Genomic DNA, 72,089 nt, shown 5'->3' with positions numbered 1-72,089 from the left:
TGTAGCATAACTGTTAAGGCTTACAATGATTAATTTTGATGATCTGTTGGAGGATTTACAAACATACAATAAAGTATGCACTCAGTAAAGAGATTTGACAAAAGACTGTTAAGTCTACCTTGTTAGAGGATTTTGAACTGGTTCACCTATTAGAATGAAATAGTAGATATCTGACTTACAACTAATTTGCTGATAGAGATTCTTTGAAATACTAATCACCTTTATGTGATAGATATGACTCTGCTGCTCCTTGCTGAGCGGCCTTACAATACACTTGTTGCTGATTTACATTTGCATGCTTCTCACATATTCTTTACTCTCACTTTTCATTCATGCATACATCTATTTTTGCATCTCTTTCTCTATATGGATATGATACAATACATTATACACACACACACACACACACACACATTAATTCAATTTACAAAATTACAAAGTCAGCCAATATACAAGTTAACACCAATATTATAAAGTCGGCTCAAATGAAGACACTCGAGTTCTGAAGACTAACTTGGTGAAGTTCTAATACACGACATCCACTGTCATTACTCGGCATCATCATGCATTCGATAGAAGTGAAAGTTTGGTCCATACTAATCATCTTAGAGTACTCTCAAACTTGGTCTACACTAGCAACTCGGTAGATACTGTGTAACTTGGTGGAAACTAAATTCCACATTTACCATACCTAAACTCGGTAAACAATAATCATCTCATCACTCGATTAACACTAAATTTTCTTTACATGAATTGATGACTCGGTAGAAACTGCGAAGCTTGGTAATTACTGAACTGCTCGATAAGAACTGTAGGAGTTCACACTGCATAAATTTACTTGGTAACCACTGGAATGCTTGGTAGGAACTATGAATCTTGGTGGCTATTGAATTGCATGGAAAATATTGTAGACTGTCTAATAAGATTGGCAGGCATACAGAATTTGAATAAGTGTTGTCACTAATAACAGACTTGACTTATTGTCAACATTATCATCATGCATGCATCCATTAGATTATGCAATCACTTAAAAATTGTAGGTTACTATTTGCATACATGTAAACATGAAACATAACAAATTCATCAACGCACTTGACTCAATGATTTACATGGAAACCCAATTTGTGAAAAATCACCAGTAACATGCTACCTTTTTTTACTCTTCTAAAGTGATGCCCTGTGAAAGGCCAACCTTGTTAAAAGTTATAATTCACACTATTAAATGTGACCCTGTTAAAGGATTTCAATCACCCTATCAGAAGTGAGCCTTGTTAGAGGACTCTAGACCATTCACTTGGAATGTCACCCAATTAAAGGATTTACAAATGACTATTAGGTAAACATTAATTCAAAGGATTTACCCTAGACTAATACAATTATTAAAGAGTAATAGTGAGGCTTGATTTGATAACAACTTACAACTCCATTTACAGATTATAGATCTTTATTATAGTCCTCCATTTTGTTTGGCCTCCACACATTTAAGCTCTAATAGCTTGTTCACCCTTCAAGAATTCATACCCTAAGCCTTCTTTCTTAACATGCCAATGCAAACTCTCCTCTTAGATCACTTGATGAAGCAAAAACCTTGACTCCTTGTCTTCCTTAGGTTCTCGCACATGACAACCCTTTCTTCTAACTAACCATTCCTATAAATAGGAAATTAAGATCTTTTGTCACTTATTCACTATCATCCAATTTAGGGTTAGGATAGATTAGGTAGGATACAATGAATCTACTCCATATTTCATCTTTTCTAGAAACTTCTCCTTCAATCTTCTTTGAATTCACCTCAAAATAGTTTACCTTGAATTTTGTGCCACCAGCTCATTAATCTTATCTTCCACCTGGTTCACACAATCCAAGAAAACAAACTTGTCATCTTAGATCCATCGAATTCAAGATCTTTCAAATAATGCAACCACTCAACATTAACTTGCTTTTGATGTTCTACACATACTACATTGCTCGACATCCTCTATAAAATCACTCAACATGAATTAAAGTTTACTGGTGCTTGACATCAACTAAAATTTACTCGACATACACTAGAATGGACTTTTACTTAGCTCAAATTGATTTTTTGCTCAACTTGTACTAACTTTGCTTGGCACCAACTATCCACTTGGTTAAGCTTGGTAGACAAACTTTGTTCTTCTAAACTTGCTTAGTGTAACCAACCTTTGTAACCTTGAGTAGTTCATCAATACATCATGTTATCAATGTCTTAGCTAATTCTTATACTTCTTTACATAATCATAACTCAACCTTTTCTCTAGGTGCTATTGTTACATCTTTTGATCAAATCCTTTTCATTAATCAAATAAGTGATAGTACTTAAGTATTGTAAATAGTTGTCTTACCAAAAAATAGTAGGTTTGACATCAGTGACAAAAAAATGATTGAAACATATTGATCATACTTGTATCAATATGTTCTCCACAATCTCCTTCTTCAACAATCTTCTTCACTCTATTCTCAATAATCTCCCTCTTTGGCACTGATGGAAAACAAAATTGGTCAAGCAAACTAACTAGATTAAAATAGTAAGACCAAAAAAAAAAAAAAAAAAAAAAAATTTCTTGTATTGAAATCTCTCCCTCTATTAGCAACTTTCATCTTCTAAATAGGTTACAAAACTCTTTTGAGTCATCCTTATAGCTCCCTCTAAATTACTTTTCGTATCTCCCTTTTTACTAGGTAGATGTTAGGATTTCTCTTTCTTTGTTCTCCTAATCAATAACTATCTCTCTCTTTCTTGTATTTCCCTTGATCAACAATTATCTTCCCTTTGAAGACAATATCAAAGACTTGTCATCTTAATATGCAGATATGAACTTCTTTAGTTTCTCCCCCTATCACCTTACTTGTAGTTGATTTGAAGTTTCAACTCATTGACTACTTTAGTCAGCTTCTAAAGTAAGATTCACTACATCAATTTGTAACATATGAAAATCAACTTGTTTGATGCAGGGCACTCCTTTTGTTACTTAGATAGCCTTCAATAGGGGTATCACCCCTAGTTTACCTCTTCGATACTCATGGGCATCCTTAGGTAATGCTTTTGTGAAGATATCAACAATTTGTTCTTTTGTGTTAACACATTCCATCTTCACCTCTTTATCTTGAACTGATTCTCTCAAGTAATGACACTTGACTGCAATGTGCTTAGTTTTTATGTGCATTACATGATTCTTTGATATATTGATAGCACTTGTATTATCACAGTAAAGTGTTACTGGTTTTGTGATCTTTTCCTTGATACCTTTGAGTAGTTGTTTAATCCATACAATATTTGTACAATTTACAACAACAACAACATATTCAACTTCAGCAGTAGATTGTGAGGTGCAGTTTTGTTTCTTGCTAGTCCATGTGACCAACCTCTTGCCTACGAAAAATGCTCCTCCACTAGTGCTCTTTCTATCATCAAAGTTTCCATCCCAATCAACATCAATATAGGCTCTTAATTCAAATATCTAATTTTTCTTATTGTATAAATCATGCTCCTCTATTCCATTTAGATATCTCATTATTCTCTTTACAACCATCAAATGATTCTCCCTAGGATTAGCAGAGAATCTCGCAACTATCCCTATAGATAATGCAATTTCAGGTCTTCTATGTACTACAGATTGTAATTTGCTGATCATAGACCTGTATAATGTTTGATTCACCTCAGCTAAATCATCATTCTTTGATAATGTGTCATGTTACCATAGGTGTACTTACTGGTTTGGAATCCTCCAATCCAAAACTTTTCAATATTTCCTTGACATATTTTGATTGAGTGATGTATATACCACATTTCATTTGATATACTTGCAAACCCACAAAGAACTTGATCTCTCCAAACATAGGCATCTCAAATTCTTTCTTCATTTCATTTGTAAAAGCCTTACGTAAAACATCTTGACCTCCAAATATGATATCATCAACAAAAAATTTAAATAAAAAAATACATTTTCCTTTTTCTTTCTTCATGTACAAAGTGTTGTTGTTATCAATCCTTTCAAATGCAATCTTCACAAGATAATTATGAAGTCTCTCATACCATACTCTTGGTGCTTGTTTCGAACCATATAGAGCTTTGTGTAATCTACATACCATGTTCTTATTGTTAACATCAACAAAACTTTCTGGCTAATCTATGTAAACTTCTTTCCTTAATATGCCATTTAGAAATGTAGATTTAACATCCATTTGATAAACCTTGAAACCTTTGTATGTAAAATAAGCAAGTAAAGTTTTGACTCCTTCCAATCTAGCAACAGGGAAAAATGTCTCTCCATAGTCAATTCCTTCTTCTTGTGCATATCCTTTGCAAACTAATCTTTCCTTGTTCCTTGTGACTTCACCATTTTCATCTAGCTTGTTTTGAATACCCACTTGATGCCAATCACATTTTTGTCTTCTAGTCTAGGAACTAGAGTCCATGTTTTGTTTTTCTCAATTTTTTCAATCTCTTCTTCCAAGGCTTTACTCCAGTATACATCTTCTAAGGCATCTCTCACTAATTTAGGTTCTTTCATGCTCAATAAACATGTATCATTTCTCAATCTATTTCTTGTCATTGGTCTAGCATCTTTATCTCCAATAATTTGTGCAATAGGATGATGTTTCTTGACATATTTGGACAATCTTGGTTTAGCTCTAATTTCTTCATTTTGTCTTTCAACTTTAGAGTCATTGTGTATATCTCTGTCAGGTAGCTCAGCATCTCTTTTATGTACACTAATATCAGAATTGGAATGTGCTTTGACTTCATTCTATAATTTGGCATCTAAATGTAGCTCAGTTCCTGAATGCAACTCAACATTCATAGTATGTGACTCGACAGTCATTGAACCTTGCTATTGGTTTATAACTTGATTTGCAACATCTTCTTCAGTAGGCATACCTTCATAAGAGTATACAAATGATTTGTATTCTTCTAGTTATTTCATAGGTTTAGCCTCATATACTTCTGTATATTCATCAAAATTTACATTTGTACTTTCCACAACTTTGTTAGTGTTAGTATTTAAACACTTATAAGCTTTATTTCTTATGGAATATCTTAAGAATATACCTTCCTCACTTTTTACATCTAGTTTACCATTCCTAAAATCTTTGAGAATAAAGAATTTTCTTCCAAATACCTTAAAATAATTTACATTGGGAGTATCCATACCATAGTTCAAAAGGTGTTGAATGAATACTTTTCTTGACTTGTACATGGTTCAAGGTATAGATAGTTATACTTACAACTTCTCTCTAGTATTTAAAAGAAACATTTTTCTCCATCATGAGTGTTCTAGCACAATCCATTATAGATCTATTCCTTGTTTTAGCTATTCCATTTTGTAGAGGGGTTCTAGGGGTAGATGTCTATCTTTTGATTCCTTTGTCATTACAGAACATCTCGAACTCATTGGATATAAATTCTCCTCCTCTGTCAAATCTCAAACACTTCAAACTTTTACTTGCTTCCTTCTCAAATCTTGCTAAGTACCACTTAAACATTTGGAAATCATAATATTTTTGTTTCAGAAACATAATTGTCATCATTCTAGAATAGTCATCAACAAGTAGCATAATGTACTTATCTCCTTTGTAGCTTTGCACTTCAATTGTTCCACACAAGTCAGTATGAACAATCTCTAGTATTCCTTGATAGGTATGAGTTTTACTCTTAAAACTTGACTTTGTCATTTTGCCTAATTGACATTGTTTGCACGTTATATTATTAGGCTTCTTCAACTTAGGCAAACCTCTAACTTTTCTCATGTTACTAATACTGACCACGTTATCAAAATTGACATGACATAACCTTTTGTGCCATAGCCACATATCATCAAATTCTACAATTAAACAAGTACCATCCTCTATATCAAAATAGAATAGATTACTCCTAGTTTGATCACCCTTTCCAATCAATTTCCCATCAGTATCATATATATTATCAATCTTGTTTTCAAACTCAACCATACATCTTGAATTATTCAGTTGTGACACACTCAAGAGATTATAGTTAACTCCTTCAACATAGTAAACATTTTCACATAAAATCTTATCTGTAAGTTTGATAGAACCTCTTCCCTTTATCAAACATACCACATCATTACCAAATCTTACACTATTTCCATCATAAGAATTTAAGGTAATGAACTTACTTTTATCTCCATTCATGTGATGTGAACACCCACTATCAATGATCCATTTGTCATTCTTGTTTACACAAGTCACAAGTGCAGTTGCCTCATCTTCAGCAGATTCATCATTTCTTGTAATATATAACACTTCATCATCATGTTCATCAGATTCATCTTTTGTTTTCTCTTCAGCAATATAGCAAGACTTCTTGCCTTTGTCTTTGTAGTCCTTGCTATCTTCATCTCTCCTACTTTTGTACTTGTCACCACCTTTGTAGTTCTTCTTCTCTGGACATCTAGCAGCAATATGACCAACCTCATTGCAATTGAAATAAATGATAGGTAATTTACCTTTGAACTTGCCTTTACCTCTATGGAATCTTCTTGCCAATAGTGCTTCAAGTTGTTTTACATGCTCCTCATTTGTATCACTATTACTAGACACATACTTTATATTTTTCTTCTTCTTCTCATCAGGTTCCTTTAATGACACCTTAACTTTGAAAGTAGATTTGATATTTTTAGTTTTGTAATTATCAAAGTTAGATAGCTCAAAAGCAGTGAGCCTACCTACCAGATCTTCAAGTGATAGATTATTTCCTGGTATACATCTTAGTTCTTGAATTGCAGAAACTTTAATAGCATATATAGGCAACAGTGTCCTTAAAAATTTTCTTAGTACAATATCATCATCTATTTTACCAATAGCTCCTCTTATTGCATTAACAACTTCTTTTATGCTTACGACATATTGAGCAATATTTTCACCTTCTTCCATTCTCATATCTTCAAACTTATCTCTAAGACTTTATGCTTTGGCTCTTAGAACATTAGTGTCTCCTCCATAGATGGTGGTTAAGACATCCTACATTTTCTTTGCACTATCAAGACCTTTGATATCATCAAACTCAGCATAACTTAGGGCAGATGCAATCTCCAACATTGCCTAGTTATGTTCTTTTTTTTTCATATCCTTGGTAGTTGGGGCTCCAACAAGATCAACATGCTTATTAATAATGATATATTGTGCATTATCTCCAAGTCCTCCAAGGTGTAGCTTCATTACACTTTTCAATGTAGGAAAGTTATCTCTATTAAGCTTGGGTACTTCTCTTTTTGATATCTTGATCTTTGTGCTTCTAGTACCTTGAAACTAGTCCTCTTAAGCAGATGACTTTGATACCAATTGTTGGAATAATTTTAGAATAATTGAGAGGAGGGGCGAATCAGTTATCCAAGGTCTAGATGTATAAATAAAACTCTTCATAGCTTAGTGAACCCATAAACATTTATCATCATGCATACATCCATTAGATTATGCAATCACTTAAAACTTGTAGGTTACTGTCAAATCAATTTGTAGAAATGTAAACATAAAACATAAAAAATTCATCAACACACTTGACACAATGATTTACATGGAAACCTAATTTGGGAAAAAACACAGTAACATGCTAGCCCTTTTCACTCTTCTGAAGTGATGCCCTATGAAAGGCCAACTCTGTTAAAGGTTACGATACACATTGTTAAATGTGACTCTGTTAAAGGATTTCAATCACCTTTTCAGGAGTGAACCTTGTTAGAGGACTTTAGACCATTCACTAGGAATGCCACCTGGTTAAAGGATTTACAAATGACTGTTAGGTCAACCTTAATCCAAAGGAATTATCCTAGACTAATACAATTATTAGAGAGTAATAGTAAGGCTTGATCTGATAACAATTTACAACTCCATTTGCAAATTACAAATCTCTATTCTAGTCCTCTATTTTGTTTGGCATCCACACATTTAAGCTCTGATAGCTTCTTCACCCTTCAAGCATTCATACCCTTAAGCCTTCTTGCTTAACATGCCAATACAAACTCTTCTCTTAGATCACTTGATGAAGAAACACCCTTGACTCCTTGTCTTCCTTAGGTTCTCACACATGATGACCCTTGCTTCTAAGAAACCATTTCTATAAATACGAAATTAAGATCTTTTGCCACTTATTCTCCATCGTCCAATTTAGGGTTAGGATAGATTAGGTAGGATACAATGAATCTACCCCATATTTCATATCTCTTCTAGAAACTTATCCTTCAATCCTCTTTGAATTCACCTCAAAATGGTTTACCTTGAATTTTGTACCTCCAACTCATCATCATATCTTCCACCTAGTTCATACAATCTAAGAAAACAAACTTTTCAGCTTAGATCCATCGAATTCATGATCTTTCAAATAATGCAACTATTTGACATTAACTTTCTTCTGATGCTTGACACATGCTATGTTGCTTGACATCTTTTGTAAAATCACTCAGCATGAACTAAAGTCTACTAGTGCTCAACATCAACTAAACTTTACTCAGCATACACTAGAATAGAATTTTACATGGCTTCAACTGATTTTATGCTCGGTTTGCACTAACTTTGCTCGACACCAAATATCCACTCAGTCAAGCTTGACAGACAAACTTTGTTCTTCTAAACTTGCTTAGTGTAACCAGCCTTTGTAACCTTAAGTAGCTCATCAATACATTATGTTATCACTGTCTTAGCTGATTCTTATACTCCTCTACATAATCATAACTCAACCTTTCCTTTAGGTGTTATTGTTACATCTTTTGATCAAATCCTTTTCATCAATCAAATAAGTGATAGTACTTATCTTGTAAGTAGTTGTCTTACCAGAAAATAGTAGGTTTAACATCAGTGACAAAAAAATGATTGAAACATATTGATCATACTTGTATCAATCTATTCTCCACAGTCTCCTTCAACAATCTTCATCAATCTATTCTCAATAGGCCTATGATCTTTGACCTTCAAAGAGCATGCATTTCTTTGTAATATGCGAGTTAGGGAGATTTTTAAGTGTTCTTGGAGGATTTTAATTATTATGGGTGTTTCACCCTCTCCAATTTTTTTCATGAAAACAACAAGTCCATGTGTGTTATGTCATAGCATAAGGTTGTAGATTAAGTACTAGAAATGTGGATGACTCTTGAATCTTTGGTTGTGGAACCTTAGTAAGGCATATTGCAGAATTACACTTTCCTTATTCATGGATGCATATGTTGTGCTCTTCTATTTGGGAAGAATGTAGGAAATGCTATATATAGTAGCCCCTCTATGTTGTATTCATTTATTGGTGTTGGTTTGATCTCAGGCCATTCAATAGTAGCTTTTGGGGTCTCATTTAGTTGTAAGGTGTGCCTTATCTTTTCAAGTTCACAAGCTCCATTTTGATAGTAGCTTATAGGGTCCATTACCTCCATTGTGGCCTTCATAATTGTCGAGTTCATTTTTTTTGTTTCCATGTTATCTTCTATTTCCAATGTTTCATGGTTGAGATATTAGTCCTTTCCTATGGTAATGCAGATAAAATTTTGTCATCCATAATTACATCTAAATAGTATAGGTTGCAATTGATTTTGTATTATAGTTCTTCTCTCATGGGTATGTGCAGGGTCATGGTCAACCAAACTATGACCTTAAGTGGTATTGAAAAACTAGCAAATCAGGGTTATGTCAACTTGATAGGTAATTTTAAAGTTTTTCTAGACTTTATATCAAAAAGTTGTAAGAAAAGAATATGTAGGAAATTGAATGTAGTTTCTAAAATACTAGGCCTTATCTAGAGATTTTTTTTTGATTTGTCAATTTTATTGATTTTAATGTAGTACTATAAAAATTTTAGGGGGAAAATTAAAAATGGGTATATGCTTGACCACCTTAATCAAAATCAAATGATAATACTTTTTAATATAATTATAGATATAAAAAGTAGACTCATTCCCAGATTTGACACATATTTTTGGGTATTTTTATTCCAAATAAATAATTAGTAATGAATTCTTTACTATACTATTTTTAGAATTAAAAAAATTTTGTGTCTAACCACCTTAACTAGTTTAAAAAAATTCCAAATTAGATTTTTCTCTTTTTTATCCTTATAGTAGTTGAAGCATAGAATGTGACGCATCTTTTGGATTTCAAAATTCTTATATGGTTTGAAAGTTATAGCTATTTTTCAATCAATATGTCAATCAACACTTTGTAGCTAACTCCATTAGAAAATAAGTAATAATTACTTACTAAAATCATAATTTGATAGACATTATATTGATGGAAAGCTGAGAACGTTCTCAAGAAACCCTTTTCGTTTCATCAAATTTGGATGAAAAAAGGTTGTCAGCTACATCATCGAAGTCAGAAACACACAACAAGAAGCCAAAAACACATTTTTGGTGTTGACCATGGAGGGTTGGTATCCAAAGAAAAACCAAGCCTAATTGGGTATCCATTCCCAAATCAAATACCCGTTCTCAAATCAAATACCCTCTTTTTTGTTAAAAATAAATAAATTTAATTTTCTTTTCAATTTCTTTTATAATAGTATGACCCCTTTTAAAGATCCTTAATATATATTTTTAAAGGCTTTAGGACCCTTAACCATACATATAATGGTTTGAAAGGATAAAAAAGGGTCATAGGGTACCCTTTAACACTCTTTGACCCATTTAATCACAATATGTGTGCTTATGGGTCCTAGGACTGCTAACCACATAAATGATGTGATCTAATGGCTCAAAATGGGCCGTAGAATACCCTATGACCCCTTTTGATGTATTCAATGACATTAAGTGTGCTTAGGGGTCACGGGATACTCTATTATGCCTTTCGACTCATTCAAACACACAATATATGTTCCTAGGACCCCTAGGAATGTATTTTCTTGTTTAATGGGTCAAAATGGGTCATAAGAAACTTTATGACCCCATTCGACCCATTCAAACACATGATGCAAACACATAATGTATGTCTCTAGGAACATATGTTGTCATATAATCTATCGAAATGGGTCATAGAGTATGATCCCTTTCGACTCATTCGAACACATGATATATGTATGAAGGGATTCTAAGACCCCTAAGAACATATCTTCTCATTTAATGGGTCAAAAAGGGTCATAGGACACCCTATGACCCCATTAGATCAATTTAGACACATGTTATATATCACTAGGAGTCCTAGTATCCCTAGGAATATATGTTGATACATGATACATCAAAAGGGGTCATAGGGTATTCTATGACCCCTTTCAACTCATTCAAACACATTATATATGTTAGGGGTCCTAGGACCCCTAGGAACATATGATATCATTTAATGGGTCAAAAGGGATCATAAGGCACCCTATGACCTCGTTCGACCCATTGAAACACTTGATGTATCTCCTCCTAGGAACATATATTCTCATTTAATGGGTCAAAAGGGGGCACAGGGCACCCAAGAACCCTATTCAACCCATTCAAACACGTGATGTATGTCCCTAGGGGTCATAGGAGCCCTAGGAACATATGTTCTCATTTAATGGTTCAAAAGGGGTCCTAGAGTACTCTATGACCACTTTTGACTCATATGAACAATTAAAATATGTCCCTAGGGGTTCTAGGACCCCTAGAGTTATATGTTATCATGAAATGTGTCGAAAGGGGTCATAGGTTATCTTATGACCCCTTTTGACATATTAGAACAAATAAAATGGGTCCCTAGGGGTCCTAGGGACATATATTGTCATGCAATGTGTTCAAAAGGGTCATAGGTTATCCTATCACCCCTTTTGACCCATACAAACAATTATAATATATCCCTAGGGGTCTTAAGGTCATAGGATATCATGAAATGTGTCAAACAAGGTTGTAGGCTATCCTATGATCCCCTTTTGACCCATTGAAATAAATAAAATAGTTCTCTAGGGGTGCATATGTTACCATGAAATTTGTTGAAAATGGCCATAGGTTATCTTCTAACCCATTTCAACCCATATGAACAATTACAATATGTTCATAGTGGTCCTAGGACCCCTGAGGACATATGTTATAATGAAATGTGTTGAAAGGGGTCATAGGTTATCCTATCACCCCTTTTGACCCATTTGAACAAATAAAATAGGTCCTTAGTGGTCCCAGGACCCCTACGAACATATGTTGTCATGAAATGCATCGAAAGGGGTCACGAGTTATCCTATGACCCCTTTCAACCCATATAAATGATTATAATATGTCATTAGGGGTCCTAGGACCCCTAGGGACATATGTTGTCATGAAACATGTCAAAAGGGGTCATAAATTATCCTATGACCCCTTTTGACCCATTCAAACAAATAAAATAGGTCCTAGGGGTCCTAGGACCCCTAGAGACATATGTTATCATGAAATGTGTCGAAAGGGGTTATAGGTTATCTTATGACCTCTTTCGATCCATTCAAATAAATGAATTAGGTCTCTAGAGGTCCTATGACCCCTAGGGACATATGTTATCATGAAATGTGTCGAAAGGGGTTACAGGTTATCTTATGACCTCTTTCGACCCATTTAAACAAATGAATTAGGTCCCTAGAGGTCTTAGGACCCCTAGGGACATATGTTATCATGAAATATGTTGAAAGCGACCATAGGTTATCCTATCACTAGTACATTTGAACCCATTTTTAGACCAAAATTTTTTACTATCTATTAAAATGTTTTAGATTGGTCGGAATATACAAGGAAAAATATCTTTTTTTTAAAATCCATGCCCGTGTTGGTCAAAATTTTGACCAAAATGGGCTTCATATTGTTTTGAAAATGAAAAAGGTTGTGCCCTATTTCATTGTTATACACATTCATTGTTATGCCGAACACAGAATTCATCTTTGCTTTGTCAAATGCCTAATCTCCCACCTGACCCTCAAACCTTCGAGTGTGGTGAGCATTGTAGATCTGACTCATTTGCAACACTTTATGGCATTGAACAAACTCTATAGAACCTGTGGCATGCATTGAGGTCTTCTTCTAGGAGCTCTTCTTCCAATCTGAGATGTCAAATCAACATCTAAAGAGAAGTGTAGAATTACTTCGCCCACAGCCAGCTGAATGAGAGGCTTTATGCTTTGCATGCTCTTGTTCCCAAAATCACCAAGGCAATATTCCAAATTAGGGTTTTCTTTTCTTTTCTAGTTTCTTTTTCTTTTTTTTCTTGAAGATTATGTGTGAAGTTCTCTATTTGTTTGTTCTGAAAGCGGGTTCTATTTTTGCTTGTGTAGATGGACAAGGCATCAATTATTGGAGACACCATTAACTATGTACAAGACTTGCAAAAGTAGGTGAAGGACATTAAAGTGAAGATCTACAATTTGACCACACGCTAAACAAAAGTTCTCAAGGTTTGAGTTTTATATGACAACTAGGATGCCTCAATTGCACTAGTTGCTATGATGCTTTTGGTAGCCATTCTTGGTTTTTGTATGTGCCTTTGTCTCTCTCTATCTCTGTCTGTCTAATGGTCTATCTCTCTCTTTGTGTGTGTCTTTCAACAAGTTACAACCGTCCTGCCTCTCTGTTGAAAGGGACGAAATAACTTCAAATTTAATGTTGTAATCTAATAGGCCGAATTTAAAATTATATGCACAAATATAAAGGAATGGGCTCTTGTACAAGGAATTAAGACTTTTTTTAAAATATCCTCAACCTATAATTCCTAAATATTACAATGCTAATAGTCTTGGTTTCTTTGTGTAGGAAAATAAACTCTAGATTTACCTTTACTGATCTATAAAATAGCAATATAGCAGCAATCAGATTTGAATTAAGACTGATAGAGGGGTGGGATGTGTTTAAATCATATTAGAATTGAGACTAATAGAGGGGTGGGATGTGTTTAAATCATATTAGAATTGAGACTAATAGAGGGGTGGGATGTGTTTAATTTTTAGTGTTGATTTGTACTGCTTAGATACCTGATTTTATAAAACATCTTTAGTTCATAATTGTAATGGGAGATCTGTTACTGGTTCAGGAAAAAAAAAAAATTAAAATAATAGTTTTCTTTGTTTTAATATATGTGGGTTTCTGGTATGGTTTTCTTCTAAGATCCATATGTATGCTACTTTCTATTTGATATCTATGTGCATGCATATTTATTTAAAAAGTGTTAGCGTTGAGAAGTATTCTAGAGATTGTTTGTGTGTCAAACATAAAATGTAAGTGTAGGATGTTTAGATAATATTTTATTGTGTAATAGAACTTTAGAAAGTGTTCAATATGACATAAGTGAGAAAGTAATGCTTTTTTTTAATAACCCCACCTTGAACAAGGTTTGACCTTATATACACTATCAATAGTGGTATGCTTCTTTTAAAGTGTTTGGTTCACAAACTGCCATATTCTTTGAAAGGGCTACACATGTCACAAGTGCATTGTAATCAAACATTTTCAACTTAGAAAAGGACTAAAATAATTTCAAGTCATTGAACTCTTTTCAGGTATCTTTCATTCTCATCCCCTTAATGGGTATGTAAACAAAATCAAACTTCTTCAACTTGTGTCAATGTCTAAAGGCCTTCACACCACCAAATTCTCTCAAGGTTCAATCTCAACATCTTCCTTTTACAAGAGCACAAATAAGATGCTATCTCAACATCCCCCACTTATTGTCAAGGAACAATGGGCATCTGTATTTTCAAATTCCTTTTAGGGTATATCTCAACCTTGTCTTTTTACCAAGTACAAGAATAATCAAACTTCTTTGGCTTAGTGTGAGGAACTTATGGTCTCCAAGCCACTAAAGATCATACCCCGTCCCTCTAATAGTTAAATAAGTAACCAAACTTCTTTGAATTAGGTCCAATAAATGAAGGGTGTCCATACCACTAATTTTCTTAGAGGTATAATCTTGACTAGTGCACAAATAATCAATTCTTTTTAGATGATCCCAACATCATCTCTCTAACAAGTTCTTGAATAATTATACTAATACACAATCCTAGCCCCATTTCTTTAGCAATTGATGGATAATCAAATGTCTACCCCATCTTGACCTTTCCCTTTTATAAGTAAACAAATAATCAAAACCCCTTACATGTAATATGAAGGACTGAGGGGTATTCATGCAATCAAATTTGTTTTAAACATTGTCTTGATCTAAACTTTTCTATGACATTGCCTTCATCTCTTTTATAGGGCCAAAAATAGCCAACCCTCTTCAATATTGTGTCAACGATATAATAGCTTCCATGTTGGGCCATGTCTAATTCATTAAAAAAAAAACTTAAATAATTGGTCTTCTTCAACTTATTATCAAGGATTGATAGGCCTTGAAACTGCAAATTCTTTCAAGGTGCAATTTCAACCCCATCCACTTAACAATAATCAAAATTCATTGGTTAGTGTAAGGGTTGATTGAGTCTATAATATTAAATTCACTAAGGGTATGATCTAAATTGTGTCCTTTCACTACACAACATCACTGCACTCCAAGCAAATCTTAAGACACAATATCAACTTCTCCATTTAATAGATACCCAAAAAATAAAACTCATTTGATTTAGTATTGAGGCTTGATTGTATCCATATCATTAATCTTAGTTAGGGTATGATGTAAACCTCATCTTTTTATTGTAAGAGTCAATACGCCCCAAATAAATTGCAAGATACAATTTGAACTCCACCTATTTAGCATACATACAAATAATCAAACTTATTTGATTTAATGTCATTAATTGATATCATGTTCCATACTATTAATTTCACTTAAGATGCAATCTAAAACATATCCCTTCAAAATGCTAACTAGATCAATACACTCAAAACCAAATGTATCCCTTCATAATACTAACTAAATCAATATGCCCAAAAAAATTATCAATGTTTAACAAACTCCTTACAACCCATACAACTTCACCAACCAACCTAAAACCAATTTGGAATGATGATTTTTGTTATCAGTTATACTAGCTTTAATCATTTAAACTTGAGACTGAGTTCCTTAGTTTTGTCAAGATCATGATTAAGGGGACATTGCAAGAATGAATTGCTCTATCATAATTCTAACCCAAGTCCAACACACCAATCTAAAACTTGCCACTATTTTGTCTTCAGTGTGTGCTTTGACCAAAATTACCATAGATGCTTTCATCTGCTGTCTCAAAAATCATACCTTGCAAACATTGCGTTTCTAGAATTCTTCTTTTCTCTGTTTATTACTTTACATGCTGCATACGATCTAGATCATTTCCTACAAACATTAAAACAAAATGTTCCAACTTTAGTGGTTCTAGACTCTAGTGTTTTTGTTATTGGTTCCTCTATTCTGCTATAGGTAAAATGTATCATATCTATACTGATGCTTTTGAGGGTGACTGACTGACAGTATTGACTATTCTTGGCTTCAAGCATATTATATGTGGGTAAGCCTTATATTGGTTTCTTCAAAATTTTAATATGCTTCATGAAATGTATGTTTTTTAGTTTATTTTTATTTTTCTCCACCTTGATAAGATTTACTGTTTATGGCAGGTTGGTCATTATTGGATGGTTGCTTGTGACAAGAACGTTTGTTCTCAACGGTGCGTTTATTGCACTTAACAAGTAAGTTCCCATTTGTTGAATGTGAGTTTATTATAAATGTTGTGATTATTTATCTATATCTACTCTGCCTCTGAGTTTGTTTGGTTAAAACTAGGATTCTAAAATTTGTTGGTGAAAAGAGATTTAGATTTACAAGGGGTTAGTGTTATTTCTATAAAGATTAGGATCTTAAAATCTTTTTACTAGAGATAAAATCTAAGGCTTGATTACAGGGTTATTCAATTATCTATGCAAGTAACAAATAGCCTAATTAGCTAGAGTCACTTTTTGTATCTATGAGGCTTTAAAATGACTAGAGCATGGATATTTGGACCTTTCCCAAGGGGACCTATAGCCATTGGATTATACCTATTTATATTGATTTTCTTCCTTTGTAGCTATCTTCATATGAAGATTATTACAGACAGAATAGTATAGCATTCTTTCTTCGGGTCTTTACTTCAAGCGTTATACTTTATTGGATAGTCTTATACCTCAACTTTGGTCTTATACCTCAATCCTAGTGTTTGCTGTAGATCTAAAAGGATGAAGCTCAAAAACTTGATTTTAGGCCCTAGGGTATAACAAACATTTCCAAATTTGTAGTAGATTTTTTCTGAGATATCTCAATATTTGAAAGTTGAAACGTCTCCTTCCGTATTCCCCAAATAATTTTTCCTATTTAATTCTCCTAATCTAACATTCTCTTCATTTTAGGATTCATATTGGTCTTGATTTTATTTAGCCATACAAGAAACAATAAAATAATGATGGAACTAAGCCTTTTTAGAGATTGGATTTCTGCATTCATTCATACCTTTTTCTTTTGTAATAAACCTTGCTCCACTCACTTTTATCAGCTAATGAAACGGTTATCAGATGTTGGCAGATACTTCTGCACTCTTATGCTTTAGCAACTAAGTTGTTTTTTGGATATAGAGGAAGTGTTATGCTTCACTAGGTGATCACCAATAACACCCATTCCACCAGGCTTCTACGATGCTGTAGATATGATTTTCCTTACATGCACTCAGACAACAATTAGTGCAAGCCTCATTATGTATCTTGGAGGCAAGATCTAATCCAAAGAAAACTTACAAAGTTTTAACTGTTACAGTAACAAATTTCTATTTCAAAATATATGCTTCGATTGGTCTTAAAGCCAATTTAATCTTGAAGGTTTCAAAAATTTACTTACATCATAATATGTACTTCGATTGTTCTTAAAACCAATTTAACTTTGAAGATTTCAAAAACTTATTAATCTTTAACATACCCATGGAGGATTTCTGCATAAGATAATATATGAACATTGAAATAGACCATTACTTGTCTTGATACATGTTGAAGACACCACTGCCATGAATCAAGTCATAAGTTCTGGGATATGTTGAAAAGGCCTCACACCTACAATCCAAAAACATGCCTTTGTCATACCATCCAAATAGGCTTAATAGCATACTCTTGGTGAGTCCAAGTACCAAAACCATGTTATCTCATGTCATACAATTTATGTTAATATTTTGGACAACACCTGGGTATTAATTTTTCATGGCAGGGGTTTATGGAAAGTCATAAATTGAAGATATGTGAAGGTTACATCTAGGTTTAACTTTGAAGAAAAACTGGCCAAGCAATTGTTAGGGACTTACGTTAAACAACAAAATATCTTCAATTTGGGAGCTGTTCATTTAGTTCCCATTTCACCTTAACTCTAATCATGAGGTGTAGCAAGGTCAGACGCTATATCAAATTTTATAAAACAATCAGAATATTATTGGGTAACTCTGGATTTGACTGCATTGTCCATTTTTTATTAACACTTTGGATCATATTCTATGATCAATCATGTCTATATTCATATGAATCACAGAATATGATTTAAAATATTAATAAAAAATTGTTAATGCCATCAAATCCAAAAACCATCCAACAATTTATCATAGACTGTAGAAACTTCATGCATGCAGGGCAAAATGTTGCCTAATTGTAGGTCCAATAATGTATCATCGACTGTAGAAACTTCATGCATGCAGGGCACAATGTTGGCTAATTGTGGGTCCAATATTATATTATATTTGAGAATATGCCCAAAAATATTTTGCTTACCAGTTGTGATAAGTACAATCAATACATGTTCGTAGATGGTACCGAGAGTATTTAGTTTTGCATCGGATGGAACTACATTCATGACCCATGAGCGATCATTTGCCAAGGCAGCAGCAAAGCCTCCCAAATCAGAGTTCATGTGCATGATGTTTCTGTATCCTCCTTGCCCCAGACGGCCATTGAACGTTTTGTAGTATGAAACTCTCTCATTCCATAGTTTGTTATCTTCACCGAACTTTTCAGCTGTAATTCCAGGGAGACTGCCACTGCTTATCCTCGGAGGGACAACTGCAAAACGTTTTGGCCATTTTTCTAAGGCCCCACTGCAACATCATGGATATCATTCACCTCTGGAAGTGGTGTTATGCAAGTTTCCATCTTCTTATACCTTCCATTCAACAAGAATTCAAATTGTCAGCAACAAAAACATATCAAACAAAGCTAAGCTGTAAAGATGATCTAATAGATTGACATGTATTCCTAATTTACACTAAAAGATGTTGAGGAGATGCTTTGACACTAACATCCGTTAATTGTCTCTTTTTTGTTGTTGTATCACATTAGAAATTTAGTTAAGTTAGATTAACTCTTCCAATTGTTTTGTTTTTTCAGATAATGAAATGCTCATGTTGCTAGTTAAGTTCATAGTTTATTTATTAGCTTCTCTTCCAATATATTAGCATCCACCTGAATTGCCCAATAGGTTGCATTTATACTGCTAGCATTACCCAATTTCAATGACTTATCATTAATTTCGTTAGTTTTCATTAGATTAGCCCTAGCTATAGTTTTCTCGAAGTGTTGTCAGAGAGCGAGGTTATGTGTATTCTGATTCTCATATGTGAGCTAAACTTTTGGCTCTTGTTTTTCGCAATTGCATGATCCTAGCATTCATTTCCTATTTGGTCGCTTCTACAGTTTTGATGCTATTTTTCAGGGAGTGCATGATACTGAGACCAGTAAATAACGTCTGGGGTTGGAGCTGAGCTTCCGAAAAAAATGACCATGGCAGACAGGAAGACCATAGATCTTGAACAGGGGTGGGAATTCCTGCAGAAAGGAATCAAGAAGCTTGTCAACATCTTGGAAGGGGTTCCTGAGCAGCAATTTAGTTCTGAGGAGTACATGATGCTTTATACATATCCATTGTTGTGCTTTTCATAGTTTGTTTGGCTCAATAATGCATGTAGTTCTTTTTTGTTTTTCTGCTGTTATATTATTCTCATTTTTAACCCAATTTTTTCATTACATTGATGATGCTCTTGTTGGCTTTATTTACAGAAGAAGCTATATTATGTTAACACTACTCTATTTGGTTTCTAGGTTTCACATGCTTTATGTATTACTGAGATTGAGCATTGCTTTATAGATTTTGTGTACACAATTTTATTGTTGATAGAAAAATAGAAACATTCACACAGTTATTAATAGAAGCGTTCTCAATCATTCATATGAACTGCTTTTTTACCATGTCTACAATATGTAGCTATTGCTTTTCTTAACTGCATATACGTGACTATATATAACATGTGTACGCAGAAACCTCCTCAGGATTATTCGCAGCAACTGTATGAGAGATACAGGGAATCTTTTGAAGAATATATAAATTCAATGGTTAGTTTTTTTTTTCTAGAACTCGGATCTAATTTTTATTAGTCTATGAAGTATGCACCATAGCTTCTTCAGATAGTAGCTTTGCTAGTATTGTATGCCTCTGTAGTTATCTCGAGGGAAAACAACCATCTGTATATTGGAGATTTAGCAAACTTTGTGATTAGTCTGCATTGCAGACACTCTGAATATGCTTAATTTTCTTTGTGGGCGTCGAAAATCCTTTGTAAAAGGCTTTCTGATTATCTTCTTTTTATTTCCATAAATAACAAATATTTTGATGCATGCAAAGAATATTAATGGACCCTAACCATCGAAAAACTTTCCATTTATAAAAATTAAAACCAATTAGAGTCATTTATCTCAACATATGGCTACTGAAGCTGTTCATCTGGACAACATGATGAAGATGAGTGGTTAGTATGTTCTTCAAGTTCCTTTCTAAATTTTTTACTATAAATTTGTTCCAGTTGCAATACAGTAGTTTTACAAACATATTTCCATGGGTACTACATGGATCCTCAAACTTGAGTTTATAGAAGTCTTAGAAAGTGCATCTTTTAAGCTAAATTTCTCTCATGGATCATATGTTACAGCTATCAAATTATATATCAGATTTGTGTGATCTTCATTAGGCAGTTTATGACAGGTCTTGCCTGGATTAATCACAACTGCACACATCTGTTGGAACTGTTGGTAAAAAGATAATGGACAAGGACTAACACCATGCTGTAGAAAAAGTACATATGTTGGATTGTTTATTATTTGTTTCTTTTTGTTCATAAGTAAAAATGGATCTGTCATGTAACTGTGCACCTCCTGCACAGTTATTTTATTATTGCTTTTTACTGCATAGTATTTCCTGGAGTTTGATATATTTATAAATATTATATGTTGTCAACATATTTATTCAATGGCTATAAATAGTAACACTGCCTATGATTATGAGATTCATGCTTGCACAACTCATGCCCCCTTAGCAGTTAGCACTGCCAATGATTATAGGTTTTTGAAACTTATGCCCCCTTATCATAGAATCAAAATCTTTAGGCTGTATAGATCTCCCCCTTGTGGAATTAAAATCCTTAAGAAATTAATGCAAAAACTAATAGGTTTAGTATGCCATTCATAATGCTTAAGTTGAAAGATTGCAATAGGAAACAAAGCGTTCCTATAAAAGTGAATCTGTGACTATGCTATCCGAATTGAGAAATATAATAGAAGCGACAATGTGGTGGAAAACAGGGCTTGATAAGGTTGCCTATAAGGAATTGTTTTCAATCCATGTTCATATGTTAACAATTTTCTATTTTTTTAACAATTATAAGTACCTATTAAATTTATAATGGACATGTTAAAGGGATCAATTCTTGTCAAGTGCAAAGATAGACTAAAAGGGATTAGACAGAGTTAAGGCAAAGGATTGACACCTTAAGAAATGAGGCCGAGTTTGAGCCCAAATGGGTTGGAGAAGGTTACACACATTGATACTTTGTTAGGGCAAGATTGTAGGAAATCTGAGTGAAATGTAATGCAATATGGCAACACAGTGTCAAATGTAGAAAGAAAACACAAGTAATTTGAAACCATTGTAAACAATTTGATGTTTACTAGCCTTTATTTATCTTAGTTAGTGGTTAAGTTTGTTGGTTGTTTAGTCTGAGTGAATACCGCAGAATGATGATGCCATGGAAAAATGGCAGTACAGAATTGCATGGGATGCACAACAACAAGTAATGGCCACAAAATGGAGTTGTTTTGGGCGCTTAAATATGAAGCAGACCATATTCCTTGCATTCCTTGTAATTGAGTTCCAAGAAATGGAGGTCTCCAAAAAATATTATGTATATGTATTTTATTCCCAAGAAAGAATTGTTGGATAAAAAGTGGATTGCAGTGGCTAATCGTTGAAAATAAGAAATTGTGGCAGACTGGATGATATGGTTTGGAGTCTGGACCTATGACAAAGATTTATGAATTACTTCTGCATTTAAATCTGGTAGAACTAAATGTTTTCTAATCACATGAGGTGCATCTGTCATTTCTTTATATCTTAGAGGAAAAGATTTCCATTTGTTCAGAGTGGCAAGTTACATGTTATGTGATCATGAACGAGGTTTCTAATGCAAGGTCTAATTTTGAATTACAAGCATTTTTGTTATTATTTTGTTGTTGTTATGTACTCTTTGATAGATTTTCTTCCTTCATTTGTTGGCTATTCTATGAGAATCTGATATGGTGGAACTGGTGGTAATATTTGCTGCCTGAAAAGCTTTGAATTGGTATGGTATGTGCTATTTGTAGTCCTTTGGACCGTGCTTCTTGCTTTTTGTTTGAATTCTCTTAAATGTTAAACGCAGGTTCTACCAGCCCTAAGGGGGAAGCATGATGAGTTTATGTTGAGAGAACTAGTGAAGCGTTGGGAAAATCACAAAGTAATGGTTCGGTGGCTTTCTCATTTTTTTAATTACTTGGACCGCTACTTCATTGCAAGGCGCTCACTACCAGCACTAAATGAAGTTGGTTTAATGTGCTTTCGTGAACTGGTCAGTATAACTATAAATATCCAATGTTGTTGCTCTGTTCTGTATCTTCATATTGTTTTTCACCTATTTATCATATATATGGTAGTAGGATTGATATTTATGAGTAGATTAAATATGCTAAATAACATTAGCAATTTTGGAGCAATGTTTTTCCTTTTGCAGGTCTATCAAGAAATTAGGAATAATGTAAAGGATGCAGTGATAAATCTGGTATATTTCTAAAAATGTTAATAATTTGTCAACAATTCTTTAGACTTTTTTATAATTTTATTTATTTACTAAATATGTTCTTATTCAAAAATGTTATCTCAGATTGATAAGGAACGTGAAGGAGAACAAATTGATCGGGCTTTGTTGAAAAATGTTCTTGGCATCTTTGTAGAGATTGGGATGGGTAGCATGGAGTTCTATGAAAAGGATTTCGAAGTACCCATGTTGGAAGACACTGCTTCTTACTATTCTCGAAAGGCTTCCTTGTGGATTCTAGAGGATTCTTGTCCAGATTATATGCTCAAGGCAAGCACTGAAGGGGGAGTTAGGAAAGGAAACATGATTTAACAATTTTGCCTTCTATTATGAAAAGGCTCTTTATCTAAAAGTTAATGCATATCAATTTTGTACTACAAGCTGAGGAATGTTTGAAGTGAGAAAAAGAGAGAGATGCCCATTATCTGCATTCTAGTAGTGAACATAAATTACTAGAAGTAAGTCTTTATAAAATACACATTATTTCTATGAGAGTCTGTGGATTCAGCCAACCATAAAAATGTTGCTAATAAATAGACATGAAAATCGACTTGCTTGTTTTAGAATTTAGATTTTCAAGTTTTGATATTGGACTTCCCAAGGCTTTCAGGAATGTCTAGGGCTCGCATTAATAGTTTTCTGAAGCCAAAATTCAAAATCAGATGAAAAAGGTTACATTTTTGTGTTCTTTTCTACAAAAAGTACAAAATGAATTACTATCTCAATATGAGAGTCAATTGTTGGAGAAGGAACATTCAAGTTGCCATGCATTGCTAAGAGATGACAAGGTATTATTTTGGTCTATGAGTTTTAATATTGCTATTTGTGTGGGAGTTGCGACCATGCTTTTTAGTATTTTTGTTGCTTACAATCTTCTACTATTTCTGACTTTTGGTGTAGGTGGATGATCTTTCAAGGATGTATAGATTATTTTGTAGGATACCTAAAGGATTGGAACCCGTGGCTCAAATTTTCAAGCAAGTATAAATATTAATTGGAAATCTGCTAAACCGTTTAGTTCCAAATTCACAAGATTTTCTTGGAGATGAAAGAAAATCTCATTGATTTCATTGTGGTTTGGTTTCTCATTATGCATCTCTTTTCTGTAGCATGTAACTGGTGAGGGAACATCGTTAGTTAAGCATGCAGAAGACACAACCACCAATAAGAAGGTAATTTTTAGCTCTATCTAGTTTGATGTCATAAGTCCATTACCAGACTAATTTCAATGATTTTAGTTTAAATTAGATTTTAGGGTTTCATTGTTTAAGGTCCTGGCTGATCTTTGTTCCACTTTACATTGGATTCTAGGCAGAAAAGAAGGACATGGTTGGTGCATAGGAGCAGGTAGAGACTTGTCTGTGTCTTTTATTAATTGTGGCTACTTACAATACGTAGTATATTACATGACATTTATGATTTCAATTTTTATATATTGTAGCAATGGATTTTGTTCATTTAAAGAATTGCATGAGTAAGATAGCTTGGCATGTAGAAGATGTGCATACGATTTCAGTCCTTGTTCTTTTGAATAATAGCTTGTTTCTATCCTCTATGGCTACATTGCAGGCATTCATGAGGAAAGTGATTGAATTGCATGACAAGTACTTGCAATATGTTAATGAATGTTTTATGAATCATTCTCTTTTTCACAAGGTAGGTGAAAATATTGTTTTCTTTGTGTCCTTTTGCTCCTCCAAGTTGGTTGAGTTAAGCTTACAAATTATGTAGAATGTTTAATCACGTTTCTTATGCATTTGTATTTCCATTTATAGGTGCTGAAGGAAGCATTTGAAAGTGTTCTGTAATAAGGGAGTTGTAGGAAGCACAAGTGCTAAATTGCTTGCTACTTTTTATGACATCTTGAAAAAAGGTGGTAGTGAAAAATTGAGTGATGAAGATATTGAAGATACCCTTGAAAAGGTTTGTGTGGCTTTTGAGTCTTCCATTCTTCAATGTTGGCTCTTTTTCTATGATTTTGTATACACTTAATTTATTGTCTCACAATATTGCAGGTTGTCAAGCTTCTTGCATACATTAGTGATAAAGACTTGTTTGCAGAGTTTTACGGGTAAATTTGAATAGAAACGTTGTGTTTTAATAGCTCTTTCATCAATAGTGTCTAGAAAAGATAATGTATTTTATTTCTTTCTTACCTTTGTATACCATGCATTAGTCATCTTCTTCAATATCTTTCTTAAGAAATCATAGATTATAATAACAACATACTGGGTAAGTGCACAAAGTTGTGGTGCCAAAAGGGGGGTATAAGTGGACACCTTTTTCTTGAAATCTGCAAATTTTGAACTTCAACAAGAATTTGAAGATAGTTACGCTCAAAATTTTCAGATATGACAAAAAAAAAAGTTGTAGTCCTTTGAATCTAGTTTCTAAACTACTAATTTTTTTTCAAAATAGTTTAGTTTTAGGTCCTCAAAAAAGGGGGCCACAAAAAGTGGTACTGTTTATTCCAAAAAAACATAGCACAGTACAAAGTGTGGCCCCCCTAAAATTTTAACTTTTTTTTTGAAATTTTTTAATCGCTCTGGTCAAAAGTTACTTAACACTATGTAGTTTATCCCAGATTTTTCGAGTAATTTTATAATGTCTTTTTTTTTTTAACGAATTTTTTAACTAGACACATCCCAAAAACGTGAAATATCTGTGTGCTCCCCCTAGAAATAAATAAAAAATATCTAAAATCAAAACTTTTTTTTTTCGAAGTGTGTAGAATGGAGTGTAGTTTCTAAAAAATTAAGTTGTTACAAAATTCTATGAACGAGCTAAAATCTATAGCCCAATTAGTACGTGGTGGTTTTTGACAAAAAATGAACATACATTCAAAATAAATTATAGATGAAAGGCTTGAAATAGTTCAAATTAAAAATAAATTATATGGTTAGATAGCTAACACAGAGACCTATAATGCTATGTGACCTGATCTTATCGATACCCAACCACGAAAAATCTTGAAGGGGAGCACAGAAGAAAAAACAATCATTTTTTGTAAGTTTGTTGGAAAACATGTCTCAGGCCTGTTCATCAAATCCAAACCTCTGGGTTGGATCTCCAAGGAAAAACCAAGCCTTAGGCTTGGGTTTGATTAAGGTTTAAATAGTGCGTGTGCCCTATAGCGTGCACGCGCTATTTAAACCTCAGTTCTAAATAGCGCGTGCGTGCTATAGGGTGCAAGCACTATAGTGCACATGCACTATTAAGATGTAAGTTACAAAAGAGAACTAGGTGGGGGGGGGGATAGGGGAATGGCTATTTGTGTGCATGAAAGAGATAGAGAGAAAGTAGGGGATAGCAGAGGGGAGAGAGTACAGGATGGGAGAGAGAAAGTGAGAAAGAGTAGAGGTGGCAAAGAGAGGAAGTGTGAGAGAGTACGGGTGGAAAAGAGAGAGTGCGGGATGGGGGAAAGAGATTTAAAGTAGGGGATGGGAGAGAGAGGAAGTGTGAGAGAGAGTACAAGTTGGGAGAGAGAGATTAAGAGTAGGGGATGGAGGAGAGAGAGAGTAGGTGATGGGAGATAGAGTGGGAGAGGAAGAACTTGAGAGAGAGGAGGATGGGAGTGCATGTGTGTGAAAGAGAGAGAGTATGGAATGGGAGAGGGGGAAGACAAAGTAGCTAAAGAGAGAGTAGGGGATGGAAGAGAGAGTAGGCAATGGGAGGGAGAGTAGGAGAGGGGGAGACAGGGGGGGAATAGAAATCTGTGTAAGAGAGAGAGAGAGAGAGAGAGAGAGAGAGAGAGAGAGAGAGAGAGTAGGGGATAGGGGAGAGTGTGAAAATTTAAGAGAGACTAGAGGGTAGCAGAGAGAGAGAGAGAGTGGAGAGGGAGAGAGTAAGAGTGAGAGTGAGAGAGAGAGTAGGTAGTGGGAGAGGGAGTGGGAGAGGGAGAACAAGTGAGAGAAAAAGTAGGGGATGGAAGAGGAGAGAGGGGGGATGGGTGTGTGTGTGTCAAAGAGAGATAGAGTCAAGAATGAGAGAGGGGAGAGAGAGATAGAGAGAGTAGGCAATGGTAGAGGGATGGGAGAGAAAGAGAGAGAGAGAGAGAGAGAGAGAGAGAGAGAGAGAGAGAGTAGGCGGTGGGAGAGGGAGTGGGAGAGAGAGAGAGGTGGAATGGAAGCATTTAAGAGAGATAGAGTAGGGGATGGGAGAGAGTAGGCAGTGGGACAAGGACTGCGAGAGAGAGAGAGGGGGGGGGGCAATGGGAATGTGTATTTATTTATAAGAGAGATAGAGTAAAGGATGGGAGAGAGTGTGAGAGTTTGAGAGAAAGTAGTAGGGGATGGGAGAGAGAGTGAGAGTAAGGGATGGGAGAGAGAGAGAGAGAGAGGCAGAAAGAGAACTTGAGAGAGATAGATAGTAGGCAGTAGGAGAGGGAGTGGGAGAGGGAGAGGGAGAGGGAGAGAAATAGGGAGGATGGGAGTGTGTGTGACAGATGTAGAGAGTAGGGGATGGGAGAGAAGAAGAAGAGTGGGGGGATAAGAGTGTGTGTATCTATGAAAGTGAGAGAGTAGGGGATGGGAGAGAGTGTGAAAGTGTGAAAGTAGGGGGTGGTAGAGAGAGAGTACGACGATGGGGGAGAGAAAGTAGGTGATGGGAGAGGGAAAGAGAGAGGGGGGATGGGAGTGTGTGTGTGTAAGAGAGATAGAGCAGGGGATGGGAGAGAGTGTGAGAGTGTGAGAGTAGGGGGTGGATGAGAGAGAGAGTACGACGATGGGGGAGAGAAAGTAGACGGTGGGAGAGGGAAAGAGAGAGGGGGGATGGGGGTGTATGTGTAAGAGAGATAGAGTAGGGGATGGGAGAGAGTGAGAGTGTGAGAGAGTAGGGGATGGGAGAGGAGAGAGAGAGTAGGGGATGGGGGAGAGTGTGAGAGTGTGAGAGAGTAGGGGATGGGAGACGAGAGAGAGAGAAAGGGATGGGGGAGATAAAGTAGGTAGTGGGAGAGAGAGTGGGAGAGGCAGAGAGAGCTTGTACAAGATGGGAGAGAGAGAGAGAGAGTAGAGAGGGAGAGAGAGAACTTGAGAGAGAGAGATAGTAGGTAGTAGTAGTGTGAATGTGAGAGAGAGTAGGGGGTGGTAGAGAGAGTACGACGATGGGGGAGAGAAAGTAGGCAATCGAAGAGGGAGAGAGAGGGGGAATGGGAATGTGTGTAAGAGTGACAAATTAGGGGATGGAAGAGGAGAGAGAGTAAGGGATGGGGGAGAGAAATTAGGTGGTAGGAGAGGGAGAGAGATAGGGGGGATAAGAGTGTGTGTGAGAGATCTAAAGAGCCGGGGATGGGAGAGGAGAGGGGGTGAGAGAGGTAGTGAGAGTAGGTGGTGGGAGAGGGAGAGTGAGAGAGAGTAAAGGATGGGAGAGAGTAGGAAGAGAGAGAGGGAGGGGATGGGAGAGAGAGTAGGGAGGATAGAGAGTAGGGAGGATGGGGAGTGATGTGTTTTGAGAAAGTAGGGGGTGGCAGAGAGAGAGTATGACGATGGGGGAGAGAAAGTAGGCAGTGGGAGAGGAAAAGAGAGAGGGGGGATGGGAGTGTGTGTGTAAGAGAGACAGAACAGGGGATGGGACAGAGTGTGAGAGTGTGAGAGTAGGGGGTGGCAGAGAGAGAGAGTACGACGATGGGGGAGAGAAAGTAGGTGGTGGGAGAGGGAAAGAGAGAGGGGGGTATGTGTTGTCACTTAGGTTTGCACCCTTGTCCAAGGCCTATGCGTGAGGACAACCTAGTGAAACATGGAAACAACCTCAAAGCTGTGGGACTTGAACTGCGAGGTTGAGTCTCCAGAGAAGGCCGGCTTCCTCTTACTATCAGGGTGCACCTAACTACTCTCGGAAGAAAAGGGGAAGAAGGAGATGCAGAAAACAACTCTACCCTACCTAAACTACAGAGGTGGTGCACCAAAATAGAGTATTCAGACCCATTTCTGCCCATATATGCACTACAAAACCAATATAACATTCAAAGACATACACACTCAGACTTATGTCAATCAGTAACCACATACAGATCAGAGAACCAATTGAATAACACAAGGAAAAGAGTTTCACTTATGAATTATCCAATAGGCCAAGAATAGATACAGTATGCCAGTCACAGATCTCAACAGTACACCAATGAGAGGCAAGATGAATGCACATGCACATCGATGGCTAAAGGAGATGATACAGAATGTTATATAGTTCAGAGACACAGGGAATTTTACACTGCAAACCTGCGAGTAGTAGCAGAGAATAATAGAGAAGGGTCCCTTTTTTTTGAAAAGATCACCAAATTGCCTTTATAGTTCAGGCATAACTGAGGAAAATGATTCTGCATTAACAGCTCAACTACTACCATTGAACCCCAAAAAATTGATCAAAGATCTCACTCGAGCATGGTTTTGAAGTACAAAATTAGATATTCGACTAAAGGAACGCCTCGAGTAGATAGAAGCGGCGCCAATGAATGATCCTGATGCAGTAGATGGATCGACTGAGACGGTGGAGTGTTTCCTTTATGTTTCGCATTCATCTCTGGTAGGTCAGGATTGATCATGAAGATCAGATTGCTCGACAAAATCGATTATCTTCATTTTTTGGTTCATGAATCAGCCTAGCCTTACAGCCAACTGGGCCACGCGGGCCAATCACCTTTCTTTATTTCGCCACCTGGGGAAGTCTTTCGTGGTTGACCTTCCGTCATTGAACTAACCGCGCCACCCTTGCAGATATTAATATTAACTGTGACGATTACATTAACTGCCAGCCACTGACCGTCCTTATTGACCGAGCCAGTGAGACACGTGTCATCAGGACGCGATGTCGCTAACATTATCTTTCGAGCAGTTCCTCATAAAGAGATGGTGACCACCATAAATCTGTCTCAATCTGATGATCAGAACTGCCTCGTACTGCTCTGTGCTCTCCTTACCCTGGGCCCATCATATCTAGCGCCACCTCAGTGATTACTTATGCCCAAACGACACCTGGCAACACCTCAGCGATCGCACCCTGGCGAGACCTGGCCCCACTGACACATGGCAAAAGGGCGCCATGTCGCTATGGTAAAGATCACACATCTTCACCATGGCGACAGTCGTCGATTATCCTTGATCCGACAACACGCAAGATGGATATTGCCCTCAGCGCGTCAATGAATGGAAATTGGTCACATATTGCCATCTGTATCTCTTGCGCCTCCAAACCTGGACCGACAAGGACACGTGTCCTTCAGGCGCATTGTCGCTAACATAAAACTCAAGCGGCTTACCCATAGCGAGGTGGTGACAACCATCGATCGGCCTTGATCTGATGGTAGAGATCCTAACCCTTTCACATACTGGTGACGCTGACTATACTCTGACTTGGCGCACGTGATTTTCTCCCCATTGGATTAACGAAACACCACCTCAGTCTGACAAGGCACCAACCTGGAGGGCCTGTACTACCTTGACCCTACTGAGGGACATGTGGCCTCATTTGATTCACCACCATAGCACTGGGCTTTCCGGCCTGTGAAACTGGCTGCTTGCCATGAACACTCCCATTGCCGCGAACTTGCCCGCCGAATGTTGGAACTCGCTGTCGAACACCCTCCGGCCGGTAGGTCGCTATGTCGCTATCGAAAAAATTGTGAGTTTTCCGTTAGTGCCATGGCACCTTGCTGTCTGTTGGGCTTTCCAACCCACGATAAAAATTTTCTAACCCGCACCATCCTCTTCCCTGCAAGCTAGACCCACCGGACATGCGTCGACCAAACGCTATGTCACCATCGTAACTCTCGCACAACTTCATCATAGCGAGATGGCGACGACCATTGATCAGCCTTGATCTGACAGCGGAGAACTTGCGAGGCGTAAAAATATCATAAGGTTCAGAACTTAGGTAATTTTGATATCTTCGTGGGTATTTAAAATATTAGTAATCGGGGAGGTGACCGTTGGGCAGGGTAACATTCAAATTTTGAAATTTGGCGGGGCAAACAAAATGTGGTAACATTCTGGCAACTCACAGGGGGCATGAGCCTTCTCGATGCATAAGACCAATGCTTGCAAAAACTCCATTGGGCTTCAGGGTCAAAAAGTGTGAATCTAAGAACTGCAAAACCCTAACTTGCATGTTGGGACATTGAAAACCTTGAAAACCTTAGCTTTGTTTCTGTAATTGGAAACAAAAATAGAACTTCCTCTGCAACCTGAGACTGTCAGAACTTCAGAAGCTGGCAACTCAAAAAGAGAACCCTGTGCATGCACACTTCTTGAAAAGCAGGAAATAACAGAAAAGAAACCAGACTAACTATGTAAATGGATTCACAATCTTCATCATAAGCAAGCTTTAAGATAAATTCCATTGACTGGGATGGGCAGAACTTCACCGTTGGGTCTGCTCAACTAGAATGCGTTGGCCTACTTGCAACTGGAGATTAGGTAAGGGCCACTCCACAATGCATCAAACTTAGAATGTCTTCCTGGTTTCGCCCTATCAGCATCCCATTTCAGAACTAGATCCCCCTCTTTGAAAGTCCTGTCCTTGGCCCTCTTGTCAAAGTTCCTTTTCACGTGTTGCTGATGTAACTCCAGGGTCTTCATAGCTTTATCTCTTTTTTCCTCTAGCTCCATCAACTCAGCCATTCTTACTGACATGACACTATCTTCAATCAATTCCAGCTGATGAGCCAATTCCAAGGATGGGAACTCCAATGAGATTGGAAGTCTGGCCTCCCTACCATATACCAGCACAAAAGGTGAATTCCTGATAGATCTCTTGGGTGTTATCCGATCAGCCCACAGAGCAGTTCTTAATTTCTTATGCCATACCCTCTGATTGTCTTCTATTGTCCTCTTCATGATTCTGATCAAATTCTTGTTGGAAGACTCAGCCAAACCATTACCCCGAGGATAGTAATTTGATGATGTGCTCAGGTAGATATTGTGATCCATTGCCCACGCACAAATCTGGGTCCCGACAAAAGACTTGGCATTGTCTGAGATGATGGTAGAAGGAGCACCAAACCTAGATACAATTCCATCAAGGAACTCAACAACTGATGATTCTGTAGCATCCTTCAAGGCAATTGCCTCTGTCCACCTAGTGAAATAATCAGTAGAAGCCAAAATCCATTTATGACCTGCACTAGATGGAGGATTAATGGGGCCTATGAAATCCAACCCCCATTGGGTAAAGGGCTGATCCACCTAAATAGGATGAAGGGGAAGGGCTGCAAGTCTCTATTTGCCTAAGAAGAAAGCACACTTCTCACATTTTCTCACATATCTATGACAATCATGAAACAAAGATGGCCAGTAATAACTAGCCCTCATGATCTTCATAGCAGTTGTTCTTGCAGAGAAATGGCCACCATCAGGGCCATCATGAAGTTCCTTAATCATCCTCTCAGCTTGATCCTCTTCAATGCATCTCAACAGGGTCCCATTAAAATCCCTCATGAATAGGATACCATCAACTACAACATAGGGAATGGACTGCAATCTATATTGTCTTCTTTTAGCTCTGTCCAATCTCTGAGGGTATCCATCCCCTGATAAGAAGCTCTTCATATTATTTATCCAGCTCTTTAGGCCGTTAACATTTCCTTCCTCCTGCTGCTCTGTTAATACCATAGCAGCCTCTTCATCAGAATCCTGACCTGATAACATTTCTTTGCACAATCCTCTCCCTCTTACTAGCTTGGTAATCTGAATATCAACATCATATTCCATTACCCTAGTGATCCATCCAGCTCTCTTTTCACTGATATCCTTTCTTAACAGAAAATCTTTTACACTAGCATGGGACACCAAAAAATGGATCCTATTGTGGGATAAGAGGTGCTTGAATTTCTTCAAGGCTCTGATGACTGCAAGGGCTTGCTTCTCAAAAAAGCTATACTTATCTTCATATTCTTTGAGCCCTTCACTAAAGAAAGCTATGGGCTGCTCCTCATCCTTACCATTTGTCTGAGTCAAGACAGCAGAGATACTTGACTCACCACATAAAGTGTAGAGGATGAAATCTTTCTCAAAATTTGGGTTCATGAGAGTAGGGGCTGAGGCTATGGTTGTCTTGATCTCTTCAAAAATCTCCTTCCCCTCCTTGGTCCATGAGAAGACCATGTCTTTCTTAAGCATTGCTATAAGAGGTTTCACCATGGTAGCAAGATTAGGGATAAACCTTCTCACAAAGTTTATTCTACCAAGGAAACTTTGCAGCCCCTTCTTGTGTTTAGGAAGAGGAAGGGCAAGTATTGCCTTTTTTCTTTCTAGATCAATGGTCAGACCGTCCTCAGATACAATGTGTCCCAATAATTTTCCTTGGCTTGTAGCAAAGACACACTTGGCTGGGTTGAGGGAAACCCCAAACTCTCTACATCTTAGAAATACCTACCTTAGATGATCGAAATGATTTTCTACATCTTTTGAATATACAGTTATATCATCAAGGTATACTAAGACAAACTTATCAATTAATTTTTTGAAGGTCATCTCCATTGCCTTCTGAAATGTGGCACCTGCATTTGTTAGTCCAAATGGCATCTTGTAGTAAGCATAGGTGCCCCATTTAGTAGTAAATGCTATTTTATGTCTATCAAATTCTTTAACCAACACTTGGTTGTAACCAGAGAATCCATCAAGAAAAGAGAATCTCCTTGACCCACTGACCTTGGATAGAATTTGCTCCATGGAAGGGAGAGGATGGCGATCTTTAAGAGAAGCCTGATTAAGATCCCTAAAGTCCACACACAATCTGATTTCCCCATTCTTCTTCCTTACAGGGACAAGGTTAGCTACCCATGATGAGTGTTTGACAGGAAATATTATATTGGCCTCTATCAACTTGGATAATTCTTTTCTCATTAAGGGCTCAATCTTAGGATTCACTAGTCTCTGTTTTTGCCTTACTGGTTTGGCCTTATCAACTAGATCTATGGTATGCTGAAACAAACTAGGGTCAAACCCTTTTAAGTCATCATATGTCCAAGCAAATACATCATTAAATTCTTGACATAAATGAATGAAGTTTTCTTGCTCAGTTTCAGAACATACCTTCCCCATATTCAGAGATTTTCCATCAGCAATTGTAACTGGGGCATAATCATCCTTTTCTGTAGCTAGATTCATTCCTTTGCCTCTTGTTTGATCATCAGGATTAAAAACACTCTCCAAAGTAATGAGACCCTTGGGCAACTTGTTAGAACTAAGGTGAATGATCTGATCACCATACTGATCTTGCAGCCTTGACTGGTTTCTATCTGAGAATTCTGCATCATTCTGCAAGAAACTCACAATTTGTTCATCAGAGTCAAACACTTGCCAATCAGTGTTGTTTTCAGGGATGGCAGGCCTCACTACCACCCTAATTTCTTGCTTCTTCTCCTCTTCAAGATTCCCTAGTACATCATAAGCTGCACCCATCGCTACAAGTCTATCAGCATATTTATTTTCTTTCCTAGGAATGCTCTGAATATTAAATGCATTGAAACCCTCAAGCAAATCCCAGACTCTGTGTTTGTAAGACTTGAGCAGGCCATTTTTGGTGATATTCTGGCCTCTCACCTAATTCACTACCAAGTCACTGTCTCCATATACTTTCAAGGCTTGGATTCCCCTCTTTTGGGCAAGTAAGAGACCTTGAATCAAGGATTCATACTCGGCCAAATTATTGGTGCAACTAAATTGGAGCCTAAAGGAGAAGTAATATCTTATTTGTGTGGGAGAGATCAACATAACACCAGCCCCTGATCCATTTCTATTCCTTAAGCCATGAAAGTACATACTCCATATTCTGCTTATATCATCATTGGTCCCGATTAGATTAGGGACTTGAACATCTTTCTCTATTATGCAATATGTACTAAGGCCTGTCTCAAGAGTTTCCGACATAGGCTCAAACTGATATGCATTTTCCCACTCATCCAAGAAGAAATCAGGAATCTCTGCTATGGAAGTGATAGGCTGATTTACTATGTCATTTTCATCCATCTCTAGAATAGGGCAATTCATATTGATGAAGTTGGGTTTGTAAGATTCAGTGTGATGAAGGGCTTAAGGTTCTGCTCTAATTGAGGCATTGGCTCCATATCTGGTCTTAAATGACATGTATGACCAATCAGCAGATATGAATCCACCAATTTGAGCAGTGAAGAAAGACAGATGGCAAAATAGGGCTTGACTTCAGCAACAGATATATCTTGAATCACAGTGCAACCAGGGCATGCATGTAGGGCCATCTCCACACTCCTAAGGATACCTATGTTTTTGAAGGTACTACCATCTAGTTGTAACACATCCCTAACAATGGGCTCATATTTCATTCCTAAAGCATCATCAACACACCTAGGCATTACTGAGCTACTAGCCCCTGAATCTATCATGCAATTGTGGACTAATTTGCCTCCTATAATTAGGGAAACATAGAATGGAGGAGGTCTAACCTTTTTATTTGTCTCCACATCCCTTGCTGGTTGTACTAGACTTGTGGCATTCTCCATGATAGATGGCTGATCCTTGAGTTCAATCTTCTCTAATTCTTGCTGCAGCATCCTCTTCTGCATTGGTATGGTAGCAACAGCATCCCACATAGAGATATTCACATTGGTCTTCTTCATTTTCTCTACCACACTGAAAGGTGCATTAGGAACTTTGGTAGAAACTTTGGGAACTGCACTTATAAGAGGTTGAGATGGGGCAACATAAGGATCACCTGCATCTTTCTTTCTTGGATCTTGCTTTTGCTGTTGTGAAGTACTTGTTTGTTCATTTTCTACTTGTATATGAGGTGTAGCACTTGAAGTTGAGGCCTGCTTAGGAAAGGGGGGGGGGGTAGTGTGTTCCATAGCTCTCTTCTTACTTCTTGTGTTATGAGCAACAGAGTCCTGGTTTACATTAAAATGTTCCCCAATCTAATGATTCATGAAAGAGCAATCGTCCTGCCTTTGAATATATGAGGCCTCCTTGGGATGATCCTCCTTGTATGATTGCTTTGCTAAAGGTTCTTGGATAGTTAGGGCCATATAAGATTCTGCCTTCTAGTACATGCAATAGGTATAAGAATAGTTGCAAGAAGGATAGAAATCTTGATCTTGGGCCAAGTTATTTTGAGGGACTATAGCTCTGTTATGATTTGAGCTCGACGCAGAAGCATGACTATTTTGCCTACCCTGATCAAAGGAGCTATTCCATTGATTAGGAAGCCTACCACCACTTGGAGCTTGATATTGCAGTTGGGGAGGCTTGCCACTTTGAGCTTGCTGCCTTTCTAAGGCCACCACCTTGTTACTCATTTTTTGTATCATAGAGAGACTATCCTCTAATCTCTTCCCCTGGCCCTTCAACTCCCTCCCCTGCTCTTGCAATTTTTTTATCCAGGGTCTTCTCTCTTTTATCTGTATTTAGCACTAGACCTTGGAGCATTTCTTTGAGCTCATCTATCCCATTTGAGGATGTAGAAGCTCGCAGGATTGGAGTAAGGGTTTGTGATGTAGAAGTTGTAGGAAGAGGGGCCATTGCTGGTTGGTGATTAGGAACATCAGGAAAGAAAGGCATAGGAGGCCTTGGAGCCAATTTTTCTCCTTGTATTAGAATGTTCTCAGCTTTTATGGCTATCTCATAAGCATTAGGCAAGGTATCTCCTCCCATAGTTTGGATTGTAGTTGCAATATCACTATTAAAAGCTCTAAGGTAATGCAAGAAGGCATTACCAGGGGTAGGTTTCACTATAGTAGGTATTCTATCCCATGTCTTTTGGAATCTATAATTAAAATCAGTCATACACTCATGGAGGGCTCTTTTTTATTGTAGTCAACTGCTCTAATAGTGACAGATGGTCGCTTCTATCCTCAAAATGTTTGCATAATCCTGCTCCTAGTTCATCCCAATTAGTTATAGAACCATGAGCTAAGCCTCTATACCATTGTAATGCTTTTCCTTTTAAAGATGAGTCTAGAAGTCTGACAGCAACATCATCCTCTGTAATACCGTGAATATTACAGACATTTGCTACTTCTTGGATATGCTCTAAAGGGAGATGGAAGTTTCACCAGTAAAATTAGGTATACTTTTTAGTGCAGATATTGGTATATCATGTCTTTGGGCTAACAATAGAGGACTCCCACCATTAAAGGTGGCAAAAGCATGAACTCTTGGCTGTGCCATGTAAACAAGTGTTCTATTGATGAGTGTCGATGGCAATCTGGGCTGAGTTCGAACAGTAGGAGGAGTAGAGACAGACCTTACAGGTATATTAACTGTTATTGCACCCCTAACTGGTGATAATGAAGTTCTAGTCCTCCTTCTTCTAGGATTTGAAAGAGAAAGCTCTTGATATTGAAATTTACCTCTAGAAGATGCCCTTGTTTTAGTTCTGGGCATGAATCACTACAACTTTGGCCTGGAACTAGATTTGTTGATGTTCAGAGTCGCCAAGTACTTTGAAGGATCAGCCTCTTCAAGGCTTGAAAACTGAAGCCAGCACTACCTCTTCAACATTAGTCTCTGAAACTCTTTCTTCTCTCGACACCAGTAGACTTTAAATCTTCAATAGGATTGTCCCACTGGGCGTGCCAAAAACTGTTGTCACTTAGGTTTGCACCCTTGTCCAAGGCCTATGCGCGAGGACAACCTAGTGAAACATGGAAACAACCTCCAAGTTGTGGGACTTGAACTGCGAGGTTGAGTCTCCGGAGAAGGCCGGCTTTCTCTTACTATCAGGGCGCACCTAACTACTCTCAAAGAAAAGGAGAAGAAGGAGATGCAGAAAACAACTCTACCCTACCTAAACTACGGAGGTGATGCACCAAAATAGAGTATTCAGACCCATTTCTGCCCATATATGCACTACAAAACCAAGATAACATTCAAAGACATACACACTTAGACTTATGTCAATCAGTAACCACATACAGATCAGAGAACCAGCTGAATAACACAAGGAAAAGAGTTTCACTTATGAATTATCCAGTAGGCCAAGAATAGATACAGTATGCCAGTCACAGATCTCAACAGTACACCAATGAGAGGCAAGATGAATGCACATGCACATCGATGGTTGAAGGAGATGATATAGAATGTTATACAGTTCAGAGACATAGGGAATTTTACACTGCAAACCTGCGAGCAGTAGCAAAGAATAACAGAGAAGGGTCCCTTTTTTTTGAAAAGATCACAAAATTGCCTTTATAGTTCAGGCATAACTGAGGAAAATGATTCTGCATTAACAGCTCAACTACTGCCATTGAACCCCAAAAATATTTGATCAAAGATCTCACTCGAGCATGGTTTTGAAGTACAAAATTAGATATTCGACTAAAGGAACGCCTCGAGTAGACAGAAGCGGCACCAATGAATGATCCTGATGCAGTAGATGGATCGACTGAGACGGTGGAGTCTTTCCTTTATGTTTCGCATTCATCTCTGGTAGGTCGGGATTGATCATGAAGATCACATCACTCAACAAAATTGATTATCTTCATTTTTTGGTTCATGAATCAACCTAGCCTTACAGCCAACTGGGCCACGCGAGCCAATCACCTTTCTTTATTTTGCCACTTGGGGAAGTCTTTTGTGGTTGACCTTCCATCATCGAACTAACTGCGCCACCCTTGCAGATATTAATATTAACTGTGATGATTACATTAACTGCCAGCCACCGACCGTCCTTCCTGACCGGGCCAGTGAGACACGTGTCATCAGGATGCGATGTTGCTAACATTATCTTCCGAGCAGTTCCTCATAGTGAGATGGTGACCACCGTAAATCTGTCTCAATCTGATGATCAGAACTGCCTCATACTACTCTGTGCTGTCCTTACCTTGGGCCCATCATATTTGGCACCACCTCAGCGACCGCTTATGCCCAAACAACACCTAGCAACACCTCAGTGACCGCACCCTGGCAAACCTGGCCCCACTGACACGTGGGGAAAGGGCGCCATGTCACTATGGTAAAGATCACACATCTTCACCATGGCGACAGTCGTCAATTATCCTTGATCCGACGGCACGAAAGATGGATATTGCCCTCAGCACGTCAATGAATGGAAACCGACCATGTATCGCCATCTATATCTCCTGTGCCTCCAAACTTGGACCCACGAGGACACATGTCCTTCAGGCGTAGTGTCACTAACATAAAACTCGAGCGGCTTACCCATAGCGAGGTGGCGACGACCATCGATTGACCTTGATATGATGGTAGAGATCCTAACCCTTTCACGTACTGGTGACGCTGACTATACTCTGACCTAGCGCATGTGATTTTCTCCCCATTGGATTAACGAAACACCACCTCGGTCTGACAAGGCACCAACCCGAAGGGCCCATACTGCCTTGACCCTACTGAGGGACACGTGGCCTCATCTAATTTGCTGCCGTAGCACTGGGCTTTTCAGCCCGTGAAACTGGCCGCTTGCCATGAACGCTCCTGTCACCGCGAACTTGCCCGCTGAATGTAGGAACTCACCGTCGAACACCCTCTGGCCGGCGGGTCGCTATGTCGCTATCAAAAAACTCGTAAGTTTTCTGTTAGCGCCATGGCGCCTTACCGTCTGTTGGGCTTTCCGACCCGCGATAAAACTTTTTTGACCTATGCCATCCTCTGCCCTGCAAGCTGGACCCACCAAACACGCGTCGACCAGATGCTATGTCGCCATCGTAACTCTCGCACAACTTCATCATAGCGAGATGGCGACGACCATTGATCAACCTTGATCTGACGGCGGAGAACATGCGAGGCGCAAAAATATCATAAGGTTCAAAACTTAGGTAATTTTGATAGCTTTGTGGGTATTTAAAATATTAGTAATTCAGGAGGTGACCATTGGGCGGGCTAACATTCAAATTTTGAAATTTGGCGGGGCAAAAAAAAAGTGGTAACAGTAGGGCGGTGTATGTGTAAGAGAGATAGAGTAGGGGATGGGAGAGAGTGAGAGTGTGAGAGAGTAGGGGATGGGAGAGAAGAGCGAGAGTAGGGGATGGGGGAGAGTGTGAGAGTGTGAGAGAGTAGGGGATGGGAGATGAGAGAGAGAGATTAGGGGATGGGAGAGAGAAAGTAGGCGATGGGAGAGAGAGTGGGAGAGGTAGAGAGAGCTTGTACAAGATGGGGGAGAGAGAGTAGAGAGGGAGAGAGAGAACTTGAGAGAGAGAGATAGTAGGTAGTAGTAGTGTGAGGGTGAGAGAGAGTAGGGAGTGGTAGAGAGAGTACGATGATGGGGGAGAGAAAGTAGGCGGCAGGAGAGGGAGAGAGAGGGGGAATGGGAATGTGTGTAAGAGAGACAAAGTAGGGGATAGGAGAGAAGAGAGAGAGTAGGGGATGGGGGAGAGAAATTAGGTGGTAGGAGAGGGAGAGGGAGAGAGATAGGGGGGGATAAGAGTGTGTGTGAGAGATCTAAAGAGTCAAGGATGGGAGAGGAGAGGGGGTGAGAGAGGTAGAGAGAGTATGTGGTGGGAGAGGGAGGGTAAGAGAGAGTAGGAAGAGAGAGAGGGAGGGGATGGGAGAGAGAGTAGGGAGGATAGAGAGTAGGGAGGATGGGGAGTGATGTGTTTTGAGATAGTGCGTACGCACTATCTCAAATCACCAAAAAATGGTCAAAAACCAACCTTGGCGCCCATTTCATCCATTTTAAACTTTTGGTCTGTTATGCTCTCTGTTATTTCGACAGAAAACATGGGTTTCAACATCTAGCAAACACTATTTCAACACTTTTGGAAGCTAGCAAACACCAAATTCAATCATTGGATACGTGATTTGAAGAATTTTTAAATATTCTTTTAATAGAAAAGGTTAGTGCAATCCATTTTAAATATTGTTTGTCGATATATAGATACAAATTTGATTATAATTTGATATGTTATGTAATATATAGTGAATTCATTAAAAATTGTATGTTTGAATGAAATGTTATTTTGAAATGGTTAGAAATTTGACAAGTCGTTTGATATATATTGTGTATTCATTCAAATAATTATAATTTTTATATGTAATTGAATAATTTGTAATTTACACATTTTAAGTAATTCAGATGTTTGAATAATTTGACATGTAGAAATCATCATCATGCCAAGGAAGAAACCAAAGATTCAAACAAATGCAGATAGGGAGAGAGATTTGATAATTTAAAGAGATAAAATGAAATTACTACGTGAACAAAGAAAATTGCAAAGCAATGATGAAGAATTAACTTTCGAAGAGGATCAAGAACCACCAGTACAAAGAAACAAGGAGGAAGAATTAGAAAGACAAAGAGAACGAATGAGATTGTTACGCTCAAGAAGACAATTGAATTGTAAAGCTACACCATCCTCCAATGTTGGAGTCATATCGTCCGCTACACCATCTTTGAATGTTGGAGTCATATCATCCACTACACCATCTTCCAATTTTGAAGTCATATCATCCACTACACCATCTTCCAATGTTGAAGTCATATCATCCTCTCATGTTGAAGAGACATTGATTTATAGATCCGACGATATACACACTCCATCATGTCATGTTGAAAGCACAACATCAACACATCAAGTATGTGATATTCCATCTTTTACATCTTATTGCCAAGGCACATCATCTTCAGTTCAAGGTACGCAATACACTAAACCTTATATTGATGTTCAAAATGTTGAGAGAATTGAAGAGATTAGAACACCTTCTAGAATTCATTCTAGAAAACCAAAATATTTGATTGATATTGATACTAGCATTTTGAAATCAATGCCTGACAAGATTAGCAAGCGTACTTGTCAAAGAAAAGTTAATCATATGTGGAGATTATTTTTTGAAGAATTAAATATTATAGTTCAATGCCAATTATTTGTTGAAATGATGAAGAATTTGAAATTTAGGCCTATCATGAAGATTCTTGGGCTAAGAACGATTGATGATTCAAATGAAAGAAATATTGTAAAGAATCTAATGAGTACTTATGAAAAAGTGGGTTCTAATTCATGCACCAAAGATAGTAATATCACAAGACAAGTACTCACATCGACAATAGTAAGTAGCCAAATGAAGAAAGCTCGACTCATGAGAAAGACAAGAAAAACATTAAAAATTGGTAGAGGTACCTTAAGGAGAGCCATGCTAAGACGTGAGAGATTAGAAGATCCAACAAAAAATGAGTTATGGACATTTAGCGGTAGACTATCGCGAAAGGATAAAGAAATTAGTGAAGCCTTGAAATCATTGATCGAAGATTTTTGGAAAAATAACACACATGTTTCTCCTAATCAAAGAGATGTTGTAAGAAGGAGGATTGGTAGCCAAAATCGCGAGCCACATGTGAAACATTTGTTGGACTCAACTCAGACACAATTTTTTGCAAAAATTATTGGTATGTATCCTCAAATTCGAATAAATCAAAGATTTTTTGAGATGGTTAAACCTTTTTATATGAAAATAAATCACACACGCACAACTTGTTGTTGTAGGATACATATTGAATTTTCTAACCATTTTGATGTTTTTAGGCACATATGCGTAGTTTTGCATTCTCAGTTTGTTTTGCAGGATTGTGACATAAAAGAGCCACCAAAATCTTCAAGGGAATTCATATCCAACATTTTATGTGAAATAGGGAACAGCCAACAATTTTACAAGACATCATGCTTGGATGGTACGTGCTTATTTTGTGGTTCTTTGCAACTTTTATCAACTTGTCAACATATGGATAGTACACATGCAATTGGAAATGAAATAGTAGATTACGAAAAATTCAAGACAGTGACATATGCTCTAAAAGATGGGAAACATGGTAAAAGATGTGATCTAGTTATTGAAAAGATTCCAGTGTATGAGTTCATGAAGATTTTTTGTGAAAAGATTATGTACGAGTATGCAAGGCATACCCATAGAGCTTGATGGTTGCATTTTCAATTCAAGTTGTGCAAGGATACGTTTCCATTGGATACCATTGTTTTGGTTGTAGATTTTGCAGAGAACTACACACTAAAACCACAAAATGAGGTGCAAGCAAAGTATTATACATCTCAACAGGTTTCTATATTTGTTCACATAACATTCATGCATTCACCTACAAGTACAGAGGATGACAGATAGATTTTGAGGGAGTACCATTTTTACATCAGCGATGATCGATCACATTCTATGGAGTTTGTACATGGTTGTTTTCAACTATATTATTTAGATTTGGCTAACAGGGGCATATCATATCGTCAACACATTATTTAGTCAGACAATTGTGCATCTCAATTCAAGAATGCACGGATGTTCTATTGGTTGAGCAAGATGCACAAGTTGTGTAGAATTCAATATATGTGAAATTTCACAGAGGCTGGTCATGGTAAGGGAGAGCACGATGGTGTAGGCGCATGCATTAAAAGAGCCTTGGCTCATGAAGAACTAAAGTACAAAGATGGAGCAATATTGATAGATGCAAAATCCATTGTCCAATGGTGTAACGCTACAATGGGTCCAGGTAAGGAAGGTGAGTCTACAGTTTGTAGATTTTTTTGGTTGATAGATAATACTAACATTGCACCATATCAAGATTGTTGCACACTAACAGGATCTAGTGAGTTACACTCTTTTAGAAGCTCTGATGCAGGTTCATGGAGTATCCACACAAGAAAAATGGCATGCTATTATCCATCATGTGCAGAGGAAAATTGGGATGACTGTGAGTCAACTGAATGGGTGGACAAATGGGATATACGGGTTTTGGACCCAATTGACACCTATCGTCGCCCACAAGCACTAGAAATGGTAGAGATGGATTCATCTATTGACTTTGACTGCTTGTCAGATTTAGTGCAACCTAGTAATATATATATATATATATATATATATATATATATATATATATATATATATATATATATATATATATATATATATGTCTTTGTAATTTCAATATGTAACTTTATAACTTTTACCCAAGTATTTTCTAAATTAATGACCGCATTTTGTACATTTGTCACTGCAGGCCATGTTTTTGCTGTTATTGCACCTGAAGACAATGAAGAAGGGACAGATTATTATTTGTGTCGTTGTGTTGAAGCCAAACAAAAATTGGATCACTCGGTTATAGATGGTGAAGGTTTAGAGTACCATGTCGGTGTGGTGGTTGTAACAGGCACATGGCTTAGACGATATCCTATGAAGAATCCTAACTTGTGGTTATTCGAGGATTGGCAAATAGAGAGGAAGATTCTTCATTATTCAAACCTTGTTGTCACATCAAATGTCCATTTGATAAAATATGGTGGAAAACCACATAATAAGATTCTTTGGAAAGTTCGTGAGTCAGACCATGAGGCAATACTTGAGACATTAAAATGTCGAGCATATCCAGTTGGCTCATTAGATTGACTTGGGAGAGAGAGAAAAAGTGATCAATTGGATCCAAATACAATGTTACAACCTCTTCCCCAAGACTATCACATGACTAAGGTGGACCGTATTGTTATGATGTGTAAGTGATGAGATTTAGTTTTGATTTGTTTAGAATATAGATACATTATTTGAATTTATATTAGATTCTTTAATAGGACCCATTTTTTTAATCTTATCTTAGATTTTTTACTGTGATAATTCTTCATTTGTAGGTCACCAAAGAAGAGGGCTAATAAAGTTGACGCACAAGTGATAAAGGGTGAGATGCCAAAATCATCTGTGAAATGGTATTATCAATTCACATCCTCAATATTTATTAGTGTTCTTTGTTCAAGTACCATTGTATGCTAATCATCTTATGCCTGGAATTGCAGAGGTTAAATTATGTCAATACTAAGGTTTGTAGCATCAATACTAAGGTTTTTAGCATCAATTGTTCACACTAAGTATAGTAGTTGTATCATGAATCCTTCTGAACCAATATGACTAAGATTCTCGGAAGAAGACTAAACCATATCATCTGTCTACTCCCTCTTTATATAAGAGTTTGTCAAACAATGAGAATGAAACATTGATTATTACTCCCCCCTCAATGTAAAATTCTCATTGATTTCATTTTGTAAAGTTTTAAGTCACTATCAACCTCTATATCATTGTATTCTTCTTATCATCAAATTACACAACAATGAGAATATGAACGATGACTTCTTCACATGAACCTGACAATTATAAATGCTACACCTTAATAAATGTTTGGGCTTGGTCTTTACCATTTGAGCTTATAATACAATACATTGGCTTCATTTGTATTTGGAAGTATTTATTATGTTTGTTCCAAAAGTCATTCTTCATTTGCCAATATGAAAATGCAACTATCATGAAAGGCATAGTCTTAAAATTTGTAATTTGTATAATGGTATAAAACTTGGTTGTGGGTTTGAATCCATTGCCCTCATGACCCTCCTTCTCATTCATTTATTCTATTTATTCTTCTACCTCCTCTGCTTGGCCATTTTGCAACACCATCTGGATGGAACTCTAGCCTTCCTCAAAACCATTATACATGACCTCTCCTTCTTCAAGATATTTTATAAAAAGTTCCTCAACCCTTGAACCTTTCAAAACCCCAATCTCAATGGAAGGCTTCTAGACCAAAGGAACTAGTAGATCCGGTTCTTTAAGAGAAAGAGACAACAAATCCAATTTTCTAGTGACTAGATGAAAAATTGGGGAAATCATTTCAATTAGTTGTAAATCGAAAGGAATTATAAGTAAACTATATCAATATAATAAGTAACTTAGTAATTATATCAATATAATTTAATTACTAAGGAAATTAATTTATTACTCTAACATATAGTACATTATTTTGCAGACAAAGGTGTTGAATTTGATGCTTAACAGATTTACATACATGTGTAATAAACAATAAGTGCTGTAGCTTTGGGATCAACACTATAAAATGAAGGATGTCATACTACATTCACAGAGGTACCAAAATATTTTATTTGATATGGAGACAAAAGAAAATGTGTATTCTTCATAACTGCATTTGAGTCTCATGTATTATCATTTTCAGCTATTGACATCAGAGATACCTTTACATCTTCATCATTGTATTGATCAACGAGTCCTTATTGCACTCACTAGTTCTAAGCCAATGACTAAGGTATGAAAGAGTTTACATTAAAATTTCATTAGTACTAAAATTCAATATAAAATTCATAGGCACAATCGAGTGGTAACTTTGATGGTTTTTGTAGGCTCTTATTATTCCCGACCATCAGTGTATCCCTGAGGTGTATATACAGAGGAATTATTAGCTAGCTGTAAGAAAATATTAAGTTTTATGTGTAAATATATTTTATTTTTTTTATATAAAATAGTTATTTATTCATATATAATTTTGATTGTAACATGTCGAGTTACAGAAGATTCTAGACGAATGGACTAGTGAACATGTTAGGAAGACCTCGTTATATACACTGGTCATCTCCCACTTGTTGGTAATTAAAGACAATTAGGGATTTATTTGTTCCCCTAGTTGGAAAGAGTATATATCTAATGATGTACATTTTACACCTATATGGCATTATTGGGCATATGTTTTGTATAATTTTTTCTATGTATGTCATTTTTTACATATATTTCATGTATGACATTATTAGACATATGCTTATGATGTTTCAAATTATTGATAAATGAATTATATAATATTGTTAGACCTTATGGAATCAACTTTGATTTTTTGTTATCACATTGGTTTGATGCTTGTATTCAATCAATCAACATATTTTCCTTTTAATTCTTCCACATTTGGCATATCCATCTAACAATGAACTTATGATACTCCCATCAAGAAGTGCATGATTGCATGGTTTTATGGTGGATGTCCCTCTCTTTTTTAAATTCCAATTTTATTCATCTACATGAGTAAGGGAGATCAATTCCATTTCTTTCAATTGTATTTAAAGGTCATTAAAGTTTTTTCAAACAATGTGATTAAATAAATATTATTTAGCATTTAGCTCTATCATCAAGGTTGATTCATTCCTCCTCTTATTTTACCAAATAATTTGGATGAATCACCCATGGCTCCTTAAATTTCTTGAAGAAAATTTTCAAAGACTTTGCAACATGTCTTCTCTTCTTCCATATAGTTCATGTTCATTGAAGACATTTGGCCAGACAATATATATGCTTTCTATATTCTCACAACACCAATAGTCATGGTACAATGCTTACAAGATCCATAGTTGAAGAGAAGCTATGTGAAGCTTCTAGAACCATGGACGTATACTTAATTTAGTATTATTGCATCCATGTTACTTATGAAAGTGGAACTTTCACATAGATAAGTAGGGAAACCAAAATTGAAAGCCAAACTTAACATAGAAAAGTAAAGCAAGCCTTAACTATATTCTCATTAAACACTGTGAATTCAAATATCTTTGACGGGGCATATCTCAGAGCTTGTGCAAGATATGGATGAAGTTCTAGTTCCTACAGGACCGTTTTGCAGAGACCTACAATAACCTCTCTCCCTTTTTGGAGATCGCATTCCATTTTCATTCTACAATGCCATCTCGGGTGATGTTGAAACTTGCAGTGTTGGCGAGTACAAAGTTGCCAATTGCCAAATCTCTCTCATCTTTCATCATGGGATCAAACTGTCCACTCCATTAGCTTTGGGTGGCTGGGTAAACCCTATCCCCAACCTCATCTTGTCCCCTTCAATGCTCGAACATTCTCAGGCACGCTGAATCGAAATGTCCCTAAGGGTCACTAAATGCCACAGGGCTGCAATCTTTGATGGGGCATATCTTGGAGCTCGTGCAAGATATGGATGAGATTATAGTTCCTACAAGACCATGTTATAGAGACCTACAATAACCTCTCTCAATTTTTGGAGATCGCATTCCATTTTCATTCTACAATGCCATCTCGGATGATGCTGAAACTTGCAGTGTTGGCCAGTACAAAGTTGCCAACTGCCAAATCTCACTCATCTTTCATCATGGGATCAAACTGTCTGCTCCATTAGCTCCAAGTGGCTGGGTAAACCCTATCCCCAACCTCGTCTTGTCCCCCTCAGTGCTCGAACGTTCTCAGGCACACTGAACCAGAATGTCCCTAAGGGTCACTAAATGCCACAGGGCTGCAATCTTTGACAGGGCATATCTCGGAGCTTGTGGGAGATATGGATGAGATTCTAGTTCCTACTAGACCGTGTTATAGAGACCTACAATAACCTCTCTCACTTTTTGGAGATCACATTCCGTTTTCATTCTACAATGCCATCTCGGGTGATGCTGAAACTTGCAGTGTTGGCCAGTACAAAGTTGCCAACTGCCAAATCTCTCTCATCTTTTGTCATGGGATCAAACTGTCTGCTCCATTAGCTTTGGGTAGCTAGGTAAGCCCTATCCCCAACCTTGTCTTGTCCCCTTCAATGCTCGAACATTCTCAGGCACACTGAATCGGAATGTCCCTAAGGGTCACTAAATTCCATAGGGCTACAATCTTTGATAGGGCATATCTCAGTGCTCGTGCAAGATATGGATGAGATTCCAATTCCTACAGGACTATATTGTAGATACCTACAATAACCTCTCTCTCTTTTTGGAGATCACAGTTCATTTTCATTCTACAACACCATCTTGGGTGATGTTGAAACTTGCAGTGTTGGCCAGTACAAAGTTGCCAATTGCCAAATCTCTCTCATCTTTCGTCATGGGATCAAACTGTCTGCTCCATTAGCTTTGGGTGGCTGGGTAAACCCTATCCCCAACCTTGTCTTGTCCCCTTCAGTGCTCGAACATTCTCAGGCACGCTGAACTAGAATGTCCCTAAGGGTCACTAAATGCCATAGGGCTGCAATATTTGATGGGGCATATCTCGGAGCTCGTGTGAGATATGGATGAGATTTTAGTTCCTACAGGACCATGTTGCAGAGACCTACAATAACCTCTCTCACTTTTTGGAGATCACATTCCGTTTTCATTCTACAATGCCATCTTAGGTGATGTTGAAACTTGTAGTGTTGGCCAGTACAAAGTTGCCAACTGCCAAATCTCTCTCATCTTTCGTCGTGGGATCAAACTGTCTACTCCATTAGCTCTGGGTGGCCGGGTAAACCCTATCCCCAACCTCATCTTGTCCCTTTCAGTGCTCAAACGTTCTCAGGCACGCTGAACTGGAATGTCCCTAAGGGTCACTAAATCCCACAGGGCTGCAATCTTTGACAGGGCATATCTCGGAGCTCGTGCAAGATATGGATGAGATTCTAGTTCCTACAAGACCATGTTGCAGAGAGCTACAATAACATCTCACGCTTTTTGGAGATCGCATTCCATTTTCATTCTATAATGCCATCTCGGGTGATGTTGAAACTTGTAGTGTTGGCCAGTACAAAGTTGCCAACTGCCAAATCTCTCTCATCTTTCGTTGTGGGATCAAACTGTCTGCTCCATTAGCTCCGATTGGCCAGGTAAACCCTATCCCCAACATCGTCTTGTCCCCTTGAGTGCTCAAACGTTCTCAGGCACACTGAACCAGAATGTCCCTAAGGGTCACTAAATGCCACAGGGCTGCAATCTTTGACGGGGCATATCTCGGAGCTCGTGCGAGATATGGATGAGATTCGAGTTCTTATAGGACCATGTTCCAGAGACCTACAATAACCTCTCTCACTTTTTGGAGATCACATTCCATTTTCATTCTACAATGCCATCTCGGGTGATGCTGAAACTTGCAGTGTTGGCCAGTACAAAGTTGCCAACTGCCAAATCTCTCTCATCTTTCATCGTGGGATCAAACTGTCTACTTCATTAGCTCCGGGTCGCCAGGTAAACCCTATCTCCAACCTCATCTTGTCCCCTTTAGTGCTCAAACATTCTCAAGCACGCTAAACCGAAATGTCCCTAAGGGTCACTAAATGCCACAGGGCTGCAATCTTTGATGGGGCATATCTCGGAGCTCGTGCGAGATATGGATGAGATTCCAATTCCTACAAGACCGTGTTGCAGATACCTACAATAACCTCTCTCACTTTTTGGAGATCCCATTCCATTTTAATTCTACAATGCCATCTTGAGTGATGCGTATCTTAATTATATTGTTGGAAAGCGTATCTAGCATGTCATTTTTGGAAAGAAAAATCATGGAACTTGGTAAATGATTCATAAGTTAATGAAATGTGTTACTACCAGATTATGTAAACTTAGGATTATATGATCTCCAAGAGTTTGGTTATGTTCTTTAGTGCACCTTAGACGCAAGGTAGTGTGTAGCTTCTACTCCCTCTTTGTGAGTAATGTTAATCACTTTGTATATGTAAATTGGTTTTCAATTGGGTATGTTATTTTCAAGCTTAATGGTGATGAAGGATTAGCTTGAATCAGCTTGTAACTATCTAGCCACCAGATTTTCTGTGATTCCATCAAATGTGGGTTTTGTTCGTATTTATTTTTTTAATTTTTTTTGTTGTGCTCTTAACCTTTGAGGCTTTGAATTTAAACTTGTGCACTTTGGTTTTTGAAATTTTATGTTCTTGAGGTGGCTAGGAGGTATGTTCTATGTTGCTAGTTATGTGTTGTGATGTTCTCTATCAGGTTCAATGTGAAACATTGATAGAATGTATAAGGGAGTAGATTGCGAAGAACATACCATTCTCTTTTTTGTAATACACTATTTATTATGTTTTAATTAAACTCACTTCTAAATCCTATCTTCCACTTGGACCCATTCCTCTTTTGGCAATCCTTGAGATTGCCAATTCTTATTAATTCGAGTAGAGACAAGATGAACCAGATTAATATAGTGACCTATAGATCGAAGAAGGATGGTTAAGAAATGGTCTACCAGAGATCAGCCAAGGATAAGGATAGCATAGTAAGAAAATGATTATTTATCTAGTGGATATAAGTCTTTTATACAATAAACCATTTATATGCATAGTAAAAGAACTGAATATAGATTTGAGACAGATTGATCACCTGCAGTCTGATCATCTTCACAAGTATGCAACTTTTGTTTCACTATTTCATGCGGGTTTATTAAACTTTCTTTATGAGGTCATTTACAGATGGGATGTTCAAAGGTTGAGTTCCTATGGGCTGTCAATACTTTGACTATACTTTAAGTCAACGATTATCAATATGGGAAAAAATGGAACTCGTTGTATTTTGAAGTTGTTAGAAATGGAAAAAGAAATTTGTAAATAAGCAATACCAGGAAAGAATCTAAGAGAGTAAATGCATGAAAAAATATTACCATAAAATAGGAGAGAGAAAGCTTTAAGCTCCAACACCATGAGACAAGATATTTGGAAAGGGGAAAGCAAAGAAAACCCCTTGTGACATTATGAATGAGGCATGAAAAGCCTAAGAAGAGAGAGAGAGAGATAGAGAGCAATGTGCTCATACAATATTTGAGAAGAGGAAGAAACCTCATTGTTGTGAAATGAGAGAAGAGGGTCATCTCTTAAATAGAGATGAGAGAGAGGAGTTAGAATGTAACTCCCATGTCTATGAATACCACTATTCATATGTGTGTGAGGCCAAGTGTGAGATTCCTCTTAAGGAGGAATAATCTAAAATTAGAAATTACAATATATATTTGTCCTCACATATTCCACTAGATGACAAAATAAGATGTAGTGGAAAAAGGACAAAAAAGAAATATATTAGGATACCTTGGCTTATATCCTAATATATTATAATAATAAGTAAAGGAGGTCTAACCTTGGTTTATAAATACACCAAGGAAAGATTACAACTTCTAACAGAAGTACTGAGAAGATGGCCTTGCCCTTCCCCAGGAGTTTCAGAAATGGGAGACATTAGGTAAGAGAGTGAAAATGTTACTATCACTTCAACGCACATGACACAATTGGAAATGAAAATTTTGATGGTAATCATTTTGTGATAAGGGAGAGACATGGGATGATCATTGTTACTATCTCTTTAGTAGTGGATTTTTGTTTTCTCTTGAATTTGGTGGTGGGGGATCAGTGGTAATTCTCCTTGGATATTCCTTCTTATGATGTTAGTGACAAGTGTTGCTCTTTTAAAACACTTGTACAATCTTTTTTAAATTATTAGATAAAAACAAAGAATTGTAAGTATTAAACATGATTGGCCTTTAGTTCCTAGAAGATCTTTATTTCCCCATCAATGCATTTAGAAAGTTAAGTTTTAAGAAGATCATAAATAGAAAAAATTAGAGAAGTGATTTAAACATTTATATTGATTGGAAACATGTGAGTCTTGAGTTTCCTCTGCCTTTTAAAGAACGTTCCTTAGCTAGCATACCTAATTCCACATTCCATAAGAGTGTCATTGCGCTAAAGATTTAGGAAACCAACTGCTCTAAGATAAAGCTTCTCGGTCAATAATAATCTAGCCTATTGAGGTACATAATACTTCTAAATTAAACTTGTGTTAATTCAGTATTAATTTTGTAATTAACTACAATTTCAGTATCTGTGTACAAGGGGTGACTGAGAAAACTATTTGAGGTCAAATTTGAAAATATATTTGTAAGCATCTCGACCAAGGTTCACAACTTCGATGATTAATACATTCATTCAGGCTAGAACCTCACTACAAAAAAATATATATATAAAAAAGGTAGTGAATAACGTCATGTCTAGACCCAAATCAACCAATGAAAGGCAAATCAGCATAATGTGGAACAACAATATATGCATTGAGTGGGTTGTCATAGAAAAGCTTCAGAATAAAATTCATGTCTAGAATTAGAAGACCTTAAAGAAAATTTATGCTTGTAACACAAATGGCCATTCAAAATTGAATATGATTACAATATGTGAAATAACATTACTAGAACTTGTAATGCTCTTGTGAACATCATGTTAATTCTTGTAAGAATCCCTAAGATGCTTGTTATACTCAAAATTTTGTTGAAATTGAATTAATTTTTATCCTGTCGATTAATTGGCTTAGGGTGATATATGCTTCTTGGATGGAATAATGAGTTCGTGATTAACTTTGTATTAAGATTCATAGCATCTTCTAGTTATTTGTAAAGGAAATTTATAAATTAAGATAATGTGATATGGCTTGCTTGAGAAAGATGTCGGTGTTCTTATTGATGGGTACTAATGATTGTCCACATTTAGTTCTTCAATATCCTATTTGACAAGCTTTCCATAGACATTTCTTTACCATACTAAGTATTTTTGAAAACATATTTGAGTAGAAGCACTATAGTAGATACTACATGATGTTTTAACAAATAAAGTAATGGGTTAAAGACTATTATTTCCAAGGTATTATGTCATAGTATTTTAATTGTAATGATCTTAGACTAATGATATTCTTGAAGGTAACTTTGACATGCAGCAAGAAAGACAACCTACAGCCAAGGCTATATTGTGCCTACAACCAAAGCCATAAATGCTCATAGCCAAAGCCACTAGTGCACATAGCCAAAGCCATGGATGCTTATAGACAAAGTTACGAGTGTTCGCAGCCAAAGCCATGAGTACATGAAGTCGATGATCAAAATTATTTACAACTATTCATTAGAAACAACTTCTTTGCAGTTTTTGAGAAATACTAATAAAGCAAAAAATAACATCTACTAGTTGGTAGACATAATGGCAACTCTCTAGCAATTGAATTTAATTTCATACATGCACATATCTAATTTAATGTCATACACGAACATATCTAATTTAACATCATACATGAACAAACATATAATATAAAATGATAACCAATAATGTCATTTACATTAACAAACACATAATATATTATGATAACCAATAATGTCGTATATGAACAAACATATCATATATTAACCAATAATGTCATACATCAAATAAATGTCATACATCAAATATAGAATGTCATATGTATGTCGAATATGTCTCTCTGATGCCTATATATATACATGGGGAAGGAAACAAGTCTCTCTCTCTCTCTCTCTCTCTCTCTCTCTCTCTCTCTCTCTATATATATATATATATATATATATATATATATATATATATATATATATATGTATCGAATATCTCAACTACATCTTTTCCTTCCCACGAGGGGAAGGAAACAAGTCTCTTAAAGTCCTCTGCCGTCGTGTGGAGGGAGACAGTGGAGATGACGGGGCCCTCCTGACATGCTCACTTGACCTCTTGTTGAGGCTCTTCTCCAGGTCCAACTGATACAAAGAAAGTAGATATGAATCAATATTTATTATACATTGAAATAAAATATATGTACACACAAAATCAATTATTTTCTTACCACCAACAAATAGTCACTCTGTAAGTCCACCTCAAATGCTTGTGGATGATCAGGCGTGACAAGACCCTACAACAATTCAATAAATATAATCACTTATAAATAACATTAGAAATTTTGAGATTAACTATTATAAACAACAACTAAAACAAAGAAAATTCTTTCATACCTCCGTCAGTGGCTGTGAACTAGCCACAGCTGCGGCCGCTCCACTATCAGTAGACTGTCGCAGATGAGGAGGTGTGTCCGACATCATGAGATGCATGTCATACATTACATGTTATATCTAACCTGAAACATGGAATAAATACAATCAAATGAATTAAATTAACATGAAACAACTGTACCTATGTGAAGCTCGTATGATGTCTCTGCTCTGCGTCTATGGTAAAGGTTGAGGGTCCTGTAGAGAACTGATGCACATGCATATTTTTTTTGGTCAATCCTTAATATGATTACGTAATAAATATATGTATTAATTAAAATGATTAAATTGATACATACCTCAGGACTCGTCGAAGGGACAAAAAATGGGCCTAGAGGATCGCTGCTAGGCCCAAGAACACTTTGACCCTAAATTTTGAACAATGTCAATAAATCCTAATTAATTAATCATTCACTATACGTATGAAATGTGATCAAATTAGTAATTTACCTGTGTGTCAATGCCAAATGTCTCGTTCAAGAACTGATCGGTGACAAGCCCATCATCTGCACCATCTCCGACATGAGTGCCAAATGTGCATAGGGATCCGCATGAAGTGCACATGTGACCACGACGTATAGAAGGCTCCCCCTCAACTAATGGGCTCATGGAATGGATGAGGGTCTGCGTCAAAGCATTAATGGTCCCTAGAGTGCTGGCCTCTACATGTTCCTTCACAATTGAAGGAATAATCACATGCTCGCGTTGTGGATGGACCACGGCTGCCCTAACTACATTAGGGTCACGACGTGCTCCTGGCCTCTCAAATGATGACCCCCCACCTCTACCCTGGTAGTCTAACATATCAAAATAATTGGGGATCTCCCCAAGGAAAAACTCACAATATAATTTCTTCAAAAAATACATGGGGACCATCTTGATTGTTGCAAGGAGGGGCATCAAAAACCATCCACCATCTATCCCAAAAATTATTTCTAATAGCATCGTGTATGCACCAATGGATGGGGAATCGTTTAGTACCCTCTCTAATAGTATTTGGCTCACCGGGTTTTCTAAATAATGCACATATACTACCTTTTGATATTTCTTTTTTTTTAACATCTTCATATGACAATTTATTTGCATAAAATCTTTTTTGTTCATCCCTCTTAGCCCGCCAAATATCTAACTGACCACTAACTGAGGCTATCTGAGTGTTAATGGATTCAAGGGATGATGCCAATTGAGCCCTCATTGGATTGGTTTGTTCAGATTCTTTCAACCGAGCAATGAGTCTTTCTAATTCAGTTTTGCCTCTCTGTATTTCATTTCTTATATTTTCTTGTGTGCCTGGTGGAGGTCTTGCAATTGGTTCGGGTTGTGGAATTTTTTGTTCTTCTTGAGGAGGGTTTTGATTTTGAGGTTCTTGAGGGTTTTGTGGATTTTTCGGTTGATTATGGACATTTCTTGATAAAAAATCAATTGAAATCCAACTAAATAAACAAATCTAAATGAAATTTGTAAGAACCCTACAAAAGAATATCAAAAACCAATAAAACAATATGGAAAACATATTAAACAATGCAAAGTTAAGTTTATATCACTTACCTCATCGTCGTGGGTGTGCTCGTTGTCTTGGATTTCATCGGTGAGGAGGCATTTTGGCAAATGGTGGTGGATTTTTGCTGTCAAACCCACGTACGCACTGTTGGAGAGCCAAAAAAAAAAAAAATGATGGGCCGCAGGTCTGCAGCCTATCATATAACTTTTTGGACATTAGAATAGCGCGTACGCGCTATAGTGCGTACGCGCTATAGCGCATATGCGCTATTGAAAATTAGGAAAAAAAAAAAAACTTGTCATCTTTTTGGCACCACAACTCGGTGCATATGCCCTACTATAATAATGTTAAGTGAGGAGTCCATTACATTTTATGAAGAATTTTCTCATGCTCTTTTAAAATATTTTAACATGAGAGGAATGGTGACATGTGTGCTGAAATCATAAAAACAATAGCATTCTATTTGATGTTAAGAGTGCAGTCTTTAGAGAATTTAAATAATTCATATAATATTTTCTTGGTTGATTGGTACAATCCTACTTTCAATTTCCTTGCCTGTTTTAGATATAGCCTAAGATAAACTATTCAGATGACTTTGTGCAAAGTTGATGGTAGTTATGATTGCAACTAAACATACAAGTTTGACTTGTGAGAGACTACAGTGTGCTTTTAACATCATGTTGAACTACAAATGATTTGGTTCAGATCCATATAATGCTATATTAAATTTAGGACTTTGTCTTGTTATGTGTTGTGATATATAATTAATATTTTTCAAAATTGTAGGAAGAAGCTTGCACAAAGACTTTTGTTTGATAAAAGTGTAAATGATGATCATGAAAGAAGCATATTGATAAAGTTGAAGCAACAATGTGGTGGTTAGTTTACTTCTAAAATGGAGGGAATGGTATGCTACATCCTACATAAATAAAAAACTCATTGCAGGTAGTATAATATTACTACAACATATCATATCATTTTCCTGATTCAGTAGTCTCAAATAAAAACTTAGTTGGAACTGGTGGCATTGGCATACAAGGGCCCGATAGACCAATGAGCACCATCCCACAACAAGGTATGCAACTACTAACTTTCTAGTAATCAGGGAAAAACTGTGTGAGATTGAAGGACAATTGAGATGTTAGTCCACATGCACAGTCCTGTTTTGGACATAGCTACAAGGGGATAGATTTTCTCCAATGGTCATCTTAGATGATGAATTGATTGAATTTTTTTCAAACTTGTGGATTGGTGAACAAGATATTTTTTAGTAGTTTGTTTAATGCAAACACTTGTTCAAGGAGTAGAATTGTTGATCAGGTAGGTTAGAGAAAAGAATATTGAAAAAGTTTAATCACAGTTTTGACAGAGTTCTTGTATTTTAAGATTGAACATAATTGTTGGTTGATTGATCCACACACACACACAAACTTGAGAAAATTCTTTCTTTTGATCAGATAAATCTGATCATAAAAGAACTTTAAAGGTATACTGTTCAATTTTTTTTACACCTTAGCTTTGATTCATGCCACCTTTTGTGTGAATTTTCATCAACACTAACTTGTGTCCATTGTGACACCTAATCACTCATTCTAAGAATCGCCAACCAAATTATTTCAATATTCTTAGCTTCTTTAAGGAATTCTATAAAATAGTTCACATGCCTTACCTATGATTTAACATTTTACATGCATCCTGCACTCTCTCATCTTGATGATGGATTATAGAGAGTTATCTGAAATGATGATGCTAAAAAACACAGACAATCAAATCCAAAATGAACTTGCATTACAAATGGATTGTGGAAATATGATATTATTAATTTTGTATGCATGTCTACCAGGACAATCACAACTTAAACATATATAATTGTGATTCTCTTGCTAGACATGCATGCAAAATTAAAAATATCAGATTTCCACAATCCATTTGTAATATTTACAAGTTCGTTTTAGATTTGATTATGTGTGTTTTTTATCATCATCATTTCAAATCACTCTCTATAATCCATCATCAGGATGAGAGAGTGCAGGATGCATGCAAAATGTCAAATCATAGGCAAGGTATGTGAACTATTTTATAGAATTCCTCAAAAAAAAATATTGACCAACCATTGCTCAAAATTTTGACCAATTCCTGGTCGAAAACTACTAGGTATTGGTCAAAATTTTGACCAATACCTGAAAGTTTTCTACGACCTACATTGGTCAAAATTTCAACCAATTCCTGGTCAAAAACTACCAGGTACTGGTCAAAATTTTGACCAATACCTAAAAATTTTCTACCAGGCATTGGTCAAAATTTTGACCAATGCCTGGTAGTTTTCAACCATGCATTGGTCAAAAATTTGACCAACGCCCAATATAGATTGCACTAGGACTCTGGGATATTTTTGACCAATGCATTGGTCAAAATTTTGACCAACTAGTAAGATGGTCAAAATTTTGATGGAAAAAACTTCGACCAATTGGTTGGTCTAAATTTTGACCAACTTGGGTCAAAAAATAGGGTCAAATGTACTAGTGTATGACCCCTTTCGATCCATTTGAATAAATTTAATAGGTCCTTAGGGGACCTAGGACCTCTAGGGACATATGTTAGAATGAAATGCATCAAAACAGGTCATAGGTTATCCTATGATCCCTTTCGACTCATTCAAACAAATGAAATAGGTCCTTAGGGGACCTAGGACCCCTAAGGACATATGTTGTTATGGAATGTGTTGAAAGGGGTCATAGATTATCCTATGACCCCTTTCAACCCATTCAAACAAATAAAATAGGTCCCTAGGGGTCCTAGGACCCCAAAAGACATAGGTTTTTATGAAATATGTCGAAAGGAGTCATAGGGTACTCTATGGCCCCTTTCAACTCATTCAAATACATGATATATGTTCCTAGTGGTCCTAGGACCCTTAGGAACATATGTTATCATTTAATGGGTCAAAAGAGGTCATAGGTTACCCTATGATCCCTTTCAACCCATGTAAACACATGATTTATGTCCCTAGGGGTCCTAAGACCCCTAAGAACATATATTATCATATAATGTATTGAAAGGGATCATGGGGTACTCTTTTGACTCATTTGAACACATGATATATTTTCCTAGGGGCTCTAGGACCCCTATGAACATATGTTATCATTTAATTGGTCAAAATGGGTCATAGGGAACCCTATGAACCCTTCCAACCCATTCAAACACATGATGTATGTCCCTAGGGGACCTAGGACCTCTAAGGACATACACGATGTGTTGTAATGGGTAAAATGTTGGAATATTCAAATAGGAAGAATGCTTCTGAGATGGGGGGGGGGGGGGGGGGTGAATCAAAAGTAATGTATTAAAATCTTTTAACTAACAGTAGATTGCATACATACAAACATATCAAGCAATTATGAGAAATACATAAGAATCACCACATAACACTTGAGATTTTGGTAACCCAGAAACCCTCTAGGAATAAGAAGGTAAAACTGGGGTGGGGATGATACCTACAAAATTTTGCTGTAGCAGTAAGATTTTAACCACTTCTGATGGTCTACCCTGTTAAAGGCTTGCCCTATTAAAGGCTTTACACTGTATCAATAGTGACCTGGTTAGAGGATTTACAAACACTTTACATGAAGTGTCACCTGTTAAAGGATTTAATCACCTTTTGATAAGCATCTACGAAATAGCTGTTAAGCTAACCTATCACCATAGGATTTCCTTTCTAATACAATGGTAAGAGAGTATTAGGTATAATAAACCTGATAGTTTGCAATCCTTGATTACTGAATGCAGGCACTTATTCTGGCTCTCTTTCTGATTTTGATCCTCTGAGATTTGAGATCTGTTTGTCTTCTTTGTTTTGTTCTGATCAACTGTGTATTGAATTGATGCTCTTACTCTCTATGTCTCCTTTCACTGAATTCCTTTATGTTTTTCCCTTAACTCTGTTCTCCTTTTTTTCATCTCTTTATACAATGAAACTTCTGTCTTCCTTATAAAGACATTCAAGGATTTAGGGTTAGGTATGGATCTACGATCCATATTCAATCTCTATTTCCTGCTCATTGTTTGCACTTCTTCCATTGGTTGCATGCCTCCATCATTTTTCTTATTGGCTGCATGTAGATTGTATAGGAAAATAAAAGATTCGATCTTATCATTTAATCCTTTGAGATTTACCTTATGTCGACTACAAAGATGGTTTACATCATAGTTTGTGCAATTACAAACTCTTATGCTAATATTCTGAGTTACTCAGCTCCTGAAGCATTACTGATGCTTGACACATGCTGTTTCCTGGATAGCTCGACACCTAAACAAAACTAGCTTACTCGGCACTTGTTTCATTTCTGTATTACTCGACATCATCTATGACTCAGCACTTGAATATCACTCGGCACTTGTATCTGCTTGGCACTTTATTATGCTCGACACTTAAAGTCATTCGACACTTGAACTTCACTCGGCACCTGATCTTCACTCGGCACCTGAAGTCTATCCTAACTCAGCTTTTGTTTTGGCTCGGCATACATGGTGTACTCAGCTCCAATATAGAAAGTAGTTAAGTGTATTGGCACTCAAGTGTCAAAAACCATTATGAGGTTAACAATCTCCCCCTTTGACATGAGTGACAAAAACGCTTAACTAACCTTGTGAGTACATTAACTAATCTGTTTGGTATATACAGAGTTTTTAAAGAAAACTTGATCAAAATTTGTAACTTACAATATATACACCTCAAAATTATTGTAACTCCCCCTGAGTTGGTTGTGCCTCATGCATCTTATAGTATCTCCTCTTTAGTTAATATCTCCCCCTTTTATTCTTATTTCCCCCTTTTTGACACTTATGTCAAAGGATTTTAAGGGTTAAGATCGTATTTCGCCAAAAATGTGCTGTTTACCTCCATAATCATCCTGAGAGCTGCATCCCAATTGTTCAAAGCAATTTCTAGTGACTTATGCTGGATGGCAGTCTCTGGAGCAAGATGAATAAGTCCATCTGATGTAGAAAGATTAGGATCTTTCTTGAGAACAGTTTTTGCATGGACTTGTTCCTTATGGAGTAATTCCAAATGTGGGGTAATGGAGGACTGTAGCTGTATTAGTTTTTCTTTGATATTGGCCTCATCTGTTGTTAATACAGCTATTTTTTTGTGAGTTTTGAAGCGATTGAGAAAAATGCTTCTCACTTTGAGCTGGATCATTTGGTAGTTGTATGCTTGAAATGTTTAAATTTCTTTCCAAGCTCAGTATCTTTTGGCTTGTCTCTTGTGTGAAGTATGAAAAGTCACACAACTTTTTGTACAATGAGAATATATTCTCAAGTACCTTTTTCACTTTGTCCACTAACTTTTCCAATTCAACCTGTGAAAGTGCTATTTCACTAGATACTTTCTCATTCACTTTCCCTTGAAATTTTCTTTCAAACCATTCCATAAGTTTTGCATTTGTTTCTAGGTCTTCATTTGTCACCTGGTCAATAATATCTGATAATTGCTCCGTGATATGCTTTGACTCATCTGGTGATTGCAAACTGAAGGCATCCATAAAGATGTCCTTAATCTCATGTAGTGTTTGCTTTTGTTTATACTCCTTCCTGAGTATCTCTTGTCTCTTTCTCCTATTCAGTGCTTCCTGCACCTCATTTATTTGATCAATGGTTATTGTTTTTGAGTCATAGCCTGGTATGACTATCTCCTCATCTAATTTAGGGTCTCTATAGTGAAGTACCCTTGCAACTTTTGTAGTACTAGATGTTGGTACAAATATTTGCAATGGTTTTTGTGAAGGAGTTCCCAAGCTAGGCAAATTTATCAATGTTTGTATTACCTCCTGCTCTTTAGGGGTTTCCACTATTTTCTCCTCCTGCTGTCTACTATCTTGATCAATTATGGTAATCTTAGGAAGTGCACCTTGTGTTTGTGCTGTAGGATCAAATGTAATAGTCTGTCCTGTTTGTTCAGTTCCTTTTTCTATAGATGCACTCAGCTTCTGTATTGTAGTGTTAACTATGCCTATTGAAATAACTGTTGGCATTTGAAGTTGAACACTAGTAGTTGTAGAGATGGTGGAAGGTGGTTCTTATGGATTCACCTTATCTCTAACTATTCTTTTTACTAGTTTTTGCAATTCATCCATACTGACCAATACTGGATCTGCACATAATATTGCTTGTTGTGTAGATTGGTCAAGGATTCTTTTGAGATCTTCTGCAGTTAATGGATTGATGTTTTGACCAGAAGTATCAGGAACATCAATAATAGTTATAGTTTCTGCAGGTGTGATGGGTACATGAGGAGGGCTAGAGGGTGGTAGTTATGTGTCTTGCACACTCTGATCTGGTTGCTGCTCTTGCTCAGTTGTTGCCATTACATCTTGTTTTTGTATCTCTTCCCCCTCTCCATCTTTCTTTTCTTCTTCCTTCTTCTCTTCTTCTACCTTCTTTTCTTCTTCTACTTTCTTTTCTTCTTCTCCCTTCTCTACTACTGTCTTCTCTTCTCTCCTTTTTCTCCTCTCTTCTTGTGGAGCAGTAGCTTCTTCCTTGTATTCTTCTGCAAGAAAATCTTCAATCTTTTTGTACAAGTTTTTCCAGGATTTCATTGTTCTTTGAACAATTTCTTCCATCTTGTTTTGGAGTATGAAGAATGCCCTATACTTAGGTGTAAACCTATTATTATGCCTTTTGACTGCTTTCTTTATTTGTTCCCTAGTCAAATTCAGCAATACACTTGCTAGGGTTGATTCCCTCATCTCCTTCTCCATTTTCAAACAAAAATTCCATCTGTCTTCTACAATTTTAGATAGTTCTTTTGGAAATTGTCCATCTAGTTCAAGTGGAGTGTACTTGAACTGTGCCATCATTCCATAAACTATTTCTTCTATCCTATTCTGTTCTTCTTTAGTAAACTTTTTGAAATCAACTTTATTTAAGTTGCTTAAATCACCATTTCCAATCTTTTTACATAAAGTATCAACTGAAGAATGGCTTATCTTTTCAGATTGATCTTCTTCATTAGAATCAGGTTGAGCCACATATCTTCTTCTTTTCCTCGGCTCTTCCTGTGTTTCCTTGATTGGTTTCTTCTTTGTAACTTCCTCTTTAGCCTTTTGAGTGGAGGCCCTTGTTGCAGCTCGTGTTGTAGGCTTTTGAGGTGATGGCATGGCAAATTTCTTTGGTTTTTGCTGAGCTGGAGGTTGTTTTTGTTGCCTTTCTTTTCTTTGACTCAGCGTCAGTTGATGTTTCCTTAGCTTCTTTGTCTTCTACACCTTCCTCCTTATCCTCACCCAGGCCTCGAGTTAATTCCATTGGGCCTTGTTCTTGTTCATCTTTATCATCATTTTCATCTTCTTCTTCTTCTGCTTCAACCTCAATTTCCTCACCAAATTTCTTCTTAATCTTCTTTGACAATTTGTCTTTCTTCTTTAATGTGGAAGCAGTCTTTAATTCCATGTTTATTTTTGACCTTACTACATCATAAGTGCCAAAATGTGGAGCACTTTTATCTGTTTCTTCTGCCAATAATGCAGTTATTGTTGCAGATGCCTCATCAACATTGATTTCATATCCAAATGGCCTTAGCCATCTCACTCTTGGAATTGCAGCTCAAATGTATATGAAGTCAATATCAACCAAGAAGCATATATAATTAACATGTTCTTCTACTAAAGAAACTGGTATTCTCACCCTTTGTTTCATAGATTTCTTGAAATCTTTGAAATAACTTGTCATCAGGGTATCAAAATTTTCTCCCATTTGTTCTATATATTCATTGATTTGGGCAATGATAGTTCTATCATTCTTCCATGTAATTTTGCTGAAAGAGGGGAACTCATTTTGAACATAGAAGAATATACAAATTAGAATTACTCCAAATTTACATTGAGCACCCTTTGTCCTTCTTATGGCAGCTAGGTTTTCAGTTATCTGTTGTAGTTGTAGTTCTGCAAGATCATAAGTATGATCCTTTTTCACCAATTTGTAACCTACATCTACTGCAATACATGGCACACTATTGAGTCTACTGGATTGATAGAACTTATGGGCAATGACTCTAATAGCAAACTCAACTAGAGGATCCTGAATGGTGTGAATTGGCATTCCTCTCTTATTCCACTGAGCACCAGTGTTCTTTTCAATAACCTCCTTTGATTCACTTCTCAAGGTTTTGAACCGATCTAGGGTAGGGTACCCAATTACTCTATGTATGATTTCTTTGGTTAATTTGATGGGAGTATCTTCTAACCATAAACTTCCACCATGAATTTTGCTTAACACAAGTTTAAACTATTCTATCTTGAATACGGTGGGAAAGCTCAAAACTCGGGTCAAACCCTTTCTTTCAACAATTTTGAATTCATCTTTTAAGACTCCATCTACGCACAATTTCTCATAGGCTTGCCTTATTTCCATATCTCCTAGGGCACCTATCTTACAATTGTAGCATCTCCTCACATCTTGAACCATTACAACTTTTGGGGGTATTTGGGAGAGAGCTCCGGCTAGGTCATTTTTGTATGCAACTTCAGGTATAGGATGAAAGTCAGGTTGCTTGACCTCATTGGACACTAACTAAACTTCAAATGAATCTTTTTCCTTGGTTTTCTTGGAACTTGACGGCATTTATGCAAACTAGAGCTTCCTTTTTATGAAATATGAAACTGCGTAGCTCGACACAAATGAAAAATACCTCAAGATTGATGAAAACACGTTGAGAGATGTTGCAATCTTGCTTGAAATGCTGGATTCTTTTTTGTGAAGTTGCTATGCTCTCTTTCTCTTTTTTGCTTCTTGATCACGATGAGGAAACCAATTAAAATTGCAATAATATACCCTATTTTCATTGCATTAAATGCTCAACTACCAACTCGGCTTCTAAATTTTTTTAACCTAACTTGGCATCAGTTATCAACTCGGTCACTGTTAGGAGCACGACATGTGTTAGAGTTTAACTCGACATCCAAAGATAGCTTGGAAACATCATTTAGATTCTGTCTTGACATCTTGTCTCATGCAGATTTATACTTTGCATTGCTTCTTTGTCTTGGGACTGATGTGTGATATAGCTTTGTATATCAGTCCCGTATACTTCTTATGCTTAGTTTGATAAAGTGTGATCACTTGACCCATTGGGTGAAGTGATCCCTCCACTTGATGTGTTGCATTCATCTTTCTTTTTCCAAGTCTTATTCATTTGCCCCCTTATCTCTTCAACATCAATCTTTTCTTTTCCCTTATTTTCTTCAGTCTTTGGTGCCTTGATCTTGTAGGACAGTTTCTACTGATATGACCAATTTTCAAACAACTGAAACATGTGGTTTGATTCAACCATCTTTTGTAGTTCCCTCTGAAATGTGTTCTTATGTAGTTCTGTGGTATATTTCCATATTCCTGACAATAATGATAGCTATACTTGGTGTCGTAATCTCAATGATAGTGACTTTCATTCCCTTTTGATTTTGCTGGTTGATTTGGTGTCCATATAGGCTTTGATCTGCATTCAAATGTTTATGCCCATATTTCTTGCAATTATGACAGTGTCCATCAAAATTTTGTGTCCTTGTAACTCTGGATCTGCAATCTTGTGTCATATGTCCTTGCATGTTGCACTTGTGACAGTAACTCTTGCTCTTGAGTGTATTTGGCTAATTGAATTTCCTATTCTTGCAAATATTAGTAGTATGCCCCTTCTTATTACAGTAATGACAAGTGGGTTTTGAATTCTTACCTATGTCATCTTTTTCCTCGACACTCTTTGATGATTCTCCAACCTCAATGCTATTGTATCCTAGTCCTGATGTATCATGGGAAGACTTTGGAGATTTCAACAACTGTTCAAAATACTTAATGGCTTCACTTGAGTTGTTGAGATTCTCAGCTACCTCTTTTTCTCTGTTCAATTCATTCTGTAGTTGTTCATTGTGTATCTTCAAAGTAGAGATCTCAATATCTTTCATATTGAGTTCATGATGAAGGTTCATCATTTGGGCAAGTGTATCCATCTGCATATTTGAAATCCTTGTTAATTCAATACATTTTTCTTCAAGCCTGTTTGCAAGATTTCTTTTGTCATTTTCTATCATGACTCTATCCTCAACTGCTCTTTTTTTTTGTTCAGTGATTTCACATATCATTATGGCCTATGATTCATGTTCCATCTTGAGAGATCTTATCTCGTTTGCTTGAACTTTGTTTTTCTCCATCAGTTCTGCTATTGCTGCATCAAACTCTTTAGTGTCTCCATTGGCACATAGTTTTGTGGTATCAATCTCCTTATAGTTTATATCATTTTCAGCTATGGCTATATCCTTCCTTCTCTTCAAGGATTTTCTCAATTCTTCCCTTGCTTCCTCTACTCTGTGTAGAGCCAGTTGCACATCAATTACTTGATTTTCAATAATCTTCCCAAGTTTGAAGACTTCCATCTTTAGATCTTTTTTCTTCAAGTTGTTAGACTTCTTTTTGTGAGAACCAAAAGCTCTGATACCAATTGTTGGAATATTCAAATAGGAAGAATGCTTCTGAGAGGGGGGGGGGGCGAATCAGAAGTAATGTATTAAAATCTTTTAATTGAAAGTAGATTGCATACATACAAAAATATCAAACAATTATGAGAAACACATAAGAATCACCACATAACACTTGAGATTTTGGTAACCCAGAAACCCTTTAGGAATAAGAAGGTAAAACTGGGGTGGGGATGATACCCACAAAATTTTGCTACAGCAATAAGATTTTAACCACTTCTGATGGTCTGCCCTGTTAAAGGCCTACCCTATTAAAGGCTTTACACTGTATCAATAGTGACCTAGTTAGAGGATTTACAAACACTTTACATGAAGTGTCACCCTCTTAAAGGATTTAATCACCTTTTGATAAGGATCTACGAAATAGTTGTTAAGCTAACCTATCACCATAGGATTTCCTTTCTAATACAATGGTAAGAGAGTATTAGGTATAATAAACATGATAGTTTACAATCCTTGATTACTGAATGCAGGCACTTCTTCTGGCTCTCTTTCTGATTTTGATCCTTTGAGATCTGATATCTATTTGTCTTCTTTGCTTTGTTCTGATCAACTGTGTATTGAATTGCTGCTCTTACTCTTTGTGTCTCCTTTCACTGAATTCCTTTATGTTTTTCCCTTAACTATGTTCTCCTTTTTTTCATCTCTTTATACAATGAAACTTTCGTCTTCCTTATAAAGACATTCAAGGATTTAGGGTTAGGTATGGATCTACTATCCATATTCAATCTCTATTTTCCGCTCATTGTTTGCACTTCTTCCATTGGTTGCATGCCTCCATCATTTTTCTTATTGGCTGCATGTAGATTGCATAGGAAAATAAAAGATTCGATCTTATCATTTAATCCTTCGAGATTTACCTTATGTCGGCTACAAAGACAGTTTACATCATAGTTTGTGCAATTACAAACTCTTATGCTGATATTCTGAGTTACTCAGCTCCTGAAGCATTACTGATGCTCGGCACATGTTGTTTCCTGGATAGCTCAAAACCTAAAAAAAATTGGCTTACTCGACACTTGTTTCATTTCTGTATTACTCGGCATCATCTATGACTCGGTACTTGAATATCACTCGGCACTTGTATCTGCTCAACACTTTATTCTGCTCGGCACTTAAAGTCATTTGACACTTGAACTTCACTCGGCACCTGATCTTTACTCAGCACCTGAAGTCTATCCTAACTCGGCTTTTTTTGTGGCTCAGCATACATGGTGTACTCAGCTCCAATATAGAAAGTAGTTAAGTGTATTGGCACTCAAGTGTCAAAAACCATTATGAGGTTAACATAAAAAGGGGTCATAGGGCATGCCATGGCACATTTCAACCTATTACATGAAAAAATATGTTCATAGGGTTTCTAGAACCCCTAAGGATATACATGTTATGGGGTAAAAGAAAAAACCTATGTCACCCTTTTGTAAAGGAAAAGACTAACAAAAGTTTAACTGTTCACATTCAATGACATAAAACTAGTATTATTATTTAGAATTTGAAAATTTTGTAAATGAATGAAATGTGTAGAAATGGATGAAGTTTAGGATTATAATTGTTAATAATGATTTGGAATAAGAATTGATATTTTTTTAAAATTTTTACAAATAATTTTTTAGTTGCTCAAAAATACTTAAAATTAGGGGTTTAGTTCCCACCACAAAACTATATGGATATGTGCAGGATCATGGTGTGCCAAAAAGTGGCGATGTGAAAAAAAAAAGAGTTTGAAGACGCCTAAAAGTGCTTCAAAATCCGCTCTAACTCTTTTTTACCTATCCAGGAACCAAACCTGAAAGGTTAAGCCGAGCCTTATCAGATATCCGATTTGATATCGGATATCCGACTAATAATTAAAATCATATAATAGTATGATATATTATTTAATATTATTATTATTGATATAAAATAATAATAATAATATTAAATAATATATCATACTATTATATTATAATAATATTATTATTATTTAATATTAGTATTATAATAATTATTATACTATAATATAATAATATTATTATAATTATTATTATACTATAATATAATAATATTATAATAATAATTATTATTATACTATAATATAATAATAATAATATTATTATATTATAATCGTATAATATTATACTATAATAATAATATTATAATAACATATTATATTATAATAATATAATATAATATTTCATATATTATAATATATAGTAATGTAATATAATATATATATATATAATATAATATAATAATAAAAAGTAATATCTTATAATATAATATATAATAAAAAAGTATAATATATTATAAATTATAATAATATAGTATCACAATAATATTTTATATTATAATATATAGTAAATTAATATAATAAATATAAAATATAATATAAAAATATATAAAATGTAATATATGTGTTATATTATATATATTATAATATTGGATATCCGATACCTATGCATGGATTAAACACAAAATCACAGACCCGCGGCCCTTATTTTCACGCAAATTTGGGCCAGTCAGATCGGATATCAGATAATAAATCGAATATTAGATAGCAAATCGGATATCAGATATCAGGTATGTTTCCCCCCCCGACTCATTTTTAACCTAAATTTAATAGATTTAAACAAGATTTTGTTTGTTTTAGTTGAATCTAGGGTTTTTTTGACAAAAATGGTTAAAATTTAGATTTTTTTAAAATATATATTACGTTTTGCAATTCAATAGGAATGGCTGATCAAAATGATGACACTGAGGCAGGGAATAATATTCCTCGCAACCCACCACCAAACGATCCAGTATCCCCACAAAACCGTCCACCAAATGATCCTCTACCTCCTCAAAACCCTCCTCGAATCGAGGATTTGATAAATGAAAATCTCACTGAGTTGAGAGGTTTGCATAGAACATACAATAATGTACCTGCACTGGCTCCTATGTTATCCACATTAAACACCATAGTGGATAACATTGAAACTCTTACAAACCAAAAAAATGTCGCTCTTCGTTGGCGTGATGAAATGCAACAGATGTTTGATGATGGTTTGGATTATGATGAGGTCGCGGCCCTCAACATAACCAAAGACGATTTGGCAAGCCTTTTTGCTAACCCAAAAATGGGTATACCAGTTGACCCAAAAAAAACCAAACTATCGATTAAATGGTGCACAAATGACGCCATACGTGCAAATTTTTGGAAACGTTGGTGGATGGTCTTTGATATCCCTCCACATGGAAATTTAGACATACAATTTTATTTCCTTAAAAAATTACATGCAGAATTTGTGTTGAAACTTAAAGTGAACTATTGGAGCATGAAGCCCAACATGGGCTTAGGACTAGGAGCTCCTCAGGATAGACCCTCTTCCCAGCGGAAGAAACTTGGCACTTTTGTTCCCCCCCCTGATATCTCCCCCCCTCCTCGAGTGCAGCATCCAGATATTATGGCAGAGGCTAGCTCTTAGACCATCAAAGCCATTCATAGGCTGAGTAGCCTAATGATATCTCAGGCTAGGTCAGTCTTGCTTCCTTGTGTTGATGATGTTGGTGCCAGTTCATCATCGGCTAGCTCATCACACGTTTGTGTGCCTCACACTTGCATTACATGCAAGAATATTTTCCTGGGTCCCATAGGTGATCTTCCTGAGTATCATTTTGTATTAGACGAGGATACACCAGACGCACGTGCAGAGGCTACAGACCCTGATGCGAGAGAGGAGGGGAATGTAGAGGCATGGACTCCTTCGGTGTCGATACGTGTATACATTTTTTTGTTATGACATATGTGATTTAAAGTTAATTTTTATAATAGAGTAATTTTAATTTTTAAGCCATACTGACTTTTACATGTATGTGATCTTCATTCATGTTTAGTTGATGACCGAGGAGGAGCTCAGATAGATAGATGATGCTACACTCTCGGCCATTTCATTTGGCCTTGAGACATCTACGGTACATTATGTTGTGTTCGCATTTCTTTTTTCTATTTGATATTGTAGCATATATGGTTGCTAATCTTTCTTTTATCTTGCAGATACCACCTGCCCCGGGGGGACAAAGTGCGGGGGGTGAGCCAGCATGCATTGACAAAGGAAAGGTAATTAGATGTTTTCTAATTGATTAAATATTGATGAATTCTTGTAAAATGTTTGTGGTAATCTCATTTAATTACATTATTTATTGTATATAGGGTGTGGCTACTGGCGATGAGCCTGTACAGATTCGGCGTCCTAGATCATCAGGGATTTTCATTCGCACAGAGAGGCCCATTGTATGTATAAGTATCATTTATTTTTTATTTTTTTAATTGATGCAGAGGAAAGTATGATTGTTGTTCTATACAATTTCTATGATTTTTTCCGTACCAATAATGATTCATGTCTTGCATATGTTCATTACAACTTAAATAGGCTTATATGCACCTGTCCAACCAACCAAGTTGGTTACAAAGGTTTATTTAATCAAACAAATACCAAATTACTACTTTCCCTCCAAAACTAATATGACCATTTGAATTTGAAATTCAAATTTAAAACTATAGTTTTTATGCATTCCCTAACTTTCTAAACTATTCCATTGACTCAAAATTGGTCATATGGATTTATTAAATGCAACTAAGTAAATTTCCAGAAAATTGAAGTTTTTATTATTTTTTCTCCAAACCACCGTACACTCTGATCTCCCCCTTTCAACTGAGATCACATATGACATATATAAAGGTCTACATGACCGTTGGAACAACCATATAGGCGTTCCCAACCATAAAACAAACAAACAACCACTTTTTGCTAATACTGCTTAGACTCTAAATACCCTATTCTTAGGCCTTTTGGTCCCATGGAGTCACTTGGTTTATAACCACACCAAAATGCTTGTGGGCCTTACATGTGCCTTTATTACAAAAGATAGACCAACTTGTAAAATATGGACCAAACCTTTATTCCAACTTCCTAATCTACTTGAATCCTCGATTTCATGGAGTGGCAAGGTGTCCGGCAACAGAGATACTTTTTCCCCCCTACCACATAGGTTAGGTGCCCTGCACCACCTTTCCTCTCTCTCATTCTGAACACTAGTCCACCAAGTGAGTGATGTTCCTCTCAGTCTTGTTGTTGCTACTTTTACCTTCTTATCTGCCTCTATGTCTTCAAGATCAAAGTAGTTCTCAAGGGCCTCTATCCACCCTAGCACTTCTTCACTATCCATTTTACCCTGGTATATTGGAAAATCAATATGGTTCTTCCCACCATTACCTTGTACTGCCTTAATGATTCTCATAAATCTCCTTTCTTCAGGATCATCTGTTGTCTCATGCTCTTGCCTTGCATTACCAACCTCTTCTTCTTCATGGTTCTCTCCATGATTTCTTCCTCTAACCTCTTCTCCTCTAGGTTCTTGCCTTTCCTTTTCTAAGGATTCTATCCTTGCAATAAGCTTCAGCCTCTCTCTTCTCATCTGTCTTTCTTCCCTCACTCTAGATGCTTCAAGTTCTCTCCTCTCTCTTTTCTCTTTTGCCAACTCTTCTCTCAATTCTTCAAGTTCTCTAGCCATTTGATTTTTAGGAGGCATTTTCACAACAAGTTTTCTTCTTTCCCAAGGGCCAACTCACTGATTCTCTTTCTTTCCTCACCAAGAAATCTCTGGACACCACTTATGTACCTTTCAACTCTGGGACACACAAGGAGGAATTAGACACACCAAGGCTTCAACAAAGGGACCAACACACTAAGGATTTTCAAGATTATAGGTCTTGGTCACACTCCTAAACACCC

The 72,089-nt window shown here is 36.6% G+C and overlaps 1 pseudogene; it reads left to right on the top strand.

Moving 5' to 3' along the window:
- Positions 1 to 19,616: 19,616 nt before the first annotated feature.
- LOC149528409 (cullin-1-like) lies at positions 19,617 to 56,873 on the top strand (annotated as a pseudogene).
- The last annotated feature ends 15,216 nt before the right edge of the window (positions 56,874 to 72,089 follow it).

This window comes from Cupressus sempervirens, chromosome 11, assembly GCF_028749045.1.
Source record: "Cupressus sempervirens isolate cs-2001-9-10 chromosome 11, ASM2874904v1, whole genome shotgun sequence".
Taxonomy (NCBI): domain Eukaryota; kingdom Viridiplantae; phylum Streptophyta; class Pinopsida; order Cupressales; family Cupressaceae; genus Cupressus; species Cupressus sempervirens.
Note: the sequence above shows the minus strand (reverse complement) of the source record. Positions and strands in the feature narration are given on the sequence as shown.